A 72089-nucleotide genomic window follows, 5' to 3' on the forward strand; every position below is an offset into this window, starting at 1 on the left:
TGGAATTGAGGGTCCCCCGCCAGCAGTTAAGTAGTCCTGACTTCCATGTCAGATAGTCCACGCACTAACTACCTGTAACCAGAGTACGATAGGCACCCCTAGGTGAAGTCCTGCCACTAGGGTTTTCTTTCTCTTCATATTTACTTTTGTCACCTGTGCCTTGAGCGTGGGAAACACATCTACATACTCACTCACACTAACATTCCTTACTCTTGTCTTGTTGTCCTGGTCCTCTATGTTCATTCAGCCACATCTACCTCAGCTTGTGGTTCGCTGAGGTCGGCTCATTTCTGGTAGGGAGGTATGCAGTGTCCCAGAACAGCCCTTCTCATGCTCGTATTATAACCAGTTCTGTTCTGCAAAGCTATGGACCACTGCAAACTGTGTGTATTGTGTTACCCTTCTCAGTATTCAGGTCTGCTATTCCATTCATTTCTTGTATATCTATTCAGGTATCAGTGCCTAATGGTATTATGTCACCCCCCAGTGTTCAAGTATGGTACTTCTCATGTATATTTCTCTGTATGTGCCTAATGGTGTGATGATGCAATGGCTGAATATCATGTGACTGTGCCCTGCTTCCATGGTAACTCCAATGGTCATCAAGCTTTGGCTGGGGTTACCATGTGACTTCCTGTTCTACCTCAGTCTTGTCCTCCACCTTCAGGGAGACAAGTGTGTTTGTCCTTTCTCCCTGCGTGTGCTCTACTGCTCCAGTCCACTGGCTGTGTTCCTGTCTCAAGATTCTCATTTGGGTGTCGATTCTGTAATCATTCCTCTCATCTTCTCTAGTCTTCAACAGCAAGTATTTCATTAAAGTCTCATTCCACCCAGCATCTCAACTTGTTTCACTACTACTCCCATCATTCAGCACACTACTCTCACAGCCTATTGCAGCATCACCCATTACTCTGCTATATTCAGGATTGCCGGTTGCATCCGGAGAGACTGTTGCTACTAGTTACCACCGTTACACTAAATATACAACCACCGTTGTTTTTGAACCTTGGCATTGGTGTGATAATTGGTGCCCTGACTAAGGACAACGAGGAATCGCATGCCTAGTATCCCTGCATGGTCAGGAGCCCGGTTTCCAGCTGTATCACCCTCGTGCCTACACCGTGACAACGCTATAGTCTGCAGCTGCACCGGTTCCTGCCTGTTAGCACCATCTACACTGCGGAGTGGCCCCTAGGGGCCAAGGCATCGCACATTTACACAGAAAGATTATCTGCCAAAGATTGGAAGCCAAAGCCAGAAACAGATTATAAACAGAACAGGTCATAAAGGAAAGACTGAGATTTCTCCTTTAAAATCTATTCCTGGCTTTGGCTTCAAATCATTGGCAGATAATCTTTCTGTGTGAATGGACCCTTAGGCTACGTTCCCACAACGTACTGATAACTGCCAACAACGGCTGGCGTTAATTTACATTAAAAGGACAACCCCCCCCCCCCTAAAAAAAAACAAAAACAGACAATACTCACCATCCCTCTGGTGACGATCGCCACTCGATTCGCCCACCGTCCAGCGATGTCTCTCACTTCCGGGTCCATGGGAGAGAAAAGGCTGCCAGTGCGCTTTTCATTGGCTGCAGAGCATCACATGGCTTTCAGCAAGCTCAGCCAATCAGGGCTGAGCAAGCTAGAAGCCATGTGATGCGCTCCAGCCAATGAAAAGGCTGCTGGTGCGCATGTGCACCAGCAGCCTTTTCTCCCCCACTCACTTTCTATAAAGACGCCAAGGAGGCGACATCTTCGTCACCAGATGCTGCCCGGGAGAAGAGGACCGTGACGACCATAATCGGTAATGTATAAATTCTTTAACTTCCGGAGGTCGGAAAGTGGGGGAAGGGGGCCAGACCGGTTATTTAACCACATTACAAAGTTATATAACTTTATAATGTGTGTTAAATAAGCCAAAAAAAAATTTGGTGGGAGTTGTCCTTTAAATTAGCGCTTTTCAGTACGTAGTGGGAACATAGCCCTCTGGTCCATTCATATGTACATGACCTGCTGCAAATAATATATCTATATGATGGACGACAGCGACACTGTAGTATAGGTATAGTTTATGGTGACCCAAGCACTTGCTTGTAATTCCCAATCACCACCAGCAAAATTGTGAATGCAACTCTGGGGCAGAGTACAAGCTGTAACTTGGGAATGGCAATACAATGTTGAGCTATGTGTATACATTCCATTAAAATATCTATAATTAATGTTTAATGGTGAATATGGGGCACATTTATTGGTGGCATGAAGAAAAATGGACCATTTCATAGGAGCTTTACAGTAATACAAACCAGCGACCAAAAACAATGGCAGGACATGCACACTCGCCTCAACTGAAGACACAAAAAACCCTTAAATTTTAGTTTAATTGAACTTTTATTCTGCCTTAGAATAAAAACGTTTGAATTTTGCAGGGTACTCCATAAGAATTACAATGTTGTTCTTTGTACAATTACAAAAAAAAAGAAGAAAAATATATAACCCTGATCCTTTGTCCACATACTTTCGTAATATGCAATGTATAGCGCATCACAGCAGCATCAGCCACAGTACAGTTTTTGCATTACATCAGGCCAGAGACATCACTTCCTGTCACAAGAGTCAGGATCATCCTATAACAATGAGATCTGCAGCCAGTCCATATACTTGGGTAAGAGTAACAGAGTTGTGAAGCAATGTAGCACCAAACATGGATACAGTCAATGCTGCTGAGCCTGCCTCTATTTTACTAGGATCTAGCAATATAAGATACTTTCATACGCATGTCATACCCTATGAAATATAATATGGTACTATTTCCTGTAAGCAGGCAAAAATTACTGTTCCCCCTGCTGGTTCACTATAATAGGTTAATCTCCATTAGAGATGAGCAAACTTACAGTAATAAGCACACAAAGTAGCTTTGTTATTTCTGCAATCCGCTCATCAGCTGGCTGCCGCTCTGAGGTGCTCCTCCCTAGGTCTCTGAAAAAGCTGGATCCAGTCCTGGGAAACTTTTCCCAACTCCCAGGGAGGAGCAGTACGGATTGCCAGTCAGCAGCCGGCTGATGAGCGGATTGCAGAGATAAGGAAGCATTTCCCTTCATTACTACTATAAATTTGCTCATCTGTAATCTCCACTGTGATTCAGGAACAGTGCTTGGCATCAACATGTTCATTTCTGTAAAAGATTTCTTATAATGGGGATTCTGCAGGCAGCTCTAGATAGAGGATACATTTATGTATATGCTAATGTTTAAAAGGCACTGCACCTTAGCCCCCCTTCTGGGGTCAATTTGTAACAGACATTGACATGAATTTTGGGTATGTCGAAATTACATGCCAAAACAGGTTTCCTGCTAACCTCTGATGGGATGTTGAGTCAGTATAATTCATGCTTACACCGTGTATAAGGATGTACACTGCATGAACAGACTATGGTAAATTCAGTGTTCTTGATCGGACCCTGCCTTGTTCAGTAAAGTGTAGGCAGCCATATTCAGCCACTATTTGCTAAATGCAGACAGCAATACATATTTATTGTGAAGATGAAAGCAGCAAAGATGATTTGTAGCCCAGGCAGGTTGGAGATCACCTTCTCTGGCTGTTTTGAGATTTCACCTGCTAAGTTGCAGGGATTTGTATTTTCAAAACTACTCAGATCATGGTCCTAAATCCCTAATAAGGCATGCATTGCCATCTTACATTAACAAACAGTGGTCCTGTGGCTAAATATGGCTGTCTACACATGTACAAAGAGGTTTAAAAGCAAAAGGGTTCCCCCTAGCAAGCAGAATACAAACAAGATGTTTGCCTTTTACTTCATTTTATAAATGCCATTTCTTTACGTTGCCCACCCTACAGATTACCTGCATATGTCCATACTGTCAGCCAATGCCAAGAGCCCTTACACACTGCTGGACATTGCTTCACTGCCATCTTATAATGGAATGTACTCAGCTTACAGTGAAGGAGAGAACCACCAGACCAACCTTCAATTTCTAAATTTCATATCCACAATGTACATATTTTGTAGAAAGTGGACTTCTCTGGGGTGAGGACATGTAACTGTGCTGGCTCAAGAATTCAATGTGCAACAGACTAAACTTCACACAGTATTTAGGTCAGTATTTTGCATCAGCATTTGTAAGTTAAAACTAGGAGCGGGAACAAACACTGGAAGAGCTTCTCATTGCACTGGGCATCAGCATTTGCTCCAAGACTGGTTTTTGCTCACAAATACTGACCAAAATACCAGGTCACCCATGGCAGCACATTGTGGGTTCTCAGCTGTATCTCCAAAGGTATTAGCTCCAAATGATACCATCTTGCTCTGGGTGGACTTAAGTATAAAACATGCTTTAACAAGAACTTTACCAAGTTACTCAGTAGTATATGGAAACTCTACTTGTGAAACAGTGTCTCTTAAGCAATGCTTTTAGTCCTGGCTCAGAAAAATGCATTGCAAACAGTAACATGTGCCTTGGCTATCAGAAGAGGGAAATAAATTATGGTGGGGGACAAAGCTACTTTAAAAAAAATCAGTTTTACCTAAACAAGTTTTATTTTAACATTTTGTCACAACTTAAAACAAAAAAACTAGCAGAGTAAATGTTTTCTTAAAATAAAAAAAATTCTATGACATCTTTGGATCCCTTTTTGCAGTATTCACAGACAGGACATCCCTGTTTATAAGTTAACCTTTAATACAAAAGATTCAAACCCAATGACAAGTGGTGGGGCATATGATGACATGTTGACATTTATTTCCTTCAGGTTTAGTCATCACTACTGAGTGACTTTGAATTTCCCCTAGACCAATACACAGGCGTCTTGCCCAAAACAGTCTTTGCATTAAAATGGAAAAATTTACTCAATTTAGATTTTATGATTGGGGAAACCCATGCCCCTCAGACAAGTGACTTTATAAAAAAACAAAAAACAAAACAAAAACACACTAAATGTCAGTTTAGAATTTACCACAAATAAAGCAAACCTGCTGCCTAGGCAGTGGAGGAGACGACATTGTGCACAGGACAACCATTAAAGTAGCCATATCGCCAATTTACTAGCTGTCGTTGGCAATGTATGGTCATGTACGAGGTTTACCAAATGACATTTGTGTCATCTGCGTTGTCTATAATCTGTTCATCAATAACCAGGTAAACCCCCAACATTTCCTCAAATAAGTCTATATAAAATGTTGAACTTCATAAAAAAGTTTTGCCTGACTTCATTATATTTTCTACTCGCAGCGGGTGATATGCGGGATTTCCGTAGTGTGCACGGACCCTAACATTTACAAGTGATGATACCTAAAACAGATGTCATCACCTGGTAAGGCTCCACACTAAGGGTGGGTTCACACTACAGAATCTGCGCAGATAAGTTCCGTCGGATTCCATCGCTCCCTTTCCAGTTCGTGGCGGCGCGCCTCTCCGCTCGTGCCATAGACACCATTCTATGGTTGCGCAGATTTTGCTGTCCACTGAAAGAATTGACATGTCAATGGCACGGGCGGATATGGGCGCTGCTGTGGATGATGGACGGAATCCGCTGAAACTTATCCGGGCAGATTCCGTAGTGTAAACCCACCCTAATAAAAGTAAATGACTCCCATTGCTGCATGTAGGTTGCAGGTGAACTTTCAAGCCAACATTTAGCTACTTTTGTGCACAATGTATTAAAGTTCAGAGGCTGAAACCTGGTAACAAAATTCACGTTGCAAAACTTCAAAATAGTTTTTTTTTTCTACTCTCTGCCTACAGGAAAAAAGAAAACTACATTTTATGGAAGCATCTCACTGAAGGAAAGAAAAAGGACATTGGCCCATAATCATATCAATTTGTCAAAGCCATTAGATGCGCTGGATACAAAGGTATTAATTTTTACAGCTATACAAAGCTTGGGATTTCTTTGGCAGTGGGATAAACTCAATCTCACAACTATATAAAAAGTGTCCTTTGCCTAAGAAAAACTGTATGAAGATTGTTTTTTTTTTGCACTATATCCAACTAAATGTGCTGCTATCAAGAGTTTGAGACCTTGCAAAATATGGAATAAGGGGTGGCAAGTGAAGGTGTGGAGAGGGGTCAACCCTTAATACACTGATATAAAAAACCCAACCCTTCAAGGAGTCAAACTTCCCAAAGAACGAACGACATTCCAAATTATTGTTGCAGCAAGGGAAAAAAAATACTGTGCTCAAAAATAAAGACCTCACTTTCTGCTGATCACGTCAGACTATCCATACCAAAATGACTTCAGTCTTCTATTTCAAACAGATTTAATGCTGAACAATTGTAAAGAATCTTTCTGCCACCCATTCCAAGTCCTTTAGTGTTGCAGGGACCTCCAAATGCGGAAATAAAAAAAGGTTTCTGGCAGAACCCCACTGCACTGAAGAATGAAGAAGCTTTGTTAAGCAGTTCTACCCCCCCCAGTGCTGGTGACAAAATATACAGCAAGAGAAACGTCATTCTTCACAAAAGACTGAAAACAAGTTCTCCAGATTGTGACAAAAAAAAAAAAAAAACAGACATCATCCATTCTTGGCTAGGCTGCCACCTTGTTGTCTTTCTGCAAGAGAGAAGTTAAAAAAGGAAAAAAATTACATTATGCAATCTGTAGAAAGCAGCTTAACAGCAAGTTTTAGACCGTGTCTATTCACAGGAGGTTTGGAAGACAATTTCCTCCATACACTAATGAAGTGGGATTCCAAATTCTAAAACATGATTTCCTGGTCCCATTCAGTCTGCTTGCAGCTGCCTGTGCAGGCCAGAAAGCCAAAAGCAGCAGAGCCATTTCTCTTACGCAATTTGTATATCTCCTATTGACAATAATGGGAGCTGTGTAAACTGTTCTGCCCCTCAAGCTATGCAGTTTACATAACTCATGGAGATCTATAAAAATAGTCAAGTCAATAAGGAGCCACACAATTTGCTTTTGTTTTTTTCTTAGCTTCCTGACTTGCACTGGCAGCCATAAATAGGCTAGAGAGCCAGGAAGGCATGTATTAGTGAGGCAGGAATACCCCTTTAACCTCTCAAAAGACACATGACATACAGATATGTCACATGGTCAAGAAAGTGTGTGCTATCTATACCCAGTGGGTATTGGCGCTAATAGCTGCCAAGGAGTGATCTCTAGGAGTGATTCTCTCTGTTGCCTACAGCTGCCAATCAATTTCATATTACCAAAGCAATAAGAAAAATGGAAAACTAAGCTGTGATTGGTTACTGTGGGCAACAAAACATTTAGCAGCTTGATAAATCTCCCCAATGCATCTTAAATAGACATAATTTCAAAGAAAAAAGGAACCTTTCTGAAAGAAAAACATAGTAGGTAAACCAACTTTTAGATTAAAAGGGGCAATCCAGCCTTGTAATAAAACTGATGGCTTATCCCAGAAGTGTCTTGTGTATATTTATAATCTACTGAACTGTTGGTGATGAGGGAAAATCACATACGCAGGAGAAAGGTGGCTGTGACAAGAAATACTAGTAGACTTATATTAGAATATACCCAGATACGCCGTCAATGTTAAGTGACCTGTCTCATGGTGCGTTTACACAGATTTATCTGACAGATTTTTAAAGCCAAAACCAGGAACGGATTTGAAAAGAGATTCCAGTCTTTCCTTTATTACACGTTCCCTGTTTATAGTCTGTTCCTGGCTTCAGGTTCAAAGATCTGTCAGATAAATCTCTCTGTGGAAACGCACCATCAGCCAGTGATTTCCAATGTTAAAACATTCCCCTGTAATTCCCCTAGGCAAAGTGTCTTTCTAAAGCTCCTGAACTGCAGCAAACTGGTATGTCACTTCACTCCTCTCCCCGCCCTGGTCCTGCTGGTGCTCAGCTACCAGCTGTCAATCCAGCAGAGATAGGGATGAAGGGCCTTGCAGCTTTTTTTTTTTTTTTTAACCTAACAGCTTTCTAACATAGTAGCCTTTTGAAACACAAATTTCAGCAGACAGATTCACTTTAAGGACACATTCACACAACAGGTGAGTTGCAAAAATGACTGCAACTGGTCATCATTTTCCATTATCTGGGCATTTTAGCAAGCCTCTGGTTTTCTGCAAACTCCATTTAAAAAAAAAATAGGTTAAACACACAAACCTTTGCAATATTTCACATATAAATTTAGCAGTGGGCTCTCAAAAATATGCAGTTTGTTAGAATTGTATTCTGGCACAGGTTACTGTTTGAAAGTTTTAGCCCTCCTTGATCTTACCCTGTATTCATAGTCTGAGAACTCTCTTCCTCCACGTCCTCCTCTGAATCCACCACGGAAACCTCGTGGAGCCCCAAAGTTGCCTCCTCCAGGAGCACCTCTCCGCTCACCTCCACGGCCTCTGCCTCCACGGAAGCCCATTCCCCCTCCTCCTCCTCTACCTCGGAATCCTCCACGCCCTCTGTTTGAACGCAGAGGAAGTCCAAATGTCTCTGCATTAAGCCTCCTTTCCTCTGCCCACGTGGGTCTTCGCTCTCTGAAACAGAGAAATTGTAAGTATTTTTTGGGTGATTTTTACATTTCAAATTGATTCAAATTGTAAGCTGAAACAAAAGACATCTGTCACTGCATATAAAACTTATAAACTTCTAAACCATTAGCATTAGTCTGAGTTGAGCCGAGCAGACAGCTCAGGACAATCATTCAAATCTATATTCAGCCAAAGTAACACCTGCCATGTTCCACAGAATGCAGGATCTCTGGCTGAAGCCACTTATCAGTGAAGGGAATTTTTACTTTTAAGACCCCCCATTTTTTATGCGCACATTACAGATACAATTTTCTTTTTCTTCCTTATTTTCTATGGCCTGACAATATCTCAGTAGAAATGTGAATATGAGCTAAGCTAGTAACAGCTAATGTAAAAATTGTGCACTTCTGTAAACAGATGCTTCAAGCCACTAGGGTCGCAATATTCTTCATACCTGTTATCATCACAGGAGATGTTATCGAAGAAAGATTTGGTTTTGTCATAGTAACAGCTTGCTGTCGCTTCCTCCTCCTCTGCGTTTCCTTCACTGTTCTGAGTATCCACTCCAGAGTCTGCTTTATCTTCCCCATTCACTGGCTTTTCTGGTTTGTCATCTGGAACAGCATAACCAGAATAATGATCTCATATATATAAATTACATGTTTGGACATCACCATGAATCTGACCAAACAGGCAAAAAAAAAAAAAAACACAGAACACCACACAGTGTCACAACAGGAGAACAAGCCTAAATATTCTATCATAAAATGGGTCTGTCCAAGCACATCCAGTCACAACAACAAAAAGAACACTCAAGTACCCACCTTTAATTTTTAACTTATTGTGAAATTCCCTGTCAATTTCTTCTTTATTAAACTGTGCATTAGCACTTTCAAAGTCAAAGTCTTTTTCAAACTTCATAGGACCATCTCTTCTTACACTAAACCGTCCACGGCCCCCCCGGTGACCACCACGACCTCTCCTGGGCTGAGGTCCACCTACTGCACCTGCAACAGTTAAAAAGGAAATATTCACCATGAAAGCATTGTTACAGTTAAAGGGGTTATCCAGGATTAGAAAAAGCAAGGCTACTTTCTTGCAAAAACAGCACCACCCTGTCCTACGGTTGTATGTGGTAACGCGGTTAAGCTCCATTTACGTCAACAGAACTGAGATGCAAAACCACACCAAAACTTTCTTGAAGAAAGCAGAAATGTTTTTCTAAGCCTGGACCATCCCTTTAATTAAGTACACATAAATGCCCATTTGCTCAGACAGGAAAGTCCTCTAAGCAAATGGCTTGGTCCATCCAAGTGATGCACTACTTATTATATAAGCTTCCAATTTTTGCAATTCTACTTTATAGGGATTCCTCCACTAGATTTATGCTGCCCTTATTGTGCTCAAGATATCCTGAGCGGTACACACTAGTCCATTATGCCAGTGCACTCAGTAGTCCAATATTTATGAAGGCCCACTCCCCTGCCCACCAGCCAGTAGCTGTTTCTCTATACCATATATACAGTAAGCAGAAAGCTGTCAATCTGCAGCCTATGGGTGGAAGGGAGCAGCAGGTGCTCATTCTCCCAGATAACATGAAAACAGCTGCCAAGAATGATATAATACATTGTTCTGTTCATTATCTGACAATATGTTGCCCTGAGACAAGGCAGCAAAAATCTAGTGCCTCTGGTACTAGTACCATGATTAAGTGTGACCATGATTAAGCACGGTAGCGTAAAACGTGTTGGTTTTAATGATTTTTTTTGTAAAATAAAAGTTATGTTTTAATCTCATCTTTACTATCCAGGAGTGCTGGCCTACTCACAATTGATCTACTAGTACAGAATACTATTGTACAAAGGTCACAGGTCAAAGTGGGATGATAAGACAAACAACTAATGAAAGCATGTTACTTGCCAGGCTGTCAAACCACAGGCTAAAGTGTCAATATTGTGAGGTTATTCTTCCCATCTGGTAAAGTGATGTCATATTTGTACAATACAATTATCACAGGGGTCTGACCACTGGGACCCCACCGACCCTAACAATGAAGGGGATGCAACAAGTGCAGTAGTAAAGTCACCAAGCTGTCTAGAGAAATACTGAAAGTGCCACAATGTTACATGTAGGCTATGGCTTCTTTATATAAAGGAACAATGAGAGACCCAGTGGTCAGACCTGTATATTATATAGGTAAAGGTCTATACTGCAGGTGAAAATACCCCTCAATAGGGGTTGTCCAGAATTAGAAAAAACATGGCTGCCTTCTTCCAAACACACTGCCACCGCTGTCCTCCGGTTGTGAGTGATATTGCAAGTTAAAGGGGAATTCCAGGAAAAATTTACTTTTCTCCTATCCACAAGATACAGCTAAAGTAAATGATTGCAGGGGGTCCGACCCCTGAACTCCCCCTGGCGAACTCCATATCAGACCCCGTCGGTTGTGTTATGAATAGAGCCCCAGGTCGGTCATACGGAGATAGCAGGGGATTCGGAGGTCGGACCCCCCGTGATCTCCTACTACTACTTGTAGTGTAGAGTGTATTGGGGGGTGCCAGTGTATTTTGGGCAACCCAAGCTCCTGCGCAGAGACATCCTCCCTCCCCAGGCGTCCAAAGTCTCCTACGCAACTGAATGCAGCGTCCACCTGGAGAAGGAGGACATCACTGTGCAGGAGCACCGTTTAGAGCAGGGATTCCTGTCATCATGATGGGAATCCCCGCTCTTTTACCGCAAGTAGCGGCAGAAAATTCACTACTTACTGCTAGTCTTTACACTTTGTGGGCCGGGTGCTCTGCACCTGACCCATGGTGTGTAAAAAAAAACTATTTAACACATTCACATTATTCCCTATGGGAACACACAGCTCGGTTCTCTATCTGTTTAGTTCAGGAACAGCCTTCCAGAACCGATTAAGTTTGAGAACAGATGTATTACTGCATGCTTTTCTTATCCTGGACAACTCCTTTAAAAACCAAATCACATAGGGGTCACTTAAAATAACAATCCATTATAACTCTGGTATTTTTGCTTTACCCCTTAGTGACCGCCATGCTGCCTTTTCATGGCGGTCACTAATCGGAATAAACTGCCGCCCGGGGGATCAGCTGTCAGTGTAATGCAGTGTATTGTATCAGTGATCAATGATCACTGATCAGTATTACACTAGTGTGGAGTAATGTACACTAGTGTAAAAGTGGGGGGAAAAAAGTGCACCAAACACACAAAACACCCCCCCAGCCGCGCCCCCCCCCAATAATAAAAATGCATTACATTCCCCATACACTATAGAACGTTACATAAAACTGATCAAAAACACAAGTGCTATACATATTTGGTATCGCCACGTCTGTAACGACCCAATCTATAAAACTATCAATAATTATACCGCAAGACACGCTGTAAAAAAAAAAAAAAAAAAGACAGGACCAGAATAACTGTGTTTTATCAATCCACTTAAGAAAATGCGTCATAAAAAAGACCAAAAAGTCATATACATATAAAACTTGATATCAATAGAAACTACAGATCTTCCCACAAAAAAATAAGCCCAAACCAGCTCTGTCGCGCAAAAGATAAGGCGGCTATGGATCTTGCAATGTGGCGACAGTTTCTATTGCGGTAATAGTTAAAAAAAACCCTACACAAATGCGGTTTTGCCGTAACCGTAGTGACCCAGAGTATACATGTATTATGTTATTAGTGACCACCGTTACGGATTTTTACGGCGATCACTAATGGGCTCTATTCTGCTGTCATCAGCTCTTTATGGCGATGGTGCAGAATAGTGCAGCGGCGCCGGTAATGCCCGCAGCCCCCTCCTCTCAGCTATCAGAGGTCGCTAAGGGGTTGGGGCAGAGTGTGGGGTCAGTCCTGGCTAGTCTCCTCACCGGCGATTGCCGTTATTACACTGACCCTCCCCCTCCCTGGGCAGCCATCTGATCCAAGATGGCCGCTGCCATCACTGTGAATAGACTCTGTTCACAGTGATGGATTCCTAAAAGTGATCAAAGCTTCATTCTCTCCACCACCGGAGGTGGCAGAGAGCATGGGGCAATGATCGAGGACCACCCGGTGTGGTCCTAGCACAAGCGATCAGCGGTATATACTATATACCGCTGATCGCTTGTTCCAAATGGTGCCGGCACTTTTTTACCCCTGTCACCAAAGTCAAGTGCCCCAGATTGCCCGTCACCGCCACAGATTGCCAGTAAACACCCCATATAGTGAGTAAACACCCCCAGATTGACCGTAACCACCCCCAGATTGACACTGACTGCTCGTAACCACCCCAGATTGGCTGTCGCCACCTCAGATAGCCAGTAAACACCTACATATTGCTGGTAACTAAAATGACACTCCTTCTCTTCTGAGCCCGGCTGTGTGCCCATACAGTGGTTTATGCCCACATATGGGGTACCATTGTACTCAGGAGAACCTCCTTTACAAAATGATGGGGTGCTTTTTCTCCCCTGTTCCTAGTGAAATTGAGAAATTTCAAACTAAACAAACATGTTATTGGAAAAATTTAATTTTTTTTTCATTTTTACGGTCTAGTTTTGAATGCTTTCTTCTAATGCCTGTGGGGTCAAAATGGTCACCACACCCCAAGATGAATCTTTTGAGGGGTGTACTTTCCAAAATGGGGTGACTTTGGGGGGGGGGGGTTCTATTCTGTAGACATTACAGGGGCTCTGCAAACGCACCTGGCGCTCAGAAACTTCTGAAAAATCATGCACTGAAAATGCTAATTGGCGCTCCCCTCCTTCTGAGCCCGGCTGTGTGCCCATACAGTGGTTTATGCCCATGTATGGGGTACCGTTCTACTCAGGAGAACCTGCGTTACATAAATGGGGGTGAGTTTTCTCCCCTGTTCCTCGTGAAATTGAGAAATTTCAAACTAAACAAACATATTGGAAAAATTCTATTTTTTCATTTTTACTGTCTTCTTTTTAATACTTTCCTCCAATACCTGTGGGGTCAAAATGCTCACTGCACCCCAAGATGAATTCTTTGAGGGGTGTACTTTCCAAAATGGGGTGAGGGTTCTATTCTGCTGACACTACAGGGGCACTGCAAACGCACCTGGTGCTAAAACTTCAGCAAAATCTGAACTAGAAATGCTAATTTGCACTCCTTTCCTTCTGAGCCCTGCTGTGTGCCCATACAGTGGTTTACGCCCACATATGGGGTACCGTTGTACTCAGGAGAACCTGCGTTACAAAATTTGGGGTGCATTTTATCTCATGTTTATTATGAAAATGAGATACTTTAATCTTAAATTATTTGAAATTATTTGGTGAATACTTTCCTCAAGCCCCTGTAGGGTCAAAATGCTTAGTATACCCCTAGATTAGTTCTTTAAAGGTGTCTAGTTTCCAAAATGGGGTCACTTATGGGGGTTTTGAGTATACAAGCCTCCTAAATGAACTTAAAAAAAGAACTGGTCCCCCCAAAAAAATTAGTTTTGGAAATTTCATGAAAATTTGATAATTTGCTGATACATTTCTAAGCCCCGTAACACCCTAAAAAGTGAAATATGTTTACAAAATGAAATCAGAATAAAGAGAACATATTGATAATGTGACTTACTAACTAATTTTTGTCACGTGACTTTCTTTTTTTTAGAAGCAAAGAATTTCAAAGTTTGTAAAATGCAAATTTTTCATGATATTTTTCACAAAAAACACACAAGACAGTGATCAAATTTGGCCACTAATATAAAGTGCCATATGTTACGAAAAAATCTCAGAATCGCTAGCATACGTTAAAGCATCACTGAGCTATAAGCGCATAAAGTGAGACAGGTTAGATTTTGAAAAATGAGCCTGGTCATTAAGGTCCAAATAGGCTTGGTCCCTAAGGGGTTAAAGGGAATATATCAGCTGCAACTGATGTTCCAAACTGCTGACACTGTTATATAGCTGTTAGATGGATATATGAAATGTACCATGTCCTACATTGACCTGTGCTTCCAGAAAGTAAGAATGCTATAGTGCAAAGGGGCTTCTCCAAGCTCCTGCAGAGTAACAGAGCTGTAAAATCTCCTTCTCCTCCCTCCCATAACAGAGCCAGCTTGGGACTACAGGACGCATTTCCGCTTGCATCCTGGAAGCACAGCAGGATATACGAAAGGTACCATGTGTCTTCTTGACTTAAGAGCGTCAGCAGTCAAGAATGTGAATTACAGCTTGCCTTTAACACTTGTGAGCCCTGCACTCCAATTAGCTATAAAACACAATGTAAAGTACGGCCGGGAGCTGTATTTTACATTGTGTGCAGAGTCTATTTTGTGCAGGAGCACAAAATAGACGTGTCCGTTTTTTTGTGCAGCTGCATACAACACCGGCTGTAGTTCTATAGAATCTAATGTTAAGCCACACTGTCAAACAGTGGCTGTTGTTGCAATCTGCAACAATGGCCAATATTTATTAAAAAATATACGTAGTGTGAACAAGGCCTTAAGTTGTACAGGTAACACGATTATCAGCCCCCAATAATGTACATGCTTACCTGCTTGTCTCTTGTTAGGGTCCTGTTTGTCATTCCTGAGCAGGTCTGTATCAGGCCTTGATGATTTGTGTGTGTCAGCTGCAAAGTAATAAAAACATGAAGGTCCCGCACAATACAGACAAGTGGTCTAGGCTATGGATACTGTGTCTTATCTCACCTTTTCTTTGCTCCTGACTCTCTAATGTCTTTTGGCTTGTGGATGGCAAAGATCTTGAAGTTACAGGACTTCTTCTACCCGCCACCAATGGTGCCTGAGCAGCAGGTGCAGTCTGGACACCTTGTTCAAGTGTAGGGCTCTTGCGTAAGGTATCTAGTAAGGGGCTTGTTCTCCCTAGAAAAAGGAGAAAATTGTTAGTGAAACATACGGACCTTCATAGGACAGACAATCATACCAGTTGTGTAGATGATAAAACACACTTAGGGTCTGTTCACACGTACAGACTCGCTGCGTATTTATCACTGCTAGTTTCTCGCACATAAATCCACAGTGACACTGATTGCTATCAAGTCAATGTATGTGTATTCTCGCTGCGTTTGGTGCGATTTTTACATGCGAGTTTTGAGTTTCACATGATTCTCACAGGCGAGTTAAACACCATAAAAAACGCAGCTACATTTTTCCGAGTTTGATGCGAGTTCTGTGCGAGTTTTATGCAGAGAGTCTGTGCGTGTGAACAGACCCTAAAACAGACAATTACCATGTAATCAATGCATAGCTCTCACCATGGTAAACACATGCCTACCAATGCGTCCCTTCAGAGTAAAGTAAAGCAATGAAGAGGCAATAGCAGACAGCAGCTCTCTCTCTGGAGAATCTGACATGTTTATATACAAAAGTGGATACATATTTCAAGTACAAAACACACTGGTCACTTCCATCTGATAACTGCAGCTAACCACAAAACCGCATGAAGGCCTTGTGATGGTCTTTACCTTGAGATAACTGCGTCTTCAGAGCTCTTGTTTCTTGACTGAATGAGGAGCCCACAGTGCTGGTTGGGGGTAAAGGAGCGCCCGTTGTACTATCAGCACCAAATGAGGTCAAGGTGTTTCCTGCTTTCAGGAAAAGCAAACAAGATCATTTTAAGTCAAAACTGTAAGGCAGCTTCTTTACTAAAATCAACCAAATAATAAAAAGGTGCCTATACACATGGTTATGGGGGGCTTTGAGGAGATGGTAGAAGAACAAGTACTTCATGCTGCAATATCAAAATCAATTCTGTTACAGCCCAGCGCTAAGCACAATTCTTCTGACTTCAGAGCAGAAATCTATCAAACTGCTTCTTCAGCATCTGGGCAAAGCTTGTTCTGGTGGTTTGTATTCTAGGAAATGTGACACTACAGTTATACTGATGTGGGGGACAATTCATTATCTTTCTAGATAATGGAAACCATAATAAGCTAGGCATGTGTTGACAATCCTACTGTGTTTTTCCAAGAGCAGCCTGCAGACCTGTGGGCACAGCCTGTAAGTAATGACTCAACATTACATATCGTCTGTGAGATGTTCCCATAATGTCTTCCCTATATACTTTGGGTATACATCAGCAACATGTCAAAAAAGGTTGCTAAAATATACTGCAGCACTGTCCCAATGGGACAATACATTGATTTTCCAAATAGAAAATTTTGTTGTACTGAACAGCATGATTTGCTGAGCTTCTGAGTCTCACAAAATTGATGTATATGTTTGAAAAATGGACCAAACACTCGACTAAACTAGTTTATTAAACCCAATGGGCCTGACAGGACACTGCAGTGTCAGCAATATTTCTGAGATGGAGAAAATGTAATGTGGACATAAATAAAAAGCTTACCAACGCCAACAGATCCAAACTGCTGGGGCACTAGAGGGGTAGTACTGAACTGACTATATGCTGGCATCCTACTGAATGGAGCATAAGAGCTTACAGTCTGGAATGAAGGAGCTGCAGTGGATCCTAGAGAAGACTGGAAAGAAGCACAAATTTAGTGTGCCATTTAAACTTTTTACCTTTCTGGTTATAGTCCAGGACAGCTTATAATATACTTCATTAAAGTTTCTTGTTCCCTTTAGTGACCTATTACCTCCTACAAACATGCATTTTTCCAATGACTTCCATTATAAGAATTTTTTTTTTTTTTAACAAAATGATTTTTTAGCATACACAAAACAATGGTTGAACCGTCTTGATCATTCTTTATAATGGAAGTCAACGGAAAAGTGGAGCAAAACAGATGCATCAGGTTTTTTTTCCAATTAAATCCATTAGACAGCAGAAACCAAGTGTGAACCTAGCCTTAGGAAAACACCAGATTTTTATGCATAAGATTGCAAAAAATGTTAAGTCAACATTGCCTAAGAGTATGAATCCCAGTAATGACAAAATAAAGAGGACCCCTCACCTCTCTTGACAGGTCTAGTTCAACAAATATTTGTATTCTTCATTAACCCCTAGGCGACCCTGGACGTACCTGTACGTCCAGGGCCGCCTCCATGTGTTTAGAGCGGGGCCGCGCTCTGAACCGGGTGCCACTCGTAGCCTGGGTCGGTCCGATCGCCGTGCCTGCTAATACAGTAATCGGATGCAGCTGTCAAAGTTGACAGCTGCATCCGATTACTTGATGCAGCCCATTCCCTGGTGTCTAGTGGGGAAGATCGCTCCTCCGGGACGTTGCCGTAATGGCGCTGATCCCGACTCGGCACTTGATTTCTTCCGGCTGCAGCAGCTGGAAGCAATCGATGTGCCTATCTCATCGATCTATGCTGCATAGATCTGTATGAAAGATCAGTGCACTTATTCTAGAAGTCCCCATGGGGGCTTTTAGTACAAGTGTAAACGTACAAATAAAAGAAGTGTTGTTGTTAATAAAAAAGCCCCCTCCCCTAATAAAAGTTTGAATCACCCCCCTTTTCCCATGTTATAAATAAAAAATAAACAAACAAACATGTTTGGTATCGCCGCATGCGTAATCACCCAAACTATTAATCATATTCCTGATCTCGCACGGTAAATGGCGCATTTTTGGTCGCATCAAATCCAGAAAAATTGTAATACAAAACTATCAAAAAGTCGCATATGCGCAATCAAGGTACCGATAAAGAACACATCATGGCGCAAAAAATGACACCTGACACAGCCCCATAGACCAAAGGATAAAAGCGCTATAAGCATGGGAATGGAGCGATTTTAAGGAACATATATTTGTTAAAGGGAACCAATCACGCCGAAATTGCCCCCATTGATAAGGAAGCGTGCTGGTACATCAGCCAGCACGCTTCCCAAACATCCCCCTGTCCCCTCCGTCCCCTCTTTTGTTAGCCCGTAATCTTACTTTTGTGATGTCCCGCGCCGTATGCTAATCAGCCCTAAGTAGTCCGGGTGGGCTGAACTAGTCAAGGTGGGCTGTACTAGTCACGGGCCTGGGCGCTGTAATCACGCCCAGAGGGGCGTGATTCAAAGACCTTCGCTCCACCGACGTCATCTCTGGCCCGCGTTCACGTCGGCGGCGCGCCGCGTCTTTCGCATGCCGCGCATGCGCAGTACGGCGGGAGAAGACGCTGACGTACTGTGCGTGCGCGGCGTGCGGAAGACGTCGGCGTTGGAACGCAAGCGCCGCTAACGTCTTCCGCACGCCGCGCACGCGCAGTACGTCAGCGTCTTCTCCCGCCGTACTGCGCATGCGCGGCATGCGAAAGACGCGGCGCGCCGCCGACGTGAACGCGGGCCAGAGATGACGTCGGTGGAGCGAAGGTCTTTGAATCACGCCCCTCTGGGCGTGATTACAGCGCCCAGGCCCGTGACTAGTACAGCCCACCTTGACTAGTTCAGCCCACCCGGACTACTTAGGGCTGATTAGCATACGGCGCGGGACATCGCAAAAGTAAGATTACGGGCTAACAAAAGAGGGGACAGAGGGGACAGGGGGATGTTTGGGAAGCGTGCTGGCTGATGTACCAGCACGCTTCCTTATCAATGGGGGCAATTTCAGCGTGATTGGTTCCCTTTAACAATGGTTTGAATTTTTTACAGGCCAACAGATACAATGAAAGTTATACATGTTACATATTGTTGTAATTGTAACAATTTGAGGAACATGCATAACAAGTCAGTTTTACCCCAGGGCGAACGGCGTAAAAACGGAAACCCCCAAATTAAAGAAATGCGTTTTTTTTTTTAAAAAAATTTCACCACACTTTGAATTTTTTCCTGGTTTCGCAGTGTACTTTATGAAAAAATTCAGCCTGTCATTGCAAAGTACAATTAGTGGCACAAAAAATAAGGGCTCATGTGGGTCTCTAGGTGAAAAAATGCAAGTGCTATGGCCTTTTAAGCACAAGGAGGGAAAAAAGAAAAATGCAAAAATTGAAATTGGCCCGGTCCTCTAAGGGTTAAATAATCCTTTGTATTGTGCTAATCATCTGTTATTCCTCCTAGAAATCTATAAGTAAACTGACAATTTGGTGTTACCAGCAGGGGGCGTCTCTTCCCACTGACCTTCCACTGACAGTTCCAGAATGTGTAGGGAGACACCGCTTTTTTTTTTTTTTAAAAGGAGAATGATAGCATCCAAAATTTAATTTATTCATAAAGCTTCAGGAAGGATAACAAAGGAATGGCACAATACTCAGTTACAGAGAAGAAAGCTCCAGAATTGTTGTTTTATAGGCAATACACGTGTTTATAAAAACAGAACAGCAGTGTCCGTACACTAGCATGAACTTTCAAATAGTATCGGAGCTCCCGACATAATTAATCATGATGCAGGAAGCTCCGAGGTCCACTCCACAGGACACCCTCCTTGCTATGGACAGATTGCTGAGATCTTGTGAATGCCCTCTTAGGCTCTGCACACAGAGCAAAAGTGGCAGAATGCCGCCAGACTCCCTGTCATGACGACAGTCTATGGGAGGCTCGGGCGCCTCCTCTCCCCAAGCTGAACAACATGTTCATGTTCTGGACATGTTCCACCACTTTTGCTTTACACTTTGTTCATCACTAGAGATGAGCAAACCTGGAGCATGCTCGAGTCGATCCAAACCCCAACTTTCGGCATTTGATTAGCGGTGGCTGCTGAAGTTGGAGAAAGCCCTAAGGCTATGTGGAAAACATGGATATAGTCATTGGCTGTATCCATGTTTTCCAGACAACCTTAGAGCTTTATCCAAGTTCAGCAGCCGCCACTAATCAAATACCGAACATTCGGGTTCGGATCGACTCGAACCCAAACCCGGTTTGCTCATCTCTATTCATCACCAAAAAAACTGGGTTGAGATGCAGCAGGTTTAGCACCACAAATCCAGCATAGTATAAATGGATGGAGCTTGTTTTCAAAGCCCTCTCCACATTTACCATAAGAATTCCACATAGAAATAAGAATTCTTGTTAGGCTATATTCACACACGGAAAAATAACAGCAATATATAACCATATTTTCCATGTATTAATGTGCTCTATTGGAATTAATGGGGAACTGATCATCAGTTCACGCACAAAGGAAAACTGGCATAAGAAAAAAAACACAACACACTCAGTTGTGACTAGAGATGAGCGAAGTTAGGCTGGATTCACACTGCGTTTTTGCAATCCGTTTTCTTTCATCCGTTTTTTTGCAAAAAACATGCATTTGTGTGCATCCGTTTTGATCCGTTTTTCCATTGACTTACAAATGCATCCGTTTTTTGCAAAAAACGGATTGCAAAAATGCAGTGTGAACCCAGCCTTACAGTAACGATGAAGTGAAGCGCTTCGTATTCTCTGTAATGCGCTCATCAGCCGGCTGCCTTTTAACTGACTGCCGCTCCTCCCCAGGTGCTGGGAAACTGGGAGCAACAGTCAGTTAAAAGTCAGCCGGCTGATCGCAGAGATAAAGTGCCTCGCTATTCGGGTGCGTTCACACGTACAGGATCCGCAGCAGAGTTGATGCAGTGTTCAGTTATTTAGTTACATTGATATCTGCGCCATCAAATCTGCTGCAGATCCTGTATGTGTGAACGCACCCTTACGGTAAATTCACTCATCTCTAGCTACACAAATTGTTTTATTTTCACTCACAATTCTGGCCGTATTTTGGTTTTATTTTACCGTGTGTAAACATATCCTAAAAGTTACCCCTTGTGTTTTATTGCAGATTTACAATGCAGTAAACAGTTTAAAGAACGTGCTGTGTTTTGTGCCCCTCTGATATTTGTGCTAGATCTATGCTTTAAAGGAGTTGTCTGAAGGATTCTATGTTATAAGGGGTCCACACTCTGGACCCAAATCTGTTTACAAGAGCAGCTACAAAGTCTCTTGAGCTGGAGGACTATGCATGGCCCTACATGACAGACAAATGTGTAGTTTCCCCTGTGGTATCAATGCAGAGGAAATAAACACTTGCTGTCAAGTCCCCACAAAGTCTACACCTGCTCACAGGTAGAATATACTATATAGGGCCTATAACACGTAGTGATCATGTTAAGATTTGCTATAACCATTAATTCCTAGCAGAAACTAGCTATTTAGTAGCAAATTTTGTGTTTATTACATTCACCAATTGCTGTTATGAACGATCATTTGTGTGTCATTATATGGTCACTAATCGTTCCTCAGGACAACCCACACAGCATGTTTTATCTGCAGACGACTTACTAGACGAACCGATATGTGAACAATTGGTGAACTATCAACAATAATTTTCAAACATGTTGAAAGAAAATAGATTAACGACTTTTTGTTTGTCGTTTGAACGTTGTGTTATCACACAGGCAAATAATCGCTCATTCTCGGTCGTTATAGCACATTTTTAAATGATAATTGCTCCATGTAATAATGCCTCAAATGACAACTCCCACGTAAAAAAAAAAGCGTCCAATAATCATGGCGAGAAACATAACACAATCCTTGTATAGCATTACAGCCATGGATACAGATGACTGAGGAAGGCTGAAAATACCTGGACAATCGCTGGGTCTTGGGGCAAGGAGCACTGAGGTTTGGGGGGTTCACACACAGTAAGGTCCTTGATATCGCTCCCCCTGAATATGATATACTCAAACACTTCATCTCGGGGAGGAATAGGCCGGTCTGTAGGGCGATCCTCTGTTCCAAATGAGCGGACTGCAAGGAAAGAAAATATATATATTTAATGTGAGACATGTAATGACTGGTGTTAGGGCTCTGGTTTAACTTATTTTCCTGAGTGGTAAGGCTGCCAGAAAATAACAGTGGTGGCCCCTTATTAGATGCTAGATATTTACTATGTGTGTGCAATGTGTATTCTGTCACTTAGTGTATCGGGAAATGTAACAGTGGAAAGTAAGAACTATGCTAATATATGCAGTGTATATTTGTCAATCTGCACATCTCACTTGTCTATATATACGTAACAATGTATAATCCCCCCAAAAGTGTTTAGTTACTTGAGACCTGTAAATCACTATCCTTGCTGTAATGGAAATCTGTATACTATGACTTCCCACTGAGTGTAAAGCATGGGGACGGAGGTTGCAGCCCCATACAGCAAGACACTGATGAAACAAGAGGTGGATTTCAGACTACACAAATACTGCCAAGCTGCAGGTGTGTGTCCTAACAGCACCAACATGGAAGAGAACAAGGACTGCGGATTTCTTAGTGGATTCTTTGTACATATGCCAGGGGTTAAGGCTGCAATATTACCAAAATCAGCACTGCGACATAAAAAGCAGATTCTCAAAGTATTAGCACTAAGTAACTGTTATTGCAATAGACAATGAACTCTGTTCCCACTAGGAGGGGGATGACACACTGTGTATCTGAATGAGTAGGAAAAAAACCCTCACCTGACCTGCCAAGGTGAACTTAAATAGTATCTGATCTATTCATGTGTAGGGGCTGCTATCTGGAGTGTGGTAGTTAACTAATACTACCCCTCCTACACATGTATCAGAACTGGGGAGCAAAACTGGAGCACAGGGAAGCTTAGTTTCATACTGTGGTAGGCAGGGTACAGCAGGGTCTCATTCACATAGGATAGTTCCCCATATGCCCGACAGGCCACTACTGGCCTCTGTTTGGGCTGTATGCAGAGATGCAAGTCATTTATCCAAGTTAAAGGGAATCTGTCAGGACTTGGACCCGACCAGAGTTGCTGACAGTTATATAGGTTCACTGCACCCTTTTCAACATGGTGCCTGTAGAAAATGTGCAATATTAGTGTAACCATGTGGGTTAAGGAGTTTCTGCTCTTCGTCCATGCCGCGCTAGGTCACACCTCCTCCTTCAGAATAATACTTCCATATTGGCCTCCAGTTCCTGCGTCCTAAAATCATTTTCGCACTGTAGCCAGGAAGAGCAGCGCATGCGTGCTGAGCAGTGAGGCTTACTTACATCAGTGTGCAGGTGCCGCTCTTCCTCGCTACAGTGCTTGAAAAAGTTTAGGACAGATGACGTTCTAACTCTTCTTTAACACTTGAATACACATTTTCTGGTACATAGATGGATAAGCTACAAGTTGAATAGGGTGCTGTGACCTATAACACTTGTCAGGAACTCAGGTTATGTCTGAGTGATTCCCTATAAGAAGTTTTAACAGCTGAGCAGATGTCTGAGCAATGGGTGGTATATTAGCCACCGGCAAATGATTGGAGGGCATTCACACATCCCCTAATTACGGATGATGTGCAATGGAACAGACTTCAGAGTTGCCGGTATAAAGTTTTTGACCTCCTGGCATAATAATGAATGATGATGCTGGGAACTCTGAAGTCTGTTTCATTGCACGTCGTCCATATTTACAGACCATGGGGGAGATTTATCAAACATGGTGTAAAGTGAAACTGGCTCAGTTGCCCCTAAAGTGGAATCTGATTAATGCTAGGGGCAATTGAGCCAGTTTCACTTTCCACCATGTTTGATAAATCTACCCCACTTGAATGCCCCCTAAGGGGTTTTTCAGCAAAAAGCAACACAGTGTGGGTGGTTGGAGGTGGTGTAAAGCCAACCAACAAGCTCATCTCCCCTGCTGGCCCCTGGCAGCCTGCCATTTCTCTACTGGTCTCTGCCCTCCTGACTTCCCAGGACCTGCCCACTCAGCCAATTGGTGAGGTGGGACGCAACTGTGGCCAAAGACAAGCTGCAGCAGCTCTGGTAGCAGGCGAGTACAGTTTCCCTTTTACTTTTTGCTGTTGCCCTAAGCCCTTTTAAAATGTGCAGATTTTCTTGGACAAGCCCATAAGACCCCCAAGTGACGTACGTACCTGGCTACTCTAGCTGCAACGTTACTGTTCGGCTGATGGACAGCCTGCTCAGCCAGTCGGTGACCGCAGCAATGTCCTGCCTCAGTCACTGATTGGCTGAGCGGGCAGTCCATCAGCCGAACAGTACTGTTGCAGCTGGAGGAGCTGCAGAAGGCCGGTGGCTGTGAACAGGACCCAGAAGTGGCCCTACAGGGCACAAAGACAGGCAAGTATACTTTGTTTATTATTTTTTTTTAATTCCATGGGACTTCTCTTAAGATGTTTTTATTGCGGCTTGTGTAAACGATTTTTTGGCTACATAGTGCACACTTTTTTGTTATAGATTATTTACTGTTTGTTGAGGTAGTATTACATCTTTTACGTACATCGGGGTTAATATATAGTCACAGGTTGAAAATGGAGATAACTACTCTGTACATGTCAGTATGTGTATATATATATATATATATATATATACACACACCAGTGTGTGTGTGTGTGTGTGTATCTATCTATATATCTATCTATCGTAAACCACTGTGTATACACCAGTATATATGTGTGTATATATTGTACACTGTATATGCCAGTATGTATGTGTATACACCAGTATATATGTGTATCTATCTATATATCTCGTATACCACTGGTGTATACGCCAGTGTGTGCACATACATACATACATATATATATTGTACACCACTGTGTATAGGCCAGTATGTGTGTATATATTGTTGACCGTGTATAGGCCAGTATGTATGTGTATATATTGTACACCACTGTGTATAGGCCAGTATGTATGTGTATACTGTATATTGTACACCATGCATAGACCGGTATGTGTGCATATATTGTGCACCACTGTGTAAACACCAGTATATAGGTACTTTGTGTATACCTCAGTTTGTATGTGTATGTATGTAAATACTCTGTGTATACGCCAGTAGGTATGCGTATGTAGGTACTCTGTGTATACGCCAGTAGGTATGTGTATGTAGGTACTTTGTGAATAGGCCAGTAGGTATGTAAGTACTCTGTGTATACACCAGTATGTATGTAAGTACTCTGTGTATACACCAGTAGGTATGTGTATGTAGGTACTTTGTGTATAGGCCAGTAGGTATGTAAGCACTCTGTGTATACACCAGTATGTATGTAAGTACTCTGTGTATACACCAGTAGGTATGTGTATGTAGGTACTTTGTGTATAGGCCAGTAGGTAAGTACTCTGTGTATACGCCAGTATATATATAAGTACTCTGTGTATACGCCAGTATATATATAAGAACTCTGTGTATACGCCAGTATATATATAAGAACTCTGTGTATACGCCAGTATATATAAGTACTCTGTGTATACGCCAGTATATATATAAGAACTGTGTATACGCCAGTATATATATAAGAACTCTGTGTATACGCCAGTATATATATAAGTACTCTGTGTATACGCCAGTATATATAAGTACTCTGTGTATACGCCAGTATATATAAGTACTCTGTGTATACGCCAGTATATATATAAGAACTCTGTGTATGCGCCAGTATATATATAAGTACTCTGTGTATACGCCAGTATATATATAAGAACTCTGTGTATACGCCAGTATATATATAAGTACTCTGTGTATACGCCAGTATATATAAGTACTCTGTGTATACGCCAGTATATATAAGTACTCTGTGTATACGCCAGTATATATATAAGAACTCTGTGTATGCGCCAGTATATATATAAGTACTCTGTGTATACGCCAGTATATATATAAGAACTCTGTGTATACGCCAGTATATATATAAGTACTCTGTGTATACGCCAGTATATATATAAGTACTCTGTGTATACGCCAGTATGTATTTAAGTACTCTGTGTATATACTCTTGTACCTATGTACACACTGCGGTATACAGGCCATGTATACGTGTATGCTCCCGTGTATATAGTACGGAGGGGCAGTGTACAAGGTGTCATGGCTCCCGCCCTCCGTCACTGACAGGCCGCGGCCGGCCGCCTCCCCCTCCGGTACCTTTGGCCAGGGCCACCGTGGAGTTCTCGGTGTCGATGGTGTACAGGATGCCTTCATATCGGATCTCCGCCTTAGAGATGAGGCTGATCTTACTGCCGATGTACGGCGTCCCGCCGCTCATGGTGCCTCCCCAGCCGGATGGATGTGGATTGCAGGCGCCCGAGGTTGTCGCTTCTTCCGCTTCTTCCTTCCTGCGTTCTCCGGACAAGGGCCTAAACTAACATGGCCGCCACCGCCTTCATGATCCTGCGCCTAGGGACGCTGGGAGCTGCCGGGCTGACTTCTCGCGAGAATAGGCTGGTTGGCAGGCGGGATTCGCGGACTGCCAGCCATCCTATTAAAGTGACAGACCAGCAAAAAATATTCCGAAAAAGATACAGATTTATATTGTTTTAACATTTTATAAGAGAGAATGGGACACACAGTCCCTGGCCACTGGGCTAGCTGGGTAACTACTACATTGCCTGAATAGTTATGCATAGGTGCATCCCCTGTGCTCTTATTGATGCCTTTCAGGGATCAGGAGAATACATACAGTAGTTCAGTAAATACATGGTCCAGTATTTACCTGTATTCCTGTTAACTACTAGCTGTGTTGTCAAGTATTTACATGGAGATCAGGTTTGTTTGGGTGGTCATGTGATAGAAAACACAGCCATTCACAGATCAGTCAGCAGTAGAGTTGAGGGGAACTGTCAAAATATTCAGGTTATGTAATGTTATCTGAATCGGAACTAGTGATGAGCACATTTTCAGTAGTAATAAAGCTTTGTTATCTCTGCTCATCAGTCTGTTTCCAATTAACTGACTGCTGCTCTTCCTCGGGTGCTGCGAAAAGCTGGATCCAGTCCTGGGAAACTTCTCCCAGTTTCCCAGCACCTGGGAGGAGTGGCAGTGAGTTATAAAGCATATATATGAGCAGATTGCAGAGATAATAAAGCAATTCGATTTGTTACTACTGAAAAACCACTCATCTCTAATTATAGCGCTTGGCGTTGCCAACTTCTGCAGCCACGCACAATCAAATGCCAAACGTTTGGGATAACATTGCTGAACCCGAACATTTCGACAGATCTGATAATTGCTAATCAGCAGCAGTTATGCTGCGTTTACACAAAACGATAATTGGCCCAATCGTACGATTAACGATGTCGGAGTTAGGTTTTTTTTTTCATAACGATCAGCGTTTAGACGGAACGATACATCGTACGGAAAATTTGTTTTGAGATCGCTTAAGCCTATCTCACACATTGGTTAAATCGACGAACGACTGTGTACACGAAACAATCTGCAAATTTTTTGCGAACAACGATTTGAGAACATGTTGTAAGATCGAAATGATCGATTTCTCGTTCGTCGTTTGATCGTTCGCAGCATTACACTGCTTGTTGATGGTTTCCAAGCAAAAACACTTTTTTACATTTTAATAGAAAACAGTTCAAAAATATATGTAAAAACATTAGGAAGATCCACTGTACACATATTAGGCTTAGTATTTGCTGACCAGAGTACATGATAACACCTTTAGTAGCTTAATGTGTCACTGTCGTTAAAATTTCTATTGCAGAAATCAATAGTACAGGCAATTTTAAGAAACTTTGTAATTGGGTTTTATAAGTCGAAAAATGATTTTTTATCATGAAAAAGCAGTTTGAAGCTCTCCCCCTGTCTTTATGGTTTTCCTATGGAGAGAGAAAGTAGAGGCAGCAAAACAGGACAACAAAGAGTTAATTTACATTCACATCACAGGCTCTCTCTCCTCTGCAGTCACCACTGACCTCTCTAACCTTTGAATAGGGCTCTGAATAGCTCCCCTGCTGTGTTATCCTTTGTTCTCCGGCTTTCAGCTGCCCTCTAATCTCGCTCCTTCCCCCTCCCCTCTTCATAGACCAGACAGATCCGACTGATGAAAAAACAGTCGAGGTTTCCTGATTCTGAGCAGTGGATGACAGAAAGGAGAGGAGGGGGGACCTGGGAAAAGGCTTTTTACATGCAATTAATGGCATATTTGTCTAATAAACCCAATTACAAAGTTTCTTAAAATCGTCTGGACTATTGATTTCTGCAAAAAAAAATTGAAGCTGAACATTTGCTTACCCAATATCTATCACTCCCAATCCCTCCACACACCATCTAGCCAAACATTTATCTGTTCTCAGTGGAGAAAAAACAGAGAGGTAAGGCACTGCTAGGCCTGGTTCACACTTCTGTAACCATCTCTGTGTGGTGTCCCACCACGGGTGTTTCCTATGCCACACCTGTCGCAAAAGCCTTTTTACTGCAAGCTAAGTGTTAATGAAGGTAGTTTATTATTTCGCCACTAGATGTCATTGTTTTGTGTGTAAGCTTTTATCTATTGCACAGCTTTAGTAAGCAAAGGGGTCACTGTTTTCTATGTATCACATGGTCTGTGCTGTCCTATAAGAGATACTCTCTCTTTTTCTACCTATCCCTGCTCTTCACACACACAGCCCCTGGGGAAGTAGTTAGTTAGCCCAGTGTGGACAGGAAGTCAGTCCAGTGTGGTCTAGTGAGTTGGTGAGAGACACACGTGTATGAGCCAACCAGAGACAAAAAATTTCTCCTATATCTACTAAAGCTACGATGCAGTGCTATACATTCTGACACTCTACAAGGTGCAGGGCAGTATCCTAGTCTACAGAGGAACTAGCCTGGATAGGACAAAACAACCAGAGGGTGTACGTATTTTATCTTGCAGCCAGGGCCGGCCTTAGGGTATATGGCGCCCTGTGCAGAATTTGCTTTTGGTGCCCTGTGCAGAATTTGCTTTTGGCGCCCCCCCCCCCCCACACACACACACCCACACCCACAGACCACTCAATGACACAGCGCAATCAGAATCGACAGGATATGAGGCCAGAATGCACACAGGGAGTGCGCTTATATACTAGGAGTGCACTACTAGTAATTTTTACTGCCCACATAAACCCCTTTAAGGACACACTCTAAGTATCCACACAGTATAATGCCATCAATGCTATCTTACAACATTGTTGACAAAACATATTACCACCATACAGTGACTTCATATTGCCTCCATTCTGCAACTGAACAAAACAGAAAGACATTACTAAAGATACTGCAGTGTCCCAGAACACTCTGTCTGTTTCTCACTGTCAGTTCACTTTTGCTGCTACAGCCATGCCTGTTCTGGAAACCATTTGCACTGCATCTGTGACTATATAGTCCCTATTACTCTCAGGTTCCTGTATATTGTACATGTGTTTAACTCTGTGCAGTGGTATGCAAAGGCTGAGGATCACGTGACCAAGCCCTGTAACCATGGTTCCTCCAATGGCCGTCGAGCTTTGGCCAGGAGTACCATGTGACTTCCCCTTGCTAGTTAGTTCCGGCCCCTGCTCCCAAGCAAGGAGGTCGTGTGTTTTGTGTCTCTCTTCACCTTCAGAAGAGAGGCTGGTGCTCTGCTGTAACCGAACCTGGCTGTCCGTCTGCTCAAGTGCCTGGAGTAACTCCTCCTCATCTGGGTGTCGTTCCTGTTATTCATCTCCTCATCAAGTCAAGATTCATACCGCAAGTACTCTAAGTCCACCCAGCATCTCTATTCTTCTCTCACTACTACTCCCATCATCCGGAACGTTTCACCTCAGCCTATGCAGCACCACCTTTGCTCTGTCTATATAAGTCTGCTATATACCCGGTTGCATCCGGAAGAGACTGTTGCTACCAGTTACAATAAAAGTATAACCACCGCTGTTACTGAACCCTGGCATTGGTGTCCCGTTTACTGGTGCCCTGACTAGGTACAGCGAAGAATCGCATGCCCAGTAGCAAGTATACCGCAGTATCTGCAGACCGGTCCCTCAGCTGTGCCATCCTCAGGCCCTGTACTGTGACAATCCTATACCCTGCAACTGCCCCGGTTCCTGCCCGCTCACAACATCTGCACTGCGAAGTGACCCACACGGGTCAGGGCATCGCAATACCATTACCATTACCATTAGTATTGCCACATCATGACCACTATCACTACAGACCCTATAAGAGAGAACAGTTACATCCAGTGACTCACAGGAGGTGTCTTCTCTGATCAGAGTCGTTCACTTTTTCTTTTTCTCTCCATTCTGCTTGGGCCATCTTGCAGTAATCTCCTGGCCATGAATCTTCTCTCCAGAATCTGCCAGAGAAACATTTTAGGCTACTTGCTCCAGCACATATAATAATTAGATCCCCTGTGCCCCTATATTGTAGTCTGACCCCTTTGTGAAGCCCTTATATAGTAGGTGGCCCCCTCTGTGCAGTTTGTAAATAGTAGGTGCCCCCCCCCTTCTGTGCCATCCCCTATAGTAATGCACCCACGACCCCTATAGTTAGTGGCCCCCTCTGTGCAGTCCCCTATCGTAATGGCCCCATGTGCTCTCCTTATATTAATGCCTCCCCCGTGTGCTCCCCTTATAGTAATGCCCCCCGTGTGCTCCTCTAATATTAATGCCCCCTCCCCATATAGTAATGACCCCCCTGTGCTCCCCTTATATTAATTCCCCCCTTCTCATAATAATGCCCCCCTGTGCTGTCCCTAAAGTAATCCCCCCCGTGCTGTCCCCATAGTAATTCCCCCTGTGCTCCTCCTCATAGTAATGCCCCCTTCCCATAGTGATCCCCCCGTGCCCCCCCATAGTGATTCCCCCTGTGCTCCCCCATGGTAATCCCCCCATGCTCCCCCATAGTAATCCCCCCTGTGCTCCCCCATTGTAATTCCCCCTGTGCTTCCCCATAGTAATGCCCCCTGTGCTGTCCCCATAGTGATCCCCCCGTGCTCCCCATAGTAATACCCCCCCCCCCCCCCGTGCTCCCTATGGTAATATCCCCGCCTGTGCTCTTCATGGTAATATCCCCCTCCTTTGCTCCCCATGGTAACATCCCCCCTGTGCTCCCCGTGGTAATATCCCCCCCTGTGCTCCCCATAGTAATATCCCCCCCGTTCTCCCCTATAGTAATCCCCCCTGTGCTCCCCCATAGTAATCCCCCCTGTGCTCTCCCATAGTAATATCCCCCCTGTGCTCCCCCAAAGTAATATCCCCCCTGTGCTCTCCATAGTAATAACCCCTCTGTGCTCCCCATAGTTATATCCTCCCTCCTGTGCTCCCCATAGTAATATCCCCCATGTGCTCCCCGTGGTAATATCCCCCCTGTGCTTCCCATAGTAATATCCCCCCCGTTCTCCCCCATAGTAATCCCCCCTGTGCTCCCCCATAGTAATCCCCCCTGTGCTCTCCCATAGTAATATCCCCCCTGTGCTCCCCCATAGTAATATCCCCCCCTGTGCTCTCCATAGTAATAACCCCTCTGTGCTCCCCATAGTTATATCCTCCCTCCTGTGCTCCCCATAGTAATATCCCCCATGTGCTCCCCGTGGTAAATTACGGATGTCTGTATGAGCCCATATGAATAATTGGGGTCAGATTTCATTCAGATTTTCAGATCTGCAAATACGGACAAAAATTACTGATCTGTGGATGAGACCTCTGGCAGCAGCTTTTCTCTCCGAAAACAATAGGATAGGGCAGTAAGGGTGGCGCTTTTTGGCATTTTTCAGGCAAAGAAATGCCAGATAAACTGCCAATGTTCTAGTGTTTTTGTCTTTATGTGTGAATGATCCTTTTTGTGGTTGAGGCGTTTTTGTGTGCTAAACATTTTTTCCTCTGCCATCACATAAACTAGTTGCTGGACCACAAAAGGTGACAAAACGCCATACGCACAGGAATGTTGTTTTTGAGACAACCAGAACAATCTAATTGAAGTCTATGGTAAAATCATTTCATTTTGGTAAAACTGACAAAGAGCATCAAAAACGCCAGAAAGGAGAGAAAAACGCCAAACCAAAGAAACGCCATGTGTGTAAGGCAGATTGTAAACTTCCATTGACCTCCAGCTAACATCGGATCACTTGGCATTTTTCCGAGATTTAAAGGCAGTGTGGAGCCAGCCTCATAGTCCAACATGCCATGATGTCAGGGGAGAGCCCTGAGGCCCCCCTGATATACTTTAGACAGTGGTCCTGCGCTGCCCATGTCAGCCTTAATGTCACAGAAGCATTAAAGGGGTAGTGCGGCGCTAAAAATGTATTCACAAAATAACACACATTACAAAGTTATACAACTTTGGAATGTGTGTTAAGTAAGTGAATGTCCCCCTTTCCTGTGTTCCCCCCCAACCCGGAAGTGTGGTGCATTATACTCACCGCATTACTCTCGGCCCCCGGCCGCCATCTTGGGACAATTACGACATCTTCGGGAGGCCGGCCGTACCGCTCCAGCTGTCCCTTTTGCCAGCCCCCCTCTGCCGCGTCATCAGTTGCTCAGCCGCAATTGGCTGAGCATAACTGTGGCCGGGGGTCGACAGAAATGCGGTGAGTATAATGCACCACACTTCCGGGGTGGGGGGGAACACGGGGAAGGGGGCCAATCACTTACATAACACATTACAAAGTTGTATAACTTTGTAATGTGTGTTATTTTGTGAATAAATGTTTAGCGGCGCACTACCCCTTTAAAGCGATACTGTATCCACCCCCCACCCCCAAACCGTTACCGTTTATTTGATAAGAGTCCTTCCCGTCCATGTTTTTTAAAATGTGCCCAGTGCCTTGGTTAGGGTAAAAAAATATCTTTTAAATCTGCAGTACTGTGTTACTGAGGCTTGACATTGTTTAGAAACACAATCAATAGGAGAAATCCTGGGGGTGTTTCTAATGACAAGGAGGGTGGGGAGGAAAAAAAAGAAAGGAGAGACGTTGCAGGCCTAGGACACAGACACTCTAGGCCATGCCACATTGACTCGGCATCTGCAGATTAAAAGATCATTTTTTACCCTAACCAAGGCACCAGGCACATTTTAAAGCGACTCTGTACCCACAATCTGCCCCCCCCCCCCCAAACCACATGTACCTTCGGATAGCTGCTTTTAATCCAAGATCTGTCCTGGGGTCCGTTCGATAGGTGATGCAGTTATTGTCCTAAAAAACAACTTTTCCACTTGCAGCCCCATACCCAATGGCCGGGGCTTAGAGTATCTCTGCCTTAACTTTGAACCACCCCTCTGTCCCTCCTCCCCACCCTCTTTATCATTAGGAATGTCACTGGACCATTCTATTCCCACAGGTGATGAATAGGAGACAATCTGCCTGGAGCATTCCTAATGATGAGGAGGGTGGGGAGGAGGGACAGAGAGGTTGTGCCAGCCTAATGCATATACAATCTAAGCCCCGGCCATTGGGCACAGGGCTGCAAGTTTAAAAGTAGTTTTTTAGGACAATAACTGCATCACCTGCCGAACGGACCCCAGGATAGATCTTGGATTAAAAGCAGCTATCCGAAGGTACAAGCGCTTTAAAAGACATGACCGGGTGGAACTTACTCTCATTAAACGGACGATACCAACGGTTTGGGGGTGGGTGGGTTGGTGGATACATTACTAACATTTTCCACAGCTCTGTACAGAGATCTTTAGTACTCACATCTTGTTGTTTATGCTAAATTTACATAGCAGTCTGTTTGTGGAGTGTGAGAGTAAATTAGAGCAACATTACTATAAACCAGCTGCACACAGTCTGCCGTTATCACTTCCCCTGTTGCCATACTATACGCTGTCCCTGCTGTGCTGTACAAGTGTGCTGTGGTAGGGTAGGATGTAGGGTTACTTGGGCACTTGTCACGGTAACCTGGAGTGGCCCTGGTACCCACCCCACAGTCAGACAGGTACTGCTTCTGCAGGTTTGAATGACCTAAGTGTAACCTGGTGTGTAGGTGCAGAATGATAGAGCCTAGTAGCTTAACTAGAATAATGTCCGTTTACTTAAATTCTTCAGTGCAATACAACAATGAAGGTGCAGGCAAAAGGTAGAAGAAGTAGTAACTGTTAAAGTGAGAAAAGAGGAGCATCTTGAGGAGTAGCTGTGTACTCTGCAGGGGGAGGAGGAGGAGGAAGAGGAAGAGGAGGAAGAGGGAGGAAGAGGAGGAAGAGGGAGGAGGAGGAGGGAATGTTTCCTAACTTTATCTTAGGGTGGGTGTGCAATATTGTCAGCATATTAAAGTAGCATAATTCAGGGACCTGGGAGTCTTTAATGCATCCATAATGCAGTTTGTTACTCGGATCGAGTACTCGAGCAATAGAAAATACTTGTCTTGAGTAACAAGCATTTTAGTACTCGCCCATCGCTAGTGCACATACAGATCTACTTAGGTCTTTGTTAGGAAGTGAGTCTAACAGAGTTACCCAAGACTGTCAGACTCACCTCCAATACCCAAAACTTCAAACGTGCCTTCAAAACATCTGTTCATGCAGGTGTATCAGGTTCCCTAAGCACTTTGCGCCTCTGCTTTTGTATTTCAAACCCCCTCCTGATAGTGTGTAAGCTCATGCATGCAAGCAGGGACCCCACTCCTCATGTATGGATAATTATATGTACATCTCTGTAATGTCTGATTTTTGTCTATGTATGTACCCCCAAAATTGTAAAGCACTGCGGAATCTGTTGGCGCTATATAAATAAAAAATATTATTATTACTGTACATTTAATGCCATATAATCAGTTCATACTAAGGCCCTTTACACAGTATTATGCTGTCCAAAATAACTGATCCATAATTGCAGACAGAAAGTATAGTAGCCATTGATTTCAATAGACACACATCTATATTTTTTACGGGTCCGTAAAAGGGCAAAAAGCACCTATACCTATGAATGGGTCTGTACAATTGCAGATAGCTCTACGGGTGTGAGATTGCGGCCTCATGGTGCGTTTACACAGACAGATTTATCTGACAGATTTTTGAAGCCAAAACCAGGAACAATATAAACAAAGAACAAGTCATAAAGGAAACACTGAGATTTCTCCTCTTTTCTATTCCATTCCTGGCTTTGGCTTCAAAAATCTGTCATATAAATCTGTCTGTGTAAATGCACCATTAGTCTCTTAGAATCTCTGACCAGCTATTTTTAGGAAATCTGTCTGAGAAACTTAGGGTCTTTTTGGGTGAGTTATAGTCATATGGTTACAATATTAACCCTCCAGAACACAGAGCCAAACCCAATTGGAAGTAGACAAGCTCAATACTGATGTTGCCCATCGCTGAATCCAAACTGAGGTCCTCAGCGCTGCAAGATGACTAATCACTGAGGTGGGTAAAAGCTAAGTAAGATATCACCATGACTTGTTATTCCTTAGTTTGTCCACTAGATGTCTACCACATATCTATTTTTATAAAACTGCATGTAAAGTCAATCAAAAGTGTTAAAGGAGACACTTGCCCTGCATTTTTTTGTTGTTGTTTCAATTTGTGTGCCTTTTAGGAAGTGTTCACACAATATATTTTGAAGCTCCAAAAATGTCTCATGTTTCTGTTCATTGACATTAAACACATTTTTGAGTTATCCCCATGTAGGCATCAGCCTCTGTAATTAAAGTGACAGTCACCCCCTTTTTGCATTATGACTTCTCTACACAGGTGTAAAGGGTACATTTAGCAGTTTTCAGACCTTATTTTATATCATACATTATGGTGCTTCTTCGAATAAAAAGTGATCTTTTATCATATGGGGATTTTGCTACCTGGGCGGGACTTCACGGCCGCAGTGCCACTTAGCCCCACCCATATAACCACCATATGCCCCACCCCTCAGTGACGTCATCACGTATAGGCCCCCCCTCGATGGCCATTGGAATGGGATGGCCTAAAGGTCTAGGCCCCACCCCCTCTAGGTCAGCCCATACAAATGGCCACTGAGGGGGCGTAATCTATGCGCAATGACGTCACAGAAGGACTGGCCAATGGCAGGGATGTGGGCTGGGCTAAGAGGCGCTGATCCTGTGAAGCCCTGCCCAGGTAGCACAATACCCAGATGATAAAAGATAACTTGTTACTGGAACAAGCAGCATGATGTAGGATATAAAATAAGGTATGAAAACTGCAGTTTACCCTTTACACCTGTGTAAAGAAGTCATAATGCAAAAAGGGGGTGACATTGTCACTTTAAATTATAAAATTACATACCAGCTGCAGTGCTGCACTTTTCCGGCATCTGCTCCCCCTCTTCACTCTGCAAGTGCATTAGTGATGTTAATCACTAGAGCGTTGGGGAGAGGATGCCTTCCTGTGTCTGAAAGCAGAATGCTGCCTGTGGCACAAGAGTGACTGGCAGGGAAGGGAGCCAATGGTTCCTCCCTTTGACAATCACAGTGCTGCGTTTAACTGTATGCGGCATATAGCAGAGTGCATGCCACCTTTCGGCCAAGTGGGCCTTTCCAGCGTCAAGGTCCAGCACTTTCCCGGATGCTGGCGTTGGGCATATGGCACCCTGCCCCCCTGTCCAGCCCACCCCTGTCAGTGCACCCTGAGCCTGTGTGTGGACCCTCCTCATCTAATGGTTGGGTAGGGGCAAGGCACAGAGAGGGAAGGGAAGGGGAGTGAATTGTGACAAAAATCTACGCCAGCTTCAGAGCTGGTGAACATTTCTGATACTCCATCACGGCATCTTCAGTTTTGCTGGATTTATTGATAGTTGTGTTCCTCTCAATCAATCCAGCATGGGGCGTGAGGGCAGACATTTTCACTGGTTTTCATAAATCCCCTATATGTATCTACACCGCAAGAATGGCTTTAGATTTGGTGTGACATTCTTCATCAATCACTAATATGGATTCAACACTTAGACCCATGACACCATCTATTACAATCCACTTATTCAGATCCAAGCAGAATAGGCAACATATACCCCCCTTTACCTTCTTACCACTAGATCAAGATGTTATTGGAAAGCGAAACAGCACTGATAGAAACCTTTTGTCCTGCAGCTGGTAAAATTGCAACGTTTATAAAACTGTTACATAATGACAAATATTGTGTTTTGCTGCTGCGAACAATTGTTTTTAGCAGCATTTTCTATATATCTTAATATTCATCTTGATAAGTGATCAAAGCAAAATAATGCTTGAAACTAAAACAAATGACTGTTTAACATGCTGTGCATGAAACAGGCGGCGAGATGCGAATTGTCTGCAAGCAAGAGTATAATTGACAGAGGTTCTCGTTTTTCAGAACCACAATGTATCCGCATCCTGTCAGAGAGGGAGGGCTTGTCACTTAAACTGCCTCTTGTATTTTCTCCTCTGCTGTGGGGCACACAATATATCCCTTTTAGGCATGATTAAGCCAGAAAAGCTACATCCTCAATAATTTAATTCATCCCAGTCATCTAGATTTAGACAAATTGATATTGGCCCAAGACCATAGCAATGTAAGTAAAGTCTTCTTCCAGGGATGACAGGAACAGGGAGACGTAGGAGCTGTCTCACAGTTTATTAAGCTCTTTTCTTTGCAAGATGTTCATCTTTGGAGATTCATTGCGGAATGAATTGATATTTAATTATTTGGAAAGGCCATATCCTTTAGAATTTGGCTGCCAGGCTATGGATAAAATAGCAACAACAAAACAACAAGAGCTATAATTTGGAATCTTTTTTTTTCTTGGTTCTTGCTGTTTTTCTTTCCAACCAGCATCTAAATGGCAAATGTGACTGTTTATGTGGTGAGGATGCTAAGCTATATAGCAGCATAATTAAAGGGGTATTCCAAGTCAAAGCACTTTATCTCCTATCAACAGATAGGAGTCAAGTGGGTAAGGGGGGGGGATGTCTTCTCTTGAAACAGAGTGACAAGTGGCTTATGTGTGCTGTTGCTCTATTCAGTATCTACCAGAGATAGCCCAGTACAGTGGCTATCTTCAGCTACTCCATTGAAAAAGAATGGAGTGGAATTGCACATGTGCATTACTCCACTTCATTCCTAATAAATACTTAGATTCCTGTTCTCAAGGTCGCAGAGGTCTCAGAGTTCATACCCCATGCGACCTGACACTGTGGATAGAGGATAAAGGTTAATATTGTTGTTCTGTGCATTGTAAATATTGTGAAACTGGCAAAAGATAGGTACCTATGACAAATACAGTCAACTTGATTTGGTGTAGGCTATATTGATTTATGTGTTCTTCATTTTCCTCTTTCCCAGATGATCACTGCCCAACCTCTCACTTTTCCATCCATTTTTTTATTTAGTTGACATGATCAGGCCAAAAGGATGGCACAGTTGGCTTTTAGATGAATACCATGTCCAAGGTTGCATGTGGCATTCAGAGGACTATGGACACAAGCCAGACTAGAACCTGCTGCTCCACAGGTGGGATCAGTAACAAATGGGGTTAATTAAGTTAATTAAGCTGTTCAGTAACAAGGAGAAGGTACAGTTGCATACACTGTTCATCAAATGGGGCTGGATGGCCAAACACCAAGAACTTGCAGATTGTCAGACTTCATTGTGCCTGGGTAGCTGGGGTAGCTGGATTGACCAGACCTACCTGACCTAGGGATATTACAAGAGGGGTGGATTGCGCGACACAGTAAAAACTTGCTATCACCACCGAGCTCACCTAGGTAATCAGATACACAGAGATTGATGTAAGCAACCTGAGCCACCTGGGTGCGGCTGCACCAACTATGTCAGAAGTGCAACATACAATGGACTGGGGCTAAGGGGCTACATTTCAAAAAAAATAATAACAATTTAGACAAATTGACTGTTACCCCGGCACTTGTGCCACAAACTACTAGTCACATATATTTGTAGATAAAAGGTATATAGCATTAGATTAAACATTATGCACAACCACTTGTTTTTATGGCCAGTTATTAATTCAGGGTAAGCAGCACACAGAGCAATATATTTTTTAGGTATGAGTTTGAGCTGAGATACATTTTATTAACACACTTTGGAAACTTTTGTTTGTGATGCCAGACTGGGGTCATTAAATTGTGCCCAGGGGTAGAGGGAAGGAATCTCTTTTCATGGCTTGTCAGCCCCGAGCTACCCTGAATTCAGAACTGACAGATGAACGAAACTGTTCTGATCTGTACAGCACATGATGTTTTTTTAGGTGCCTGGTAGTCATGTGCTGAAATCAAACTGTTCTTTAATCTGAATTAATAGTAAAATGCTATTGTGTATGGGTGCGTTTACACAGAAAGATTTATCTGACAGATTTTGGAAGCCAAAGCCAGGAATGGATTTGGAAAAAGGAGAAATCTCAGTCTTTCCTTTATGACCTGATCCCTGTTTATAGTCTGTTCCTGGTTTTGGCTTCAAAGATCTGTCAGATAAATCTGTCTGTGTAAATGCACCATTAATCATTAGAGTACAATGGATTTGATAGTGTGTTTGATTACCATTACAGGCTCTATGCAGGAAATTCACCATTACAGGGTCTATGCAGGAAAATAGACCAACAAAACACAGCAATCGCTGAGCTCAGGGAGACCAGCGACAAAAAAATCTAATGGAGTACTCACTGAAGAGTCTTCACTGATGCATTGCCCCCTATAAATTTAAATATGCAAAAGAAGGGTCCGTGGAGTCTCAGTTACAAGTTTCAAAACACGGGAATAGCCAGATATCCCTCCAGGGGAGGGAAGCCTATTGCCAAGTGTTTTGAGACTCGTAACTGAGACTCCACGGACCATTCTTTTGCATATTTAAATTTATAGGGGGCAATGCATAAGTGGGGACTCTTCAGTGAGTACTCCATTTGATTTTTTTGTCGCTGGTCTCCCTGAGCTCAGCGATTACTGTGTTTTGTTGGTCTATTTTTCATTGCCCCTGTTAGCTAGAATCCTACTCCACACTGACGAGGGGCAACTACCCCGAAACGATCATCTGTGGCTGGATGCCTGCCTTGGTAAACCCTTGTCATGTCGCAATACTCGCCATAGAGTTAGACTTTGACGTAAAAGGGGCCACCCTGATGTTTCCCTATTTATGTTCCAATACTCGCAACCGAGTGGGACTTAAAGGGCTACGTATCAGGGTGGTTTGGTGATCTCCCCACTGGGAGGAACTCCCTTTGCAATAGGCTTCCCTCCCCTGGAGGGATATCTGGCTATTCCCGTGTTTTGAGACTCGTAACTGAGACTCCACGGACCCTTCTTTTGCATATGCAGGAAAAAGGTCACAAATGTAGTGAAGGAGCAGCAGTAGTCATTGGAGGCCAGTGGAGATCCATAAATAGTCATTTGAGGCCAGTACAGGAGCAGCAGTAGTCAACATGGAGGCCACGCAGGATCAGCAGTAGCCAACATGGAGGACAGGCAGGAGCAGCAGTAGCCAACAAGGAGGCCAGACAGGAGCAGCAGTAGCCAACATGGAGGCCAGGCAGAAGCAGTAGCCAACATGGAGGCCAGGCAGGAGCAACAGTAGCCAACATGGAGGCCAGGCAGGAGCAGCAGTAGCCAACATGGAGGCCAAGCAGGAGCAGCAGTAGCCTACATGGAGGCCAGGCAGGAGCAACAGTAGCCAACATGGAGGCCAGGCAGGAGCAGCAGTAGCCAACATGGAGGTCAGGCAGGAGCAGCAGTAGCCAACTTGGAGGCCAGGCAGGAGCAGCAGTAGCCAACATGGAGGGCAGGTAAGATCAGAAGTAGCCAACATGGAGGCTAGGCAGGAGCAACAATAGCCAACATGGAGGCCAGGCAGGAGCAGCAGTAGCCAACATGGAGGCCAGGCAGGAGCAACAGTAGCCAACATGGAGGCCAGGCAGGAGCAGCAGTAGCCAACATGGAGGCCAAGCAGGATCAGCAGTAGCCTACATGGAGGCCAGGCAGGAGCAACAGTAGTCAACATGGAGGCCAGGCAGGAGCAGCAGTAGCCAACATGGAGGTCAGGCAGGAGCAGCAGTAGCCAACTTGGAGGCCAGGCAGGAGCAGCAGTAGCCAACATGGAGGCCAGGCAGAAGCAGCAGTAGCCAACATGGAGGCCAGGCAGGAGCAACAGTAGCCAACATGGAGGCCAGGCTGGAGCAGCAGTAGCCTACATGGAGGCCAAGCAGGATCAGCAGTAGCCTACATGGAGGCCAGGCAGGAGCAACAGTAGCCAACATGGAGGCCAGGCAGGAGCAGCAGTAGCCAACATGGAGGTCAGGCAGGAGCAGCAGTAGCCAACTTGGAGGCCAGGCAGGAGCAGCAGTAGCCAACATGGAGGGCAGGTAGGATCAGAAGTAGCCAACATGGAGGCTAGGCAGGAGCAACAATAGCCAACATGGAGGCCAGGCAGGAGCAGCAGTAGCCAACATGGAGGCCAGGCAGGAGCAGCAGTAGCCAACATGGAGGGCAGGCAGGAGCAGCAGTAGCCAACATGGAGGGCAGGCAGGAGCAGCAGTAGCAAACATAGAGGCCAGGCAGGAGCAACAGTAGTCAACATGGAGGCCAGGCAGGAGCAGCAGTAGCAAACATGGAGGCCAGGCAGGAGCAGCAGTAGCCAACATGGAGGCCAGGCAGGAACAGCAGGAGCCAACATGGAGGACAGGCAGGAGCAACAGTAGTCTACATGGATGCCAGTTAAGGCCCAGCAGTAGCCAACATGGAGGCAAGGACAGGCACAGCAGTAGTCAACATGGATGCCAGTTAAGGCCCAGCAGTAGTCAACATGGATGCCAGTTAAGGCCCAGCAGTAGTCAACATGGATGCCAGTTAAGGCCCAACAGTAGTCAACATGGATGCCAGTTAGAACCCAGCAGTAGTCAACATGGATGCCAGTTAAGGCCCAGCAATAGCCAATATGGAGGCAAGGGCAGGCACACCAGTAGTCAACCTAGATGCCAGTTAAGGCCCAGCAGTAGTCAACATGGATGCCAGTTAAGGCCCATCAGTAGCCTACATGGAGGCAAGGGCAGGCACAGCAGTAGTCAACATGGATGCCAGTTAAGGCCCAGCAGTAGTCAACATGGAGGCCAGTTAAGGCCCAGCAGTAGTCAACATGGAAGCCAGTGAAGGCCCAGCAGTAGCCAACAAGGAGGCAAGGGCAGGCACACCAGTAGTTAACCTAGATGCCTTTAAGGCCCAGCAGTAGCCAACATGGAGGCAAGGGCAGGCACACCAGTAGTCAACCTGGATGCCAGTTAAGGCCCAGCATTAGCCAACAAGGAGGCAAGGGCAGGCACACCAGTAGTCACCATGGATTCCAGTTAAGGCCCAGCAGTAGCCAACGTGGAGCCAAGGGCAGGAGCAACAGTAGTCAACATGGAGGCCAGGCAGGAGCAACAGTAGCCAACATGGAGGTCAGGCAGAAGCAGCAGTAGCCAACATGGAGGCCAGTACAGGAGCAGCTGTAGCCAACATGGAGGCCAGTACAGGATTAGCAGTAGTCAACATGGAATCAAGGGCAGGAGCAACAGTAGTCAACATGGAGGCCAGGCAGGAGCAACAGTAGCCAACATGGAGGCCAGGCAGGAGCAGCAGTAGCCAACATGGAGGCCAGTACAGGAGCAGCAGTAGTCAACATGGAGGCAAGGGCAGGCACAGCAGTAGTCAACATGGATGCTAGTTAAGGCCCAGCAGTAGCCAATATGGAGGCCAGTGAAGGCACAGCAGTAGTCAACATGAATGCCAGTTAAGGCACAACAGTAGCCAACATGGAGGCCAGTACAGGAGCAGCAGTAGTCAACATGGAGGCAAGGGCAGGCACAGCAGTAGTGAACATAGATGCCAGTTAAGGCCCAGCAGTAGCCAATATGGAGGCCAGTGAAGGCCCAGCAGTAGCCAAGATGGAGGCCAGGGCAGGAGTAGCAGTTGTAATGGGGTGACATGAGCAGCAGAAGCAGAATAATGAGGTCCATGGACAGGCGAGAGGTAGCAGGGCAGCAGGAATGGTGGAATGACCAATAAGGTCTAGTTCACATATAGGCCATAATAGATGCAGAAAAGGTCCTGATACCTACTCTGAGGTATCAGGAGCAGGTGTCACAAAGTCCTTATCTATCCATGTGGCGTTCATTTTATGAAAGTCAGACGTTCCACACTATCACAGGACAATCTGGTTCTCCTGGGACTGACAATATGACCTGCTGCGCTGAAAACTTGCTCGGACGACACACTGCTGGCCAGACAGGAGAGTATGTCCAAAGCAAATTCAGCGAGTTGTGGCCGGACATCTAATTTTCCCACCCAGTAGTCCAGGGGTTCCGGCATGTTAGGTGGCAACGTAGAGTCCAAAAACACCTGGACTTGCTGTTTGAGGTGTGCCACCATGTCCTGCTGCTGTGCGGGTGCTGCTGTTATCCCGGCCTGTGGCTGCATGAAAGCGTGCATCATGGACATCAGGCTCAGACTGGTGCCACTGCTCATGCCACCCAAGATGCTGGAGGAGGATGTGGAGGAGGCAGCGCTGCTGGTGTGGCCCTGGTGGGAATGGCGTGAATGACAGCGCCCTGTTCCAAAGGCTGCCACTAACTGTGCACCCAGCTCCTCCTATAATAATTCATTTTTTCCTCCCGTTGGGAAGGGTGAATGAATTCACACAGCTTGTTGCGATACCGTGGGTCTAGTAGTGTGGCCAGCCAGAACTCGTCTCATTGACGAATCCTTTGCAAGCGTGGGTCAGCCCAAAAGCATATCAACATGCGCTTAGCCATTTCCACCAGGGAGTGGGAAGAGTCCCCACCTCCGTCTCCACAGCATACTGCCAATGGGTACTGCCTCCATCCTCCTCATAGCCCTGCATATCCTCCTCTGGTCCCGCTCTGGTCCCGTTCTGGTCTGGCAGGAAGGCTCATCTCCTTCTCCTCCACCCTTCTCCCCTAAGAGTTCCTGTGCCTTCAGGTCCTCCTCCTCCTCCTCAACTTCCTATCCCTCCTCTTCCGCCAAGCCTTCCTCCAGCGACCCAGGCTGCGACAGTGGCAAGACCTCTTCCCCCTCGCCACTGAGTCGCATCAGCATCATCTCCAGTACATGAATCATGGGTATGATGGCGCTCAGTCCTGTGTCTTGCCCACTGACCAGAAAGGTGGCCTCCTCAAAGGGTCGTAGCAAGCGGCAGGTGTCACGCATGAGCTGCCACTGCCCGGGCTCTAGGTTACACAGGGGAGTCGCTGTGTCTGCCTGCATCAAGAGGAAATCAGTCAAGGTCTTACTCTGCTCATAAAGCTGGTCCAGCATGTGGAGGGTGGAGTTCCACCGCATGGCTACATCGCAAATGAGACGATGGTTGGGAAGACCAGGTCGAGGAGGATGTGGTGAGAGCGACTTGAATGGCTGAAATGGTTACACAGCTTTCGAGCCATTGACAGCACAGTCTGTAAATGGGATGAAGACTTTAGAAAGTGTGTAACTATTAGGTTTAAAACATGTGCCATACACGGGGCATGCCTCATACCTCCCCGACGCAGCGCGGAGAGAATGTTGCTCCCATTGTCACTCACCACCGTCCCAACTTTAAGATGGCATGGAGTCAGCCACGAGAGAATTTCCGTCTCCAGCAGGCAGTGCAGCTCTTCTCCTGTGTGTCTCCTTTCACCCAGGCAGGCTAGATGCAGCACAGTGTGACACCTCCGTGCTACACCCAAGTGGTACAAGGGAGGAACACTGGCAGTTGAGGAGGTTTTGGACCTACTGGAGGAGGTGGAGGCAGTGTCGGACTGGAGTGCCTTGGGCCCACCAGGGGAAACCATTCTTGGGGCCCACCCTTCAGCCACCACACTTATCTATGGTAACATTAATAAGGGTCCAGTTACACGGCGTGATATGGGGCAATGTAGGGATGCAAACAATTGCTAATCAGCAGGGCAGGAATACACAGATGTGCAGCCGATAGCAATGCCAACTATCGGGCATTTGCTTGTCAGCTGATCTCTGGCACTGTTACATGTGGCTTCCTAGGAGCATTTGTTACCTATAATTGGTCTGTGTAATCGGGCTATAAGACAATTTTCTTTGCATGATAACACTATATACTTAGATACAAAAGTCATACAGCTACTAATAACACCAGTATACAAAGAGCAAATATCCCCACACATATTACCGCCATACTGTTACTGACCAGATCCTGTATACCAAGTGTCAGGATGGTATCTTTGCAGAGCGTTATGAGCCCCTCTGCTCGTGCTGTGCAGCCGAGAAGGCGCTGATATTCTTGTATTCTGTTTCTGTGTTTTTGTTTGCAGTGTGTGAACACTGGTTTATATGCTCACCTTTGGTGGAAGACACACCCGAATTCACCTGCTGAGTTCTGTCTGGCCATGTCAGGGTTAATCTGTGTTTTGGTTCTGCTGTGACTGACAGGTCTTCCTGCCAGTGGATCTGTTTTGTTCTCAGGTGTCTGTGCTTGGAGATCAGGGGGATGGTCCAATTACTTTCTGGACCAGAACCCCGGCCTCCTATATAACTAACCCCAGTCTGTGTTCCCATTGCTGGTTATTCAGTATAGCTTCTCTGTCCTGCATTCAAGCTCTGCCTGCATCTATCTGCGTTACCTCTGGTTTTCTGTCCCTTGCCTTGTTTTCTGACTACCCTTGCTTGCTGCCTGCCCCTTACCATATTGCCTGTTATTCGACTACTCTTTTGGATCCTGATTTTGTACTTTTGCTGCCAGACCGTTGTTACCCGGATTGTTGACTATTCTTCATTGTGTTTGTCTGTCTGTCTTGTATTTGTTTTCCACCTAGCCAGAGCAGGGACTGCCCAGTTGCTGCCCTAGGGCTTAGCCTAGGGGGGCAAGTAGGTAGGGGCAGTGGGCGGGGCTGAGCTTAGGGCTCACTGTCTTGTCTTGTCCTGCTTTCCGGTTCCTAACACCAAGACTGATATTACCAATAATATAGGAGGGAAATATTATCACCATACATATTACCGTCATACTGGTGCTGACCAAATCCTGTATACTATGACCAATATTACCAATATACAAGGGGGAAATATTACTGCCACACCACAACCATCACCACCATATTGTTACTGACCAAATCCAGTATACTAAATCCAATAAAACACACTACCAGATTACAAGTAACAAATAATAACACCACATACTGACTAACACCACCACATACTTACTAATACCACCACATACTGACTAATACCACCACATACTGACTAACACCACTGCTGCTACTGAATAAGATCCACTGTACAAAGATCACTATCACCTCATTCAGTCATATAGAGGTGAACGCAGCTCTACACAGGTTCTGTACATTATATAAATTACAGTGCAGTTATATTTAGTGACTCACAGGGGACGTCTTCTCTGATCAGAGTTGTTTTCATCTTCTTCTCCACCCCCCTTATAGTATATGACCCCTCTATGTAGATGCCTTATAAATGGTCCCTTGTTCAGTTCAGTTCTGTTGACCATCCCCCTTTAAAGACCCCCTTCTGTTGTCCATCCCTCTGTACCAGAACCGCTAATGTTGTCCATCCCCCTGTACCAGACCCCCTTCTGTTGTCCATCCCCCTGTACAAGACCCCCTTCTGTTGTCCATCCCCCTGTACCAGACCCCCTTCTGTTGTCCATCCCCCTGTACCAGACCCCCTTTGTTGTCCATTCCCCTATACCAGACCCCTTTTGTTGTCCATCACCCTGTACCAGACCCCCTTTGTTGTCCATCCCCCTGTACCAGACCCCTTTGTTGTGCCCCTCTGAAAAAAAAAACAAAAAAAAACAACTCACCTTACAACACGCTCCCCCGTTGGTCGCGGGTCTCTTCTTCTCTCTTCCCGACAGATCAGCAGCATCCTTGTGAAGTCCCGGGCAGCACGTCACCTCTGAGTTCTGTGTGCACCGCGGCGGCTGGGACTTCCGGTACGCGCTCCCAGCCGCCGCCGCGCACACAGAACTCTGAGGCGACGTGCTGCCTTTACAAGGAAGCTGCTGATCTGTCGGGGGCAGGGGGCAGAGGCAACAGTCTTGTGATCGCAAGCAAATGCTGCCTGCGGTCACAAGAGTGATTGACAGGGGGGGAAGCCTATGGCTTCTCGAGCTGTCAATCAGCACACTACATTTAACTGGAAGCGATTTTTGCGATCGCTTCCAGTTAAAAAGGAAGGTGCGGCACCCACCGATCGAGTGTCTGCCTCTGGTATAGGGACTCCATGATGACAGGCTACCTACTGCTAGCAACACAGGTGCCAGCAGCCGAAGAAGGGAGTAAAGCCACACTCCCTTCCACAGAGGAGGTCTGACTCTGTGAAAGGTCCCTGACTACTGTTGCTTCCTGCTGCTGTTGACCGCGGCTCTGCCTGGGCTTGCTGTGAGGCTTGCCACTGGACACTCTTCCTGCGCTACTTCCTCTTCTGCCCCTTGAGCCAGACTCTCTGCCCTGCCCTCTGCCTGAAACGCTTTGTGAGGTTTCCTGCTGCCGCTGTGCCATGACTTTATATTCAAATATATATGACTTGTAATATATAGGACAAGTATAGAAATTGTCTATATGTGTAGCACTTTTTTTAAGACTTTTGTGCTATACACCTGCACCAGGTATTTTTGTCTCTCAGGATAAGATAGATGTGATATACACACTATCAGAAGGGTCCAAGTATAGAAATTGTCTATCTATATATATATATATATATATATATATATATATATATATATAGCACTTTTTAAAAGAGTCTATATACAGTATATAGCACTTTTTTAAAGATATTATGCTATACACCTGCACCAGGTATTTTTGTCTCTCAGGATAAGACGGATGTGATATACACACTGTCAGAAGTATAGGACTTGTGTATCTGTACAGCACGTTTTTGTTCCGTGCACCCTTTGCTGTCCTATGCCTAATCTATTTATCTTTCGTCCTCTCTATATTTCTCTCTCAATCACTAGATGTTTCTCCTCTTCGCTTTCCTAATCTTTCCTTTCCTTTCCTACAATATCTTCTCAGTAGTCTGTAGTACACAACAGCGGCACCAGCAGCACCAGCAGCGTTTTGTCAATGATGAGCTCTGTGCACCGCTAACAGTATGCTTCCTCTCTCTCTCTCTCTCTCTCTCTCTCTCTCTCTCTCTCTACACACTGCGTGGTGCGGTCATGTGATCGCTCCTCTTAAAGCAATACTGACATCACACAGGGGGTGGGCTAGTGCAAGATCCCTGCTGATTGGATGTGTTCCAGGCATCATGGGAAAGCGCTTTTCCCGCCCGGAACACTTCCTGCTTTCTAGAATGGCGGCTGCCATTTTAGAAAGCAAGAAAAAAAAAATCTGAGCGAATTTCCAAAAATCCGAATCCGATCGGACTCGGATTTTTGGAAAAATCCAAACCGGATCCCATACCGGCCGAACCGGTTCGCTCATCTCTACTTGATAGAATGGAAATCTTGTGTGCTCAGAAGGGTGTGTGTACTTTTACAACCAGAAAAAAAGAGATTTGTATAATGTTGCAATGACTATGCAAATAATTAATCAGAATGCATTGACAAATCTGTTGTTTTATAAAAGCATTAATGAGATTTTCCTAATTACCAATCCCCTTTAGCTGTATAGACCTCTTTTATCAAAATGTGGAAATATGGCTGCAAGGCAGACTCTAAATCTGTCTGCACCACTTTTATTGTCTGTTGTCAAAACAGGACCACAGATTGTGAGTTGTCCTTACCTAGACCCCACCGTCTACATGCCGGGGGTGGGTACTAAGAGCGATCATACCTCTGCAGTTGATTTTATGCTTGATAAATTTTATGATGCTGGATTAAATCACATTTATGATGTGACATGACTACTATGGACTTAACATTTTGTTTATTGGCTTTTCAGAGATACAGGCTTCTTTTGAATTTCTACAGAATATTGTAGTCACAGTACTTGGTAACAATGCTGTGTGACTTTTAGCTATGCTGCAGATCAGTATGGTCAGTACTGTAAGGTGGAAATATGGAGCACCATTTGTCCACAATGTATTTCGTAGCACAAAATGTCTTCTGTGTGACAACATGAATTTGGTGATCACACAATTCATTTTGTCCTTACAGACTTCATTTTGTGGGCACACAAATAGCATTTGAAATCACTGAATCTATTTTGTTATGATAGGATTTATTTTTGTGTATACAAAAACAATTTTTTTTCCCCACAAAAATAATTTTGTAATGTGGTTTATTTTGTGTCCACACAATTCATTTTGTGTCATGAAACAAAATATTAACCCCTTCAGGACAGAGCCCTTTGATGCACGGATGTCCGGGGTCAAATTAATGCAATGTTCCTCCCCGCCTTCTAAGAGCCATAGCGCTTTTATTTTTCCACCTAGAGGGCTGGTTGGGGTGTCAGTTTATGCGCCATGATCTCTAGTTTTTATTAACATCATATTGGTGTAACAGAAACATTTTGATCGCTTTTTATTTTTTTGTTTTCTGATATATAATTTATTACAATCAGCAATCCTGATGTGTGTTTTTTTCCGTTTTTGCCATTCACCGTGCGGGAACAATAATGTTAAATATTAGTAGATCGGACAATTCTGCACGCTACTATATGTAAAATATTCAGTTATTTATTTTTCATTATTTTACTTTTACAATGGGCAAGGGTGTATTTTAAACTTTTATTGGGAGGGGGTTTATGTTTTTTTTTAAATACTTTTAAAAACTTTTTTTTAAATTACACTTTTCTTTTTTTGTACACTTTTCATCACCGTAAAACATGCAATCAATAGATTGCATGTACTAATATATGCTATGCCATAGCATAGCATAGATCAGTGTTATTGGCAATCTATGCATAGAGCCTGCCTGAGAGCAGACTCTATTCATAGGTGGCCAATCCAACAGGACGGAGGTAAGCGACATACCCCCACCCCTCGGCACAAGCGATCAGCTTGTTCTGTCACTGAGTACCTTAAATGCCACGATCACTATAGATTGCGTTGTTTAAAGGGAGGCAGCTGCCTCTAATTACTTCCGGCCCCGTACACACTGATGTGTGCGGGACCGCTCTCACTACAGCGGTCCTGTACACATCAGTAAGCCCTTCAATCAGGAACGTATATATACGTTCCTACTGCATAGGGTATGGTTAGTAGGAGCGTGTATATATATATACATATTACTAATGGGAAGGGGTTAAAAAAATGGCTGTTACACATCACCACAGCTACACAGTGAATGGAGGAGACAAACTGCTTTCAGCCAAATTCAGTGCAGGTGCAGATTTATTTTAAAAGAGGGTAGTGTGAGTTGTACTGCTGGGGTGGGGATAAGGGTAACAAGGTTAATCTATAGCTTTTTATACACCCTTGAAAGTGTAGAGAAAAGGCACACAATAAATAGAGAAGGTCTTCAAAGCTAGAAACTCATAAATGAAAGACAGTGCATAAAAAGTATTTAAAAGTATATAAAATTTATTAGATCAAGTAATAATGTGGTGATTGCCTAAATACAAATTGCCTAAGCAACAAATAAATAAATGGCAATTGCATAAAATCACATGTGATGAAAAGCAAATACACATATAGAAATGTAAAAACCAGTGTAAAGACGAAAAAATATAAATAATTGAACATTGCAAAATAATGAAAAAAGTGATTTGATTGAAGGACGTATTAACCCGTGACACTATGTACTGGCTGGGCCTTCCTGTGTTTAGTCTGTTTTTTTTAATTAGCACAGGACTAAAAAGTTGCCTTCAGGAGATTGGATCTGTATTTTAAGTAAGTAAAGGTTTGTTTTAAAGGAGAAGTCCAGCCAAAATTCTTTATTAAAGTATTGTATTGCCCCCCAAAAGTTATAAAAATTACCAATATACAGGAACTGCACATAAAGTGCTTTTTTCCCTGCACTTACTACTGCATCAAGGCTTCACTTCCTGGATAAAATGGTGATGTCATGACCCGACTTCCAGAACTGTGCGGGCTGTGGCTGCTGGAGAGGATGATAGCAGGGGGACAGGGGGACGGGGGGGGGGGGGGGGGGGGCCTTGAGGTTTGGTCCTGTGACAGTGGGTTCTATGCTTGTGCTTGCTTTGTGGGGTTGGTGATCGCTGACTGGCACAGTGTCATTTAGTGTAGGGACTCGTGTATTAGAAGACCTGCACGTGGTACATGAGGCAATATGGTTTGATCAAATTTTATACTAACTTCTGATGTTGGTTTTTAATGTAGCTGAACAGGCTTTCCTATTAACCATAAGTGCGATGTGCAGCCATATCTGTCCTTTAGGCTTGTACAATGTATGAAAAGGCATTGGTAAAATGCATACCAATAATGTTTCGCACACGCTTGTGTGACACTGATTGCAATGTTTGGATTATTATTATTATTTACAATAATATTTTTGTTTGGGAATTTTAAAAGAAACACATAATAAATACAAAGATAATCACTTTAAGTAACTGTCGGTGATCTGACTGTTTGTTCATCTGTTGTTTGTGTGGTGTTATATGGCACTTGACTGGTAGACTTCTATAATCTCTCTATACATAGATAGTTTTTACCTATACAAACTTCTATATTTACGATGCTGATCTAGATATTTACACAACCTGCTTAGCTGTAGGTTCTCAACACCCAAGCTCAGAAACCTTATATCCAAGGGTACCACCATGATTGATTCAAAAATTGCACACATGCCACACACTGCAGATTTTTTGATGCAGAAAATGTGGCAAAAGCAAAAAGTAGATTCATACCATACATTACACTGTTACTGAACAAATTTTAGTAAACCAAGACAAGTACTACCAGTATATAAGAAACAGGTATTATCACTGCTTGTAGTCCAAAAGAAATAAGAGCTAGCACCAGAGTACATGTATGGCTCAAAAGACTAAATGGGCTAGGATAACCAGAGATAGAGGTCGTACAAAAATACGCAGCTAGGTGGTGCATATAGCTATGCAAGATATAGCACAATTCAATCCAAGAGACAAAAAGAGCTAGCACTCACTATCTGCTGCAAATAGAGTCCATTTATTCAGGGTGATTCAGCATGAATACGGGGGAGGGAGGTGAAGGCAGGTGCGTCTAGGCGACAGGCTGTTTCACTCGCAAGTTTCGTCAGGCCCACGGAGGGGTATGGTGGTATTGGTCAGGTCTGGTATCGGCAATAGGTGCGTGAAGATGGGGCGTCTTCAGGTTCAGTGCCTAGGGCAGCAGCAGCTGTTAATACAGCCCTGGGTAAATACCAATAGTACACAAGCTATGCACACCATATAAGCGATTACAGAGCAGTTACATCCAGTGACTCACAGGAGGAATCTTTTTTTTTTTTTAATCATAATTGCTCATTTTTCCTTTCTTTTTCAACTGCCCTGCCATCATGAAGACTTGTTCCAGTGATGCCTTTCAGGACCATTTCTTTTTGACTACAGGGCGAACCTTGATAAAAGCGACCTCCAGGTTGGGGTGAGTCAGGGATTTGCTTGGAAGAAACAGTGTGTTGCTGAACCTTTTTTAACCCATACAATATACAAAACAAGGTAATTCACTGACTCACAGGTCAGGTGACGTCTTCTTTGATCTGAGGTGTTTTTTCCTTTTTCTCTCCATCCGGCCCAGGCCTCTATGATTATTTCTTGCAAGTACATCTCTTCAGAACCTGCCAGACAAACATCTCAGGCTCCGCACTTTTCCTTAAACTTCCTTCCCTTTTTTCCTCTGATAGGTTCCCAAACAGTGGTAATTCTTTTTTTTGAGCCATGCACAGTAAAGTGAGTAGGTAAATGGGTTGCCCCCTGTATGTAGGATCCCCAGCTGTTTCCTCATATAATAATAATGCCCCCTTCTGTGCCCTCTGTATAGCAATAATACTTCACTGCTGTACACTAGTAATAATGCCTTCTGCTATGCCCCCATATAGAAATAATTCCTCCTGCTATGCTCCCATGTACTAATAATGCCCCCTGCTGTCCCCCCCATATAATAATGCCTCCTGCTATGCCCCCTGCTGTGCCTCCATATAGCAATAATGTCTCCTGTTGTGCCCCGTATAGTAATAATGCCCTCTGCTGTGCCTCTCCATATAGTAATAATACCCCCTGCTCTACTGCGCCCCCACATATAGTGAAATGCTTCCTGTCCTGCTGTGCCTCCATAGTAATAATGCCTCCTGCCCTGCTGTTGCTTCATAGTAACTGCGCCGTGTCCTGCTGAGCCCCCATAGTGACTGCCCACTGTCCTGCTGTGCCCCTATAGTAACTGCCCACTGTCCTGCTGTGCCCTAGTAGTGATAATGTACCCCTGGTTGGCCCAACACAAAATATATATATATATATATATTTGATACTCACCTAATCCTGGCATGGAGTGGGTTCCTCCAGCCTGTCAGCCATGAGGACAGACCTTCCGAAAGTGCTCTGAAGTAATGTTAGCACGCCTGCTGGAGGGAGAGACCACGTCCAGGCCCTGCAGGGGAAGAAGATGATACATGCCATGGAGATGACTGGGGGTGCTCAGCTTAACAAGGTCCGAGGGCAGCGGTGGCATTACTGTGCATGGGGGGGGGGGGGAGGCGGTGTTCAGTGGGGTGTGAAGGGCGCTGCGTTTTCACGCTGAGAGAGATCAGCAGCACCCCTTAGCTGTCGATGCCCTGTGTGGTTGCCCGACCCACAGCTAGAAACGGCCCTGATACCTTGTCATTTTAGGCTTTTAGCTCCAGCCCCATTCTCACCTTTATATTGCATTGGTTATGCTCCCCACTCTAACACTTTATGTCCCCATGTAGTATTTAGGCCCAATTTGGACCCTTAAACAGTACTCAGGGCCACACCTGTGCCCTCATATTAAAAAATAAGCCCTCTTCATACCTCTATACAGAAGATAGGCCCCTCTGTGCCTCCATATGGTAGTTAGGCCTTTCTGTGCTTATATATATATATATATATATATATATATATATATATATTTATTTATTATAGGCAGCCTCTCTACCCCATAATATAGTTAGGCACCTCTGTCTCCATAGAGTATTTATACATCTTTGTGTCTAAGTGCACTTACGTCCTGGGGGAGGGGGTTACAGCCAGCAGGGGACAACACGGGCCGCTGTCAGGCTGGTGTGGGAGGCAACGCACAGCCATAACGCTGGTGTGGGGCACCTGGGGGGGTGGGGGGGTGGGGGGGGTCGCAGCCGGCGGGGGAGGATGCAGTAAGGCACTTGTGTCTATCAGCTGATAAAGCTGAGATGATAGTTCTCACAAGCATGAAAAGTCATGTGATCAATGTGAGGTTTACTTTATTTAAATAGTTTATGGTTGGATTTTGCCTTAATTTTACTCTATGTAAACCTAGCTTTACACTACTGTTTCACCTCAATGCATACAATAAATGAAGTGTAATATACAAAGACAGTTTCCTACAGGTACAGTACCTCATACAAGGATTTTACAGCGACAAGACAACTTGTTGATAGATGGTAGCTGAAATACAGGTACTGGGACATTACATTTGTACACAAGGAAATGTAAATCCCTTGTAGCCCTAGCGTCTATTAGCAGTCCCCTACTATGGCGATAGCTGATCCTGGGCAAGGGGCCCCTTTTCTCCCTGTTTTTGTCCATAAGCCCTAACAGCCTACATGGACTGGTATTGTCCTGTAATTATTGCTTTTTGGCTGCCACAGGGGCACCGCGAGTGTTTTCCTAGACTCCTAAACGATAACCATATTTAATAATGGTCTTGGAAAAGCATGGAAGGCTTACCATTTAGGAGTCTGGGAAAGCAGGTGGCAACCCATGTGGAAGCTCTAATAGGGGATATATCGTATGTATTGAATCAACGTTTCAAAAAACAGATACAGTACATCTAAGGAACATCTGGCCAGAAGGACAGAGACCTATAGGTCGAAGATTTTTTTTTTTTTTTTATGTCAAGCAATATGCAAGATTGGGAGTAACCAAGGCTAAATAATATGAGTAAGAATATGAACTGATCATTTCTGCTTGTCCTGCATGAAACCTTTAGAACCAGCAGCCTGCTTTCCTTGCTAATTTAGAGACAGTTAAATACAATTCCTGGACAGAACGGTCTTTGATGAAAATTGGTGCAGACAGCACATAATAACACGGCTTGGTGTTTTCCAGGCATAATAGTGAAGGCACCAACAATACAAGCCAGAAACAGACCTGGGGGCTTTAGTGTTCAGGTCTCTGCAAATCACAAAATCAAGCTGAATGACCCTTCAGGCGCTTCTACCAGGTAAAAAAAAAACAAAAAACAGTTTTGCTTTAAACAAGAATACACCAGAGGGCAGTGTTTTACTAAAGTTGACAAGCTCACGGTCTCCTTAGCTAGAATCTGGAAACGATTGTTATGTAAGGTTTACACAGACACATTATAATTTATGTTTCTGGAGAGAAAATTGCATTAATGTGCTATACATAAACTTTCTAGACAGTGATAATCACGCATAATGGGAAGTCTAGGGTACCGGAAACTCTTGAGAGGCTGAGAACACACATTGCACCCACAGACAAGAATTGTGTGGTAAACCCACATGTGGACTATTGCAAATGGTCGCAGTTTTACGGTAAGTACAGATGAAACAAAATACATATGCTTTATCTGTACTTGCAGTAAAGCTGTGATAATTCATCCATATGTAGCATTGCCACGTGGCACACCCAGCTTCACTCCTTAATGTAAAGACACAAAATAAATAAAAACACCCCCACACTCCTCGTTGACCATTTTATTGAACATTAAGCTCCGCCGGTCATCGACGTAGTCCAAACGAATCCGCCGTAATCCTCTGCATGCCGGTATCTGGAAAAAAAAGAAGAAAAAACACAAGCAAAAACAACAAGTAAGGGGTTAACCCCCTGGGAGCCAGACTGTAACTCCCATGCCCATGCTGGAGATCACCCAGCTTTCCCAGCATCCTGTAAGGTTAACCCTTACAGGATCCTGGGAAAGCTGGGTGATCTTCAGCATGGGCATGGGAGTTGCAGTCTGGCTCTCAGGGACTTAACCCCCTGGGGACCAGACTGTTCTGGCACTGCACCTGCACCAGCAAGGAAGGGGGTTAAGCAGGGCTGTATTAACAGCTGCTGCTGCCCTAGGCACTAAACCTGAAGACTCTCCATCTTCACGCACCTATTGGTGATACCAGACCTGACCAATACCACCATACCCCCCACCCCCCTGGAAAAGACACCAGATTTACTGGCAAGTCTGAACAGGAGGAGGGAAACTAAAAAAATAAAAACAAAATTTTTTTTTTTTCTGGCCCCCTGCTCCCTGGTGCTGCCCCCCTGCAAGGTGCTGCCCTAGGCACCGGACCACGAGTGCCTGATGGTAAATACGGCCCTGGGGTTAAGTGTCCCCTTCCTTCCTGGGGCAGATGCAGTGCGCTCACCAATGGGGGGGGGTGATGATAGGGGCTGGGGGTTACCTGTTCCTGCTTCCTCGGCTGTCCCGGTAGGCTCCGCCTCCATGACAGTAAGCCCCGCCCACATCGCGCCCGTTACGGGGGCGCGGCTTACCGGGACTGCCGAGGAAGCAGCAGCAGGTAACTCCCAGCTCCTACCATCACCCCCCCTCCCATCACCACCACCTTGGAGAGTGCACTGCACCAGCAAGGAGGGGACACCTAACCCCCTTCCTTGCTGGTGCAGTGCACTCTCCGAGGGGGGAGGGGTGATGGTAGGGGCTGGGAGTTACCTGTTGCTGCTTCCTTGGCAGTCCCAGTAAGCCCCGCCCCCTACCGCAATGGGGGCAGGGCTTACTGTCATGGAGGCGGAGCGAGGAAGCAGGAACAGGTAACCCCCAGCCGCTATCACCCCCCCCCCCTCATTGGAGATCGCACTGCATCTGCCCCAGGAAGGAAGGGGGCACTTAACCCCCTTCCTTGCTGGTGCAGATGCAGTGCCAGATCAGTCTGAATCCCAGGGGGTTAAGTACCCTGGGAGCCAGACTGTAACGCCCATGCTGGAGGTCATCCAACTTTCCCAGCATCCTGTAAGGGTTAACCTTACAGGATGCTGGGAAAGCTGGGTGACCTCCAGCATGGGCATGGCAGTTACAGTCTGGCTCCCAAGGGCTCAAGCTCCTGGGAGCCAGACTGTAACTTCTGTGCCGGGATTTTAAATTTCCCACCCAGAAGCAGACCGCTTTCTGCTTTTGGGTGGGAAACCCTGTAGGCAGGGAATCCCGGCTTAATTAAGGGGATTCCCTGCTCCTGTACTGCAAGGAGGGGTGCGCTAAGCACCCCTTCTTACTGTACAGCCCCAGGGGGTTTGTAGTGATGCTGCTGCATCACTACTTAACCCTTTACACTCCGTGGACCGGGTGCACTGCACCCGACCCACGGAGCAAACTCACTCCACAGTATAGGTGGTGAAATAGACCACCCCTAGTGTGGAGGGAGTTTGCGACACATGTGCGACTATTTTAGATAGTCGCACATGATAAATCATGCTTACTTTAAGCTTAAGCTGAAGTAGGTATGATCAGTCTAAGTAGGTGAAATGTCGCAAAATTTTGTGCAGCTAGCGGGTGCGCAATATTTTGTGACATTTTCACTCCAAAAAAATGGTCTGTAATAATGATAAATCTCCCCAACTATCTATCTATATATATATATATATATATATATATATATATATATATATTTATTTATTTATATATTTATTTATTTTTGCTGTCCTTTAGTGGGACCAGGTTTCAGTTTGGCAAATAGTAAATGTCCCTTGGGGAAGCAGCATATCCTTCAAATTTTCTATATCACAAACAAGTATAACTGTTTGAGCACAACCACACCTCCCACACAATACAGTGAAAAAGATATGTGGTACCAGTAGCCATATTTAAAGAAGCTTTTCTTACTCTATAGTCCACAAAACAAATGCACAGAAAACTGTCTACCTGCAAGTAATGTTCCTATAACTATGCACCTTCATCATGCTCCTGCTTGCTCAGACCATCACATGTAAGTGCTTCCTTTATCCTCAGTTACAGCCACATTGTCTCAATGTTATGATACTGTGTACTGGAGGTCTGATCCTTACCCACTTGCTACAATAGCACTATGTTTACTACAAGCAATATACACATATATTGTTGTTTTATTAACATGTGGCCTATACATATAACTATATACTATATATATGTATATGACATATCCACGTTTTTATTTTCATACAAGGGGGATAATGTGGAGACATCTTTCTCCCAGGACAATCAGCTACTATTTTCTCTCTGCTGGGCAGTTTTATTCGGGGCTCATGCCCGGATAAAATGTTTTTTTCCCCGGCATCTTGCGAGCCAGATGCGTCTCTTTTGATGGCCGCATCTGGCTTGCAGGTTGCCGTGGCTGCCCCTCTGCCTCACACACCGCCCACCTGACGTAGCGCCTGCAAGTCCTCCTCCAATCAAATCAGCGCAGGGAGGGAGCGTAGAGCCGCTGAGGCCGGCCGTGGCGCACACGTTGATTGAAACGGGTGCAGCACGGCCGGCCGCATCGGCTCCACGCTCCCTCCCTGTGGTGATTTGATTGGAGAAGTACGTCCGGGCGCTACGTCGGGTGGGTGGTGTGTTAGGTTGCCGCTGCTACCCGAGGTGAGGAGGCCGCGGCGCCCGAGGTGAGGAGGCCGGAGGGAGGCAGGAGGGGAGAATGCGGAGGCCGGAGGGGAGACGGGGGAGGCCGGAGGGGAGATGGGGGAGGCCGGAGGGGAGATGGGGGAGGCCGGAGGGGAGATGGGGGAGGCCGGAGGGGAGACCGAAATGGAGACAAGGGGGAGGCCAGAGGGGAGACATGGGGGAGGCCGCAGAGGAGACATGGGGGAGGCCGCAGGGGAGACATGGGGGAGACAGGGGGGAGGGGAATAGACACATTTGGCCTGCTGGTTCCTTAGAGGGGTACTCCGGGCTGGGGGCCCCCAGCCTGGAGTACCCCTTTAATGCAAAAGATGTGTGTGTGTGTGGTGGGGGTCAGGTAGTGTGTGTGTGTGTGTGTGGTGGGGGTCAGGTAGTGTGTGTGTATGGTGGGGGTCAGGTATGTGCGTGTGGTGGGGGTCAGGTAGTGTGTGTGTGTGGGTGTGTGGTGGGGTCAGATAGTGTGTGTGTGTGGTGGGGGTCAGGCAGTGTGTGTGGGGGGTGGGGATCAGGTAGTGTGTGTGTGTGTGTGGGGGGGGGGGTCAGGTAGTGTGTGTGTGTGGTAGGGGTCAGGTAGTGTGTGTGGTGGGGGTCAGGTAGTGTGTGTGTGTGGGGGTCAGGTAGTGTGTGTGTGTGTGGGGGGGTCAGTAGTGTGTGTGTGTGTGGTGGGGGTCAGGTAGTGTGTGTGTGTGGTGGGGGTCAGGTAGTGTGTGTTTGTGTGTGGTGGGGGTCAGGTAGTGTGTGTGTGTGGGGGGGTCAGGTAGTGTGTGTGTGTGGTGAGGGTCAGGTAGTGTGTGTGTGGTGGGGGTCAGGGGGTCAGGTAGTGTGTGGTGGGGGCAGGTAGTGTGTGTGTGTGTGGGGGTCAGGTAGTGTGTGTGGTGGGGGTCAGGTAGTGTGTGTGTGTGTGTGTGTGTGTGGTGGGGTTCAGGTAATGTGTGTGTGTGGTGGAGGCCAGGTAGTGTGTGTGTGGTGGAGGTGATAGTGTGTGTGTGTGGTGGTCAGGTAGTGTGCTTGTGTGTGTGTGGGGGGGGGGGGTCAGGTAGTGTGTGTGTGTGGTGGGGGTCAGGTAGTGTGTGTGTGTGTGTGTGGTGGGGCAGGTAGTGTGTGTGTGTGGTGGGGGTCAGGTAGTGTGTGTGGTGGGGGTCAGGTAGTGTGTGTGTGTGTGTGGGGGGGTCAGGTAATATGTGTGTGGTAGGGGCCAGGTAGTGTGTGCGTGTGTGTTTGTGTGGTGGGGGTCAGGTAGTGTGTGTGTGTGGTGGGGGTCAGGTAGTGTGCGTGTGTGTGTGGGGGGGTCAGGTAGTGTGTGTGTGGGGGGGAGGGGTCAGGTAGTGTGTGTGTGTGTGGTGGGGGTCAGGTAGTGTGTTTGGGGGGATCAGGTAGGGTAGTGTGTGGGGATGGCAGTCAAGTTAACTGCAGGCGAGAGGGGAACTTTTACTATGGCGCAGCCGCATTATTACTATATAGGGGGCACAGCAGAGGTGCATTATTACCATATGGGGGCACAGCAGGGGGTATTATTACTAAATGGGGCAAATCAGGGGGCATTATTACTATATGGAGGACACAGCAGGAGGCATTATCACTGTATGGAGGACATAGCAGGGGACATTATTACTAAATGGGGGCACAGGAGGATACATTATTACTATATGGAGGCACAGCAGGGGACATTAATTCTATATATAGAAATTATTACTATTATTACTATTATTATCTATTATTACTATGGGGGTGCACAGCAGGGGGCATTATTACTATATGGAGGCACAGCAGGGGACATTAATTCTATATATAGAAATTATTACTATTATTATCTATTATTACTATGGGGGTGCACAGCTGGAGGCTGCAGGGCTTTTGGTGAGGAGGATGCCCTATCCTAGTGGCTCCTTAGTGAATAGTCAGGGCCAAATAGGTACATGCATTTCTGACCTGACCTGCCAACCTTTGTTTATAGCTGTATCATATCTATTCCATGGGATAACTCACATTGTATATATACATTCTCACTGCATAAATACTTCTTTGACAATATTTTGCGTGTTGGTCCACCACTTTGTTTGCCTTTAGAAATAATTTCCAGATAACTATGCATCTGACACAAAAAGGTCCCCAAAAGTGTGTGTCTGCTACAGATACCTCCATAAGCGTGTACCAGCCACAGATGGCTTCATCAGTGTGTGTGTGTGTGTGTGTGTGTGTGTATGTGTATGTTTTAGCTTAGAATTTATTTATCCAAGGCAAATGTTTAAAGTGTCACTGTCGTGAATTTTTTTTTTGCAGAAATCAATAGTCCAGGCGATTTTAAGAAACTTTGTAATTGGGTTTATTATCCGAAAAATGCATTTTTATCATGAAAAAGCAGTTTGAAGCTCTCCCCCCGTCTTCATTGTTCTCCTATGGAGAGAGCTAAAGAAAAGACCAAAACAGGACAACAAAGAGTTAATCTACAAATCCCTCGGGATATCTCCTGTGACAGTCACCAGTGACCTGTCTGAGCTCGGATTACAGCTGTCACCCAGCTCCGTGCCTGTAATCCTCTGTTATCTGCTTTCTGCTGCCGGCTAACTCCCTCCTTCCTCCTCCCCCCTCCCCTCTCCCTAGAGCAGACAGGGGACGACTCCTGCAACAAGTCACAATTTTCAGATTATTCAGAGTGGATGAAAAAGAGGAAGGAGGGGGGGACCTGGGAAAAGGCTTTTTACATGCAGATAATGGCAGATTTGGCTAATAAACCCAATTACAAAGTTTCTTAAAATCGCCTGGACTATTGATTTCTGCAAAAAAAAAAATACGATAGTGACTCTTTAAGTTCACTGCACTAGTAATAGTATCCAAATACTATGGCCAAGGTGGAGTGTTAGCAACACCCTGGAAACCATCACAGGGGAAGAATGATCTTTTAGCCCCCTATTCAACTCCATCTCTGGATGCAATAATAGCAAGCCTGTGGATATTCTGAAAAACTTGTCTCTATTGTAGGATTTCTGTAGCTATTTGGGGTACAGAGAAATACATCCAAACATTAAAGGGGTTGGCCACTTTATAGTAAAATTTCTCAGTGTACAGTATTAGGCCATGTTCACACAATGTTTTTTTTTGGCTCCATTTAAAATGACGTCTGTCATTTTGAGGCTAAAATAACGGTTGTCATTTAACTGTCTAGCCTCCCCTTAATGCAATGACGGCTGTTGGTACATTATTCTAGTTTGGGGTTACTAATTGGCCTTTGGGTGAGACTTAATTGAAAAGTCCATTGAATTTAAAAAATGGAGAAAGAATGGTGACAAAAGAAAAACTGTGTGTGTGTAAACAACTAATAAAAAACATCTGCTGTTTGCAAACGACGTCTGAACACAATGCTCATGTTCCTTAAAACGTCCGGTATTCAATTGTGCGCATTGGACGTCTGTCTTGCCATTGCAGTCAGTTAAATATCAAAATCTGCCACCTTTGCTCTATTTTTGACATTGTATGAACATAGCCTTAGTAAGTATACTAACAGAACTTACTGACAGCAGCTACATGTGTACCTCATAGAGCTAAAATCACACTTCCCTCCTCCGGGCTCTGCTGCTCTGATTTGTGGTGACTCTGTCCATAAGATGGCCGACATGGAGGAGCATGTGACCATGCTCCACCCCCCAGTGTCCTCTATAGGCATATACAGGCTCAGTGGTGGACACTGAGGGGGGGGGGGGCAGGGCATGGTCACATGCTGCCCTATGTTGGCCATACTTTAGGCAAACTCACTACAGAGCAGGGCAGCACAGCCTGGAGGAGGGGGGACTTATTTTAGACATAGGAACCAAGTTCATTGTACAGCAAAAACAGTGGAGTGCTTCAAAGCAGGCTTAGGGTAGCTTCACACGTACCTGATCCGCAGCGGATTTCACGCTGTGAGTTTGCAGCGAAATCTGCAGTGGATCCTGGTAGTGTGAAGTTGAATGGGTCACATACCTGCAGCGGAATTTTCATTCTACTGCGAATATGTAACCCAATCCCTTTAACCCCCCACTGCCCGCAGCCCGCAGCTCCCGGCCCGGTTCATACATTACCTGCTCGCAGCTCCTCTCGCTCCCCATCAGCCAATCAGTGCACGGCAGCACACACAGCACACACAGTCGCGGCGTCGAGCAGGTAATGTATGCTCCTGGCCGGGGGCTGTGGGCTGAGGGTGGCAGGGGGTTAAAGGGGCCGGGTTACATATCCGCAGTGGAATAAAAATTCCGCTGTGGATATGTAACCCCATAGACCTTCACACTACCAGGATCCGCACTGATTTTGGCTGCAAACTCGCAGAGTGAAATCCGCTGCGGATCTGGTAAGCAGAACCTACCCATCATCCCTCCCCCTTCCTTGCATTCATCCCCTCCTTGGTTGAACTTGATGAACATGTGTCTTTTTAATGCTGTAGTGAGCAGGAAAAAAGCTAGAAGGACAGGTAAGTATAAACCTTGTTATTTTCTATATGCTTTAATTAGCTGCCAACCACAAACCTCCTATTATATGGATGCATGGTCGGCATGATTTTATAACATGCTGAAAGACAACGATCAGCCAATTAGTGGCTCCTCAGCTGATTGTTGTCTTCATTACATGGGGCGATATAAGCCCTATTCTACCTGATTGGGCAGATAATCACCCCATGTAATAGGAGCCTAATACTGGGTTTACACGGAGCGATTATCGGGCGAATTTTCGCGTAACGATCGAATTCGAACGATAATCGTACGTGTAAACGCGGCGAACGATCAAAAAATCGTTAATTTTGATCTTTTAACATGTTCATAAATCGGCGTTCGTAGTTCGCAAAAAATTCGCCAATCGTTCCGTGTAAACAGTCGTCGCGCGATAGTCCGGCCGTCTGGCCCCCCACTCGCAGCCCGGCCCCCCGCTCATCCGCAGCCCCCTGCGTCGACTCAATCGCCACCCCCGCCGCTCTAATCGCCCCCACCGCCGCCCTGATCAGCACCCCCGCCGCCGCTCCGATCGCCCCCTCTCCCCACTCCGATGGCCGCCAACGCAATCGGAGCGGCGGCGGGGGGGGGGGGAGGGTAGGCGATCGGAGCGGTGGCGGGGGGGGGGGGGGGCGATCGGAGCGGCAGGGGTGGCTCTCTGAGCACCGGGGTGGTGATCGGAGCGCCGGGGGTAGCGATCGGAGCGCCGGGGGTAGCGATCGGAGCGGCGGTGGCGATCAGAGCGACGGGGGTGGCGATCGCAAAACGATTTTTCCATACGATATATCGTACCGTCTAAACGCTGATCGTTATAAAAAAAAAAAAGTTACTTCGAAATCGTTAATCGTGCGATCGGGCCAATTATCGCTCCGTGTAAACTTACCATAATGGTGCGTTTACACAGACAGATTTATCTGGCAGATCTCTGAAGCCAAAACAAGGAACAGACTATAAACAAAGATCAGGTCATAAAGGAAAGACTGGGATCTATCCTCTTTTCAAATCCACTCCTGGCTTTGGCTTCCAAAATCTCAAAGTCAGATAAATCTTTCTGTGTAAACGCAGCATAAGGCAAGACACTACCACAGACAAACTACAGGTGGATTAGTGGGCTGGCAAGTTATTGGGAAACACAGTGCTAGACTGGATGGTACATTTCATTTTTATCTAGCGGAATGTTTTCCTCAATTTCCTTTGTATAGAATACTTCGCTGTAATGTCAAATGCATTGGGTCCACATGGTTTAGTTACTGATTTATACCATTAGTGTAATATCTTTGTGTGGTAACCCTGGGGTGCTCGGTGGGACTTGCAAGGACAGATGCTGCAGTACTGCTATGGCACTTCTCACTGGACTTGGAGTGTTATATGCCCTCCCTGGATCCCAACACATGGACGTTAAAGGTGTAGGTGCAGGTGTAATGCAGAAAACACCACTACGGCTACTGACTGGCTGAGCGGGCCAGGTGGGCCTGATACTTAGATCGGCAGGTGTAGGTCGGACTGCTCGTGATCTTCTACTTTTCCCCTATCCTGTGAATAAGGGAAAAGTTTTTTTCTCCTGGACAACCTCTTGAAGCTGCATTTTGCATCTGCTAGAATTGGGAACATTACGGTCAGGGTATTGATAGGTTCTGGTCACTTTGAACTTTCAAGGATCTTAATTAGAGTATGAAATTAAAACATTGCAAGGCAGCTAGTGCAATAGACATAAGAAGTTGCCCATAGAAACCGTATAGAAGCCATTTCTTACTATTGTCTGAAAAACTTGCATGCTTTCCCAAGCAGTATTCTTGTTGCAAGGGAAAATAAAAATCTGAATGCTTAGTGGATGGGTAAGGGTGGGATTGTTTTTTCATTGATAGCAAGCTTAATATATCTGTCTAGTGGCAGCAAATATGTTTATCCATTGTATAAAGAACAGCGAAGTGTTTATTGCTTGCCTATAAAAACCAATTCTTTCCAGAAATATTCTTCTTTGGAGGCACAATAACTGCGTTAATATAATATTCAACATTTCACCGGCCATCAAAGGTAAGACAAGCTTCATGCGTATCTGGGGTATGTTTGTTGCCTTTAATAATGCAGAAAGTTGCAGCTCTTATAATCCAGTTCCATCAAGCTATCGGGAAGAAGCAGCAAGCTGTGTGTGGGAGAGAAAATCTCTCTGGTACCTGATCGCTGATAGGAGCCATCATGGCGTAACCAGCGGGTCTTGTTAGATTCCTGCAGAGATAACTGCTTCAGAGGATCAACCCATTATCACAAGCGTGTGATTCTCTTCTCCAGCTCTTTCAAACACCCTTGAAACTTTAGTTTAAAATTCTTTAACATCTGCCTCTGTACATTGAACTGGTATCATTCCCCACAAGAGTTGGGGGGGGGGGTCTATAACCCATTGTTTTCTGGTTTAAAATCTCACACTTCCTTAAAGATGCATTTTATCTGAGAATTATATCTTCTGTATCTCTTTTCTGAGTGTTTACATGTCTCCATTTTGTTGGATCTGTTACAATTTCTGTAACAATTTTTTCAGTAAGGCTATGAGGGCTGTGTTTCAGCATGCACAGCTGCGTTAGAGGGCCCATACACATGATGATCACTTATAGTTGTGTCTATGTTACTGCGCATATAAATTCAGAGACTTGATTCATTGGTTATTGGCATGGTTGTGGTCATGGCCAGTCTGTGGCGGATGCAGAAGTTAACGTCTAGGGGCCCTGCGCCATCTGTATCCCCCCCCTCCTGTGTACCTTACGTGTCCCTGCTCCAGTCTCCTGTGGCTGGGCCCAGTGTACGTGTCTCTACCTCCTAGGACACACGCTCTGGATGTAAAGAGACAGTGCGCCCTTAATTGGCGCTAGCTGCAACCAACTCCTATTTAAACCAGCATACACTAGGTTTCTTTGTTGGAGCCTCTGCATGCTTCCCCAGTATGTGGTTCCAGCTCAGCCCGTAATTCCTGTCCGTGGTTCCTGCCACCTGTGGTCCCATTCTTTAATTTCTGTTCTGGTTCCAGCCTTGAATCCTGCTGTGTTCCTGCCTGCCTTCCTGCCCATGTGTTTCCAGCTGTACCTTGCCGGCCTCTGCTAGCAAGTTAAGCCAGGGGAAGCGAGCTGGGGGGTGGGCTCTGGTGAAGACTAGCAGCCCCTTAGACTCCACTCCCTCGTGTGGCTTACATCATCCCTAGTGACATTGACCAGTCCCAGAGGAGAATGTGGTACACCATGGATCCACAGGTGAGCACCGCTTTCATATGTATCTGCTTATTTAGGGCCTGTTCACACTGCGGAAAACAGGCAGAAATTCTGCTTGGAATCCCCACTGACTGTTATGTATAGGGTGCCTCATCTCTCCGTGGCTTTCCGCTCAAAGAATTACCACCTGTTTTCTGCAGTGTTAACAGGCACTTAGGACAGCCAGTCCTGCTCCGCTACTAACACTTGTAAGCTACAGGCTGATTCAGGCTCCTGGTCTACTAGAATTTAGTAGCTGCTGAGGACTACAGGATTGATGCCTCTACATTACAATTCCTGCATTAGATTGCGGACAGCATGTAACAGGAAAAGAACACAGCCACTTATTGTGGGAATTGGAATCAGTGAGAATAAAGGAAATGGATCATAAAACATTACCTTTTGTTTAAATCAAATTTTCATGGTAACATAGGAATTATTGGTAACTTTTTTTTAAAATCCATTTTACTGTCTATATTATAAAAGAATCCTAAATTCTTGCAAATCACCACTTGGTCGAAAACTAAGCTTAGACTTCCTTTAGTGTCTGTTGTGATAAGAAGGAGGCTGTTGTAAAGTGATCTGTACAGAATTACAGGTGACACCAGTAGATGGAGGAAACAATAGCAGCTTCCTATGGAATGACCTTTTCAAAGGTCATAGAGTATGCTCAGTGATGTTTCACATTTATCTCAAAGGGACAGGTCCTATATATTGTTGTCTATGTCCATGAGGTTTGCTGTAAAGAATGCCACTAAATGCTGTTAAAAACCTCCATAACCATATGTATATACAATGTACAACAAAATGAAATAAAAACATTACAGTCAGAAAATAGAAACAAATTCGAATAAAATAAAAAATCTCTAATTTAGTTTTTTTTTCATTTGGGTAAAAGATGCATTATTTTATATTAAATTTATATTTTGTCTACTATACTTTGTAGCAATATTACAGAAGGATTATGATATCCCTGCAGCCCCAAGTCCATAGTGTTTTGTGATGTATTACATTCCGAACTTCTCCATGCTACTACAGATTCAATGCACTCATACTAATTCCATAAGAGCTTACAATCAGATCCTTGTACAAGGCATGTATGCCCAAACACACACACACACACACACACACACACACACACACTTACAACCTTATTTTTATGTTCTTAATGTAATATATATTTACCAAGGCATTTATATTACAATAGATGGGGGGATGGTATTGTTTATGATGGGTCATCTAAACCCTGGGGCAGGTCTGTTTGATGGAAACGAAACTCCTGCAGTGCCTGAAGGCACAGTGAATCAATGCAAGCAAATTTACCCATAAGCTGTGTTTTTTTAAATACATTTACAGATTCCTTTTGTTCTAAAAAGTCTTTGTGACTGGATTCTGCCTGAAGCCGATTGATACCTTCTGTGTGTGTTTGTAGTGCAGCCACAATTGAGTGCTGTTATATACAGTATTTTCTGATCTACTCTCTGCAGAGAGGATGGCACCTAGTGTTATTAATGAATCATTTCTGTAATGACATTAAGATTCTAAATAAAGAAGGCTTCATTCAAACCCATCATGATATTTTCACCTCCTCAACCACCACCATAGTGTTATACAAGATGGTAAAGGTTTCTTATGATGGCAGTGCCTAAACTGTCCTGGCAATGCCACTGTAATAGAACACTGATTATGTGATTGCCAGATGTTTTCCACTGTAAGAGGGCCCCCAGTTACAGTGGAAAAATGCTAAGTAATAGGTATTTTATTAAATAGATTATGTAAAAAAAACATGTATACGTAACAAATATTATTAAATACTATTCTAATAAAAATCAAAATAAAAACAATGACCATTGCAATAGCCACCCCTTTCAACCAGTAGCAAGCAGTACATACATAATATGTATCAAAATGACTAAGACAAACTACAAACTTGGGAATCTATTTGAGTACCTTAGTATGAAGTTACAAGCATAAGGAATAAGGAACTATTAATTTAAAAATGTATTTTGTTTATACATATTGCCCCTAATAAAACTAAAAAAAGAAAAAAATCCTCTAAAACTGTATTAACCCCTTGCCTTTGCAGCATATTTTGGCCTTATTGACCAAACCATTATTCATTTTTGCAGTTTCCATTTTTCCTTTTCGCCTTCTAAGAGCCATAACGCTTTTTTGACATATAAGGCTGGTTGGGGTGTTATTTTTTTTTGCCCCACAATCTCTAGATTTCATTAGTATTATAATTGTTAAAATATTTTAAATATTTTCCTTTTTGTTCTGTTTTCTGATAATGTGACAAAAAAAATCAGCAATCCTGGCACTTTTTTTCTCTTTTCGTTTACGCCTTTCACTGAATGGGAATATTATTGTTAAATAGAGAAGACATTTGCGCCATATATAATATGTTTATTTATTTATTTTTACATTGTTTTTATGTTAATTGGAAAAAGGGGGTGATTTCAACTTTTATTGGGGAAGGGGCTATGTCATTTTTTTTTTTTTTAAAAGGGGATTATTACAAGCAATCATTAGATTGCTTACACTGGTCAATGCTAGTGTAAGCAGGCTTAATGAGAAGATTGCTGAGCTGACTGCACAGAATTAGTTCTGTTACAGTATATCACAAAGCTTTATTGTTATACCATGACAAAAACAAACATTAAAAACAAGATGTGGGAAGGTGGGAAGCCATGCTGCTGGGACATAGGGCCCTATTACACAAAGCGATAATCAGGCAGATTCGGTAGATTATCGCTCAGTGTAAAAAAGACAGCGATTAGCCGATTACTCCAATCATCGACTGATGCCTATTGTACGCTGAACAGGGTTATGGGATATACTAGTGAATAGATGCACAAAAAAAATTAAAATGTAATATTGATAATAACACAAAGGTCCCAGTCCACTGGCCCCCACCTCACACTCCAACACGGCTTTGCTTTCTGCTTCCTCAGGGAGTAATAAGAGGGAAGCCCAGGGACTTTTTATATGTACTAAATACACACCTGGCCCACAAGTTATCCTCACTTGTGCGCTGCTATTCTGCAATGTGGCACTGGACAGAACAGGAAGTGACATCAGGCATGTGCACGCCATCCATCAGGGCCGGATTGACAGAATTATTAAAAGAGGGCAGAAGTGTGGGCAAATCTGCTGCAATAGCTATGCTATAGCTATAAACGTACAAATTCTTTTACAATTAAAGATACAATAGCTTTTATTTTTTGGTCTATGGGGCTATTTGAGAGGTAATGTTTTGTGCCATCATCTGTAGCAGTATCTTGCTTGCGTATTTGCAACTTTTTAAACACTTTTTAATCATCTTTTCCTGATTTCATGTGACAAAAATTCAGCAATTTCGCACTTTGTTTTTTTTTTCCCACTTACATCGTTTGAGCTCAGGAATGAGATAATTTAGTAGTTTTGGTGATTCCGCACGCAGCGATAGCAAATAGGCTTATTTTTTATTTATTTTTTAAATGGGAAAAAGGGGTGATTTAAGCTTTTAATATGGGAAGGGGGATTTTATTAAAGAATAAAAAAACTTTTTTTTCCCAATAACTATTAGTCCCCCTAGGGGTCTTCTATGAGCAGTGCACTGATTGCTTATAGTGATCAATGCAGTATATACTGCATTGATCCATGTATTTGGTGCTTGATTACTAAGGGCTGCTGATGCCCCTAGTAATTCAGCACTGAGCCAGGTTTAGTGTCATTACATTGTTGAGGCATAACAGATCGGGTTATCACGATCACATCTTAAGAACCTGATCTTCCACTAGACCACCAGGCATTGATTTTTTTAACGGCATTTAAATGCTGCTGTCAGTTTTGTCATATTATAAGCTTATATATAACCACTTTAAGGGTGCCTTCACACCTACCGGATCCGCAACAGATCTCACTTCTGCGGATTCGCAGCGAGATCAGCTGCGGATCCAGTATCAATTCACCCCTATGATAGCACATACTCGCAGCAGGATTGACTGCTGTCCGCAGCCCCGCCGCATCCCACATCCCCGGCCGCATCAGCCCATCCCGGCCGCATCCAGCAACCCGCATCCCCCCCATCCCCAGCCCCATCCTCCCATCCCCGGCCGCATCCAGCAGCCCGCATCCCCCCCATCCCCGGCCGCAACCCCTCATCCTCCCATCCCTGGCCGCATCCTGCAGCCCGCCGCCGAGAGCATACAGTACCTGCTCGGCGGCGCGGCTGCAATGAGGCTGCCTGCTCCGGTCCCGCTCAGATCAGCTGAGTGGGACCAGAGCCGGGAGCCTCACTGCAGCCGCACGGCCGAGCAGGTACTGTATGCTCTCGGCGGCGGGCTGCAGGATGCGGCCGGGGATGGGGGATGCGGCGGCGGGGCTGCGGACAGCGGGGGGTTAAAGGACATATTCACAGCGGGATGTCAATCCCGCTGCGAGTATATGCTATCATAGGGGTGAATGGTACCGGATCCGCATCGGTTCTCGCTACGAATCTGCAGAAGTGAGACCTGTTGCGGATCTGGTAGGTGTGAAGGCACCCTAAGGTATTAAACCTGAATGCAGTGTTTTTTATTTTTTATTTTATTATTCAGTTCAACCAATGGCGGAGGGAAACTATGCTGAAACAACGCACATATGTAAAGCCACCCAAAGCACAATATGATCAGAGATATAGATACATACGTTATACTGGTACTTTTCTTATAACGTTACATATCAATCTGGTCAACATCTCTTGGTCTATAAAGTGCTGCCTACACACTGACCTGCATTTTCATTGTGACGAGGTTCCCTTTAAAGGAGTTAACCAGTCTTATAAATTTGATGGCCTTTCCTCTGGAATAGCAATCAATATTAGACACTCCTGCCAAACAGCTGTTTGAAGGGGCCCTATTTACTTGGAACAATGTTGCTGTACCTTGCATAACCACTATTAATAGTATGACAGGGGCTTGGCTTTACCACCAATGTACAGTCATGGCCAAAAGTTTGGTAAATGATACAAATATTAATTTTTACAAAGTCTACTACTTCAGTTTTTAAAAAGTCAATATTTGCCTAGAAAATTTACTTTATTCCTCAAAACACATTTCAACATCATTGCAGCCCTGCCTTAAAACCCAGCTAACATTGTTTCAGTGATTGCTCCATTAACACAGGTGTGGGTGTTGATGAGGACAAGGCTGGAGATCAATCTGTCATGATTAAGTAAGAATGACACCACTGGACACTTTAAAAGGAGGCTGGTGCTTGGCATCATTGTTTCTCTTCTGTTAACCATGGTTATCTCTAAAGAAACATGTGCAGTCATTATTGCACTGCACAAAAAAGGCCTAACAGGGAAGAGTATCGCAGCTAGAAAGATTGCTTCTCAGTCAACAATCTATTGCATCATCAAGAACTTCAAGGAGAGAGGTTCCATTGTTGCCAAAAAGGCTCCAGGACGCCAAGAAAGACCAGCAAGCGCCAGGACCATCTCTTAAAAGTGTTTCAGCTGCGGGATCGGGCTACCAGCAGTGCTTGCTCAGGAATGGCAGCAGGCAGGTGTGAGTGCATCTGCACGCACTGTGAGGCAGAGACTCTTGGAACAAGGCCTGGTCTCAAGGAGGGCAGCAAAGAAGCCACTTCTCTCCAGAAAAAACATCAGGGACAGACTGATATTCTGCAAAAGGTACAGGGAGTGGACTGCTGAGGACTGGGGTAAAGTCATTTTCTCTGATGAATCCCCTTTCCGATTGTTTGGGACATCTGGAAAACAGCTTATTCAGAGAAGACGAGGTGAGCGCTACCACCAGTCTTGTCTCATGCCAACTGTAAAGCATCCT

At 44.6% G+C, this 72089-nt stretch overlaps 1 protein-coding gene across 2 annotated transcripts; it reads right to left on the reverse strand.

Annotated features, from left to right (window-relative positions):
* Positions 1-5645: 5645 nt before the first annotated feature.
* LSM14A (LSM14A mRNA processing body assembly factor) lies at positions 5646-26468 on the reverse strand. Of its 2 annotated transcripts, none has more exons than XM_069966170.1 (10): positions 26203-26468; positions 21913-22076; positions 16815-16947; positions 15931-16050; positions 15155-15328; positions 14998-15075; positions 9306-9488; positions 8936-9095; positions 8232-8487; positions 5646-6572 (listed from the first exon to the last, which is right to left on the reverse strand). In XM_069966170.1, the coding sequence occupies exons 1-10, from the start codon at positions 26321-26323 to the stop codon at positions 6549-6551; spliced, it is 1413 nt and encodes a 470-aa protein (XP_069822271.1). In that variant the 5' UTR covers positions 26324-26468; the 3' UTR covers positions 5646-6548. The 2 variants fall into 2 exon arrangements, with proteins under 2 accessions (XP_069822271.1, XP_069822270.1); XM_069966169.1 differs by having other exon boundaries at positions 15931-16053.
* Between the last annotated feature and the right edge of the window lie 45621 nt (positions 26469-72089).

Source organism: Dendropsophus ebraccatus, chromosome 4 (genome assembly GCF_027789765.1).
Source record: "Dendropsophus ebraccatus isolate aDenEbr1 chromosome 4, aDenEbr1.pat, whole genome shotgun sequence".
Classification (NCBI taxonomy): domain Eukaryota; kingdom Metazoa; phylum Chordata; class Amphibia; order Anura; family Hylidae; genus Dendropsophus; species Dendropsophus ebraccatus.

Coding starts and splice junctions, on each gene's coding strand:
- LSM14A (XM_069966169.1), bottom strand. CDS start 26,323: ATGAGCGGCGGGACGCCGTACATCGGCAGTAAGATCAGCCTCATCTCT. Junction 9,489..14,997: donor CCCTAACAAGAGACAAGCAG/GTAAGCATGTAC, acceptor TAACTGTTGCAG/GTGCAGTAGGTGGACCTCAG. Junction 9,096..9,305: donor CAATAAGTTAAAAATTAAAG/GTGGGTACTTGA, acceptor ATGCTGTTCCAG/ATGACAAACCAGAAAAGCCA.